Here is a 72,089-nt window from a genome sequence, read left to right as displayed (position 1 = left end):
ATGTTTATCCAGGCCCATAGCAACGTAGCTAACTCTTAACTTTGAAATGGTCTGACAAGACAATTAGGGATGGGCAATAGCTGTTGACATCACCAGTGAAGCCTAAACCCCATAAGTTGATACTAACAAAAAAACCCAAAGAAATTGTTTGCACTTGTATTCTGATTCTCACTTTAAATGCTCCAGAAATGTTATTTTGTCCGTGGAATGTGGGCTAAAATTCACCAACTGACTTGTTGGGATTCGAACCCATGGCCCCAGTGCAATAGCCTGGGCCTCTGGCTCAATTACATTCCATCTCAAGCTTGGGGTCATAGATAGAACATAGAACATAGAACAGTACAGCACAGAACAGGCCCTTCAGCCACAATGTTGTGCCGACCATTGATCCTCATGTATGCATCCTCAAATTTCTGTGACCATATGAATGTCCAGCAGTCTCTTAAATGTCCCCAATGACCTTGCTTCCACAACTGCTGCTCGCAATGCATTCCATGCTCTCACAACTATCTGTGTAAAGAACCCACCTCTGACATCCCCTCTATACTTTCCTCCAACCAGCTTAAAACTATGACCACTCGTGTTAGCCTTTTCTGCCCTGGGAAATAGTCTCTGGCTATCAACTCTATCTATGCCTCTCATTATCTTGTATACCTCAATTAGGTCCCCTTTCCTCCTCCTTTTCTCCAATGAAAAAAGTCTGAGCTCAGTCAACCTCTCTTCATAAGATAAGCCCTCCAGTCCAGGCAGCATCCTGGTAAACCTCCTCTGAACCCTTTCCAAAGCATCCACATCTTTCCTATAATAGGGCGACCAGAACTGGACGCAGTATTCCAAGTGCGGTCTAACCAAAGTTTTATAGAGCTGCAACAAGATCTCACGACTCTTAAACTCAATCCCCCTGCTAATGAAAGCCAAAACACCATATGCTTTCTTAACAACCCTGTCCACTTGGGTGGCCATTTTAAGGGATCTACGTATCTGCACACCAAGATCCCTCTGTTCCTCCACGCCGCCAAGAATCCTATCCTTAATCCTGTACTCAGCTTTCAAATTCGATCCAAAATGCATCACCTCACATTTATCCAGGTTGAACTCCATCTGCCACCTCTCAGCCCATCTCTGCATCCTGTCAATGTCCCGCTGCAGCCTACAACAGCCCTCTATACTGTCAACGACACCTCCAACCTTTGTGTCATCTGCAAACTTGCTGACCCATCCTTCAATCCCCTCATCCAAGTCATTAATAAAAATTACAAACAGTGTAGAGGCCCAAGGACAGAGCCCTGTGGAACCCCACTCACCACTGACTTCCAGGCAGAATATTTTCCTTCTACTACCACTCGCTGTCTTCTGTTGGCCAGCCAATTCTGTATCCAGACAGCTAAGTTGCCCTGTATCCCATTCCTCCTGACCTTCTGAATGAGCCTACCATGGGGAACCTTATCAAATGCCTTGCTGAAGTCCATATACACCACATCCACAGCTCGACCCTCATCAACTTTTCTAGTCACATCCTCAAAGAACTCGATAAGGGTTGTGAGGCATGACCTGCCCCTCACAAAGCCGTGTTGACTGCATTTAATCAAGCCATGCTCTTCCAGATGGTCATAAATCCTATCCCTCAGAATCCTTTCTAACACCTTGCAGATGACAGACGTGAGACTTACTGGTCTTTAATTGCTGGGGATTTCCCTATTTCCTTCCTTGAAGAGAGGAATTACATTTGCCTCTCTCCAGTCCTCAGGTACGACTCCAGATGTGGAATAAATTGTCATTCATTTAAAAGTGAATTGCAAAGGAATTTCTTCTCCCAGCAGGAAGGTGAGTGTCTGGAATTCTCTACCCCAGAGAGTTTTGGAAAGGTTAAAGAAATAGTTGATAGACTTTTTAAAATATCCAGCAGTTGAGGGCTATATGGGCTGCCACGAAGAGGATAACAAAGTGTGAAGCTGGATGAATACAGCAGGCCGAGCAGCATCTTAGGAGCACAAAAACTGACGTTTCAGGCCTAGACCCTTCATCAGAAAAGGGGGATGGGGAGAGGATTCTGAAATAAATAGGGAGAGGGGGGAGGCGGACCGAAGATGGATAGAGGAGAAGATAGGTGGAGAGGAGAGTTCAAGGCCGAAGAGATTACAAGATAGTTGCAGTGAGAGAGAGATTCCCTGAGGTTGGTCGGGAGGGAGGAGAGTAACTTCTTCAGGTTAGGCATCCCTGGAAGAGGCTTCGCAGTTAGGTTAAAATTGTGATCAGAGATAATGGGAACTGCACACACACTTTGTTATCTTAGATTCTCCAGCATCTGCAGTTCCCATTATCTCTGCCTGAGGGAGGTCTGAGGGAGGCCTGAGGGAGATCACTCATGATTTTTTAGAATGGTGGGGCAGCTCTGAGGGGTCAAACTCCTGCTGCTATTTCTTATGCACTTATTGCCACTACTCTATCATCTCTCCTAAGTGTGAAACTGCAGCCATGCAGACAAGATTTAAACAGATACCAAAGACTGTAGCATAGAAACAGTTTGTATTATGCAGTGTAAAGGCTACACATGAGATTCCACAGTGACATAATAAATCAAGGCCCTGTTTGTCCTCTTGTGTATTACTTCACAGAAGAACAGGCTGAGTTTGTCCCCTGTGCACTATTTGTTTATTGCCAATGGTGAAGTGCTCTTGGACCCAACTAGCTGCTGTGGACCATACATTTCAGCAATAATGGACACATTCATAGTATTTGGTTGGCTACAAATTGCTTTGGGGCATTGTCCGAGGCCATGAGAAGGACAAAGTCAGTGCATATTTGTTCCAAATGAAGGTTCTAAATTCCTCACACAGATTTTCAGACCCTCCCCAGGCTTGACTGGACATAGGCTTCAGGCAGATGACCCATCCCCCTGGCTCACCCTCCCATCTCCAGTCTATAGCTTCTGCAATCTCTAGAGTTCCCTCTTGAACCCTTTCCCCCCAAATTAATGGTTGCCTCATTAGAGGAACGTTGTGGAAGTGTTAGAAAAGGTGCAGAGGAGATTTACCAGGATGTTGCCTGGAATGGACGGGAGATCTTACGAGGAAAGGTTGAGAGAGCTCAGGCTTTTCCCTTTAGAATGACGAAGGATGAGAGATGACTTGATAGATGTGCATAAAATGATCAGACATATAGATAGAGTAGACAGTCAGAGAATTTTTCCTAGGGTGGAGGTAGCTTTTACGAGGCGACATAGTTTGAAAGTGAGTGGAGGTAGATATTGGGGAACGTCAGAGGTAGGTTCTTCACTCAGAGAGTGGAGGGGGCGTGGAATGCATTGCTGGAGAGGGTAGTGGAGTCGGCCTCATTAGGGACATTTAAGCGGCTATTAGATAGGCATATGGATGCTAGTATAAGGTAGCGGTGGAGGTTAGATAGACCTTAGGTTTAGGGTAAAAGTTTGGCTCAACATCGTGGGCCAAAGGGCCTGAACTGTTCTATGTTCTATGTTCTATGTTTGTTGTCTCACCGCACCATGAGTTCAGGACAAGATGGACCAGTTCTCACAGTCTGGGACTCTCCTCTCAGTCAGAGCAGAAACCTGTATTGAAATTCAAAATCACCTTGAGCAAGGCACCTCAGTCCTTGGTACTGTCTGAACAGCAGCATGTTTGATGCCAAAGTCCTAAAACCCAACACCAAGCACATGTTCCATAGGACAGCACTGCTCCCAGCAACATACTTTCTAGTTTCTCTTTGACCACCAGTTTCTGGAAATAGAAGCAAATACATCAGTTTGTCGGTCAGTGAACATGGGACCCACTGTGACGTGCAGCTTAGAGGATACTTTGGTTTCCAGCTTTCTTGTATGTCTTTGAGACATCGCCAATGTACAGTAGACTTCTCGAACCCCTTAAGAATTATCATCCAGAGTGATACCACCACAACATCCCGCATATCGACTAGCTTGATAGGCTTCAATGCCAGTGGCCAAGTAGAGTGCTAACTCTCCAGTGGTTGGAGTCATACCTGGCACATAGGAAGATGTTTGTGGTTGTTGGAGGTCAGTCATTCTCAGCTGCACGACATCTCTGCAGGAGTTCCTCAGGGTAGTGTCCTCAGTCCAAACCATCTTCAGCTGCTTCATCCACAACCTTCCCCCCATCTTAAGCACAAAGAACAACCAGAAAGAACAAGACAGCACATGAACAGGCCCTTCAGCCCTCCAACCCTTGCTGACACAATTTGCCCTTCCTTACTAAAACTGTCTTCACTCACAGGATTCGAATCCCTCTGTTTTCTTCCTATTCATGTCTTCATCCAGATGTTTCTTGAATGCTGCTATTATGTCTGCAGGAGTACCTCAGGGAATGAAGTGGGAATGTTCACTGATGATTACACAATGTTCAGCACCATTCATAACTCCTTCAAATGTAACATGATCTGGACAATATTCAGGCTTGGGCTGACAAGGGGCAAGTAATGTTTGCACCACACAAATGCCAAGCAATGACCATCACCAATAACAAACAATTTAATCACAGCCTTTTGACATTCACTGAAATTACCATCACTGAATCCCTCACGATCAATATCCTTGGGGGTATCATTGACCAAAAACTCAACTTCAAGCACAGTAGCTAAAGAGCAGGTCAGAGGCTAGGAATACTGTGGCAAGTAACTCACCTCCCAACTCCCCAAAGCCTGTCCACTATCTACAAGTCACAAGTCAAGAGTATGATGAAATATTCCCCACTTGTCTGGATGAGTGCAGCCCCAACACTTGAGAAGCTTAACACCATCCAGGACAAAGCACCCCACCTGATTGGCACTATATCCACAAGCATCCACTCCCTCCGCCACCAACACTCAGTAGCAACAGTGTGTACTATCTCCAAGATTGACTGAAGAATTTCACCAACATTCCTTAGACAGCATTTTCCAAACCTATGCACTTCCATCTTGAAGGACATGGGCAGCAGATACTTGGGAACACCAACACCTGCAAGTTTCCCGCCAAGCATGTCACCATCCTGACTTGAAAATATATCACTATTCTTTCACTGTTGCTGGGTCAAAGTTCTGGAAACCCCTCCCCAAGTGCAATCTGGGTCAACTTGCAGCAGCTCGAGAAGGCAGGTCGCCACCACTTTCTCAAGGGCAACTAGGGATAGGCAATAAATGCTGGCCCAGCCAACAACGCCCATATCTCATGAATAAATAAAACAAAACTCTGAAGAAGGGTCCCGATCCAAAACGTCGGCTTTCCTGCTCCTCTGATGCTGCCTGGCCTGCTGTGTTCCTCCAGCTCCACACAGTGTTATCTCTGACTCCAGCATCAGCAGTTCTTACCATCTCTTCACCAGTGTCAAGGCTCTGATCACAGTCAGTCAGCTACATTGAGTTGACTGATCGAATTGACTCCACACGACACCGAGAAAGGTTGGAGGCAGTGAATACCACAAATGCTTGACAACATTCTTTCAATAATCCTGAAGAATTGTGCTCCCTAGCCAAATTCTTCCAATACAGTTACAACACAGGTATCGACCCACCAATGTGGAAGACTGCCCAGGACAAATCCAACCTGACCAATTACCGTCCCATTAGCCTCCTCTCAATCATCAGTCAAGTGATGGAAGGTGTCATCAACAGTGCGATCAAGCAACAGTTGCTCAGCAATAACCCGTTCAGTGATGCCCAGTTTGGGTTCTGCCAGGGCCACTCAGCTCCTGACCTCATTACAGCCTTGGCTCAAACATGGACAAAAGAGCTGAATTCCAGAGGTGAGGGGAGAGTGGCAGCCCTTGATATCAAGGTATTATTTGACTGTGTCTGTAGCAAAACTGGTATTTTTGAAAATCTGGTTATAATCTGGCACATAGGAAGATGGTCATGGTTGTTGGAGTCAGTCATCTCAGCTCCAGGACACCTCTGCAGGAGTTCCTCAGGGTAGTGTCCTAGGTCCAACCATCTTCAGTTTCTCCTTCAATGGCCTTTACTCTATCATAAGGTCGGAAGTGGGCATGTTGACCAATGCTCAGCACCATTCACGACTCCTCAGATACTGAAGGAGTCCATGTTCAAATGCAACAAGATCTGGACAATATCCAGACTTGGGCTGACAAGTGGCAAGTTACATTAGTGCCACATAAGTGCCAGGCAATAAACACCTTCAAATAGAGACAATCTAACCTCTGCCCCTTGTCATATCAGTGGCATTGCCATCACTGAATTCCCCACTGTCAACATCCTTGGGGTTAGCTTTGACCAGAAACTCAACTGGACTTGCCACAAAAATACATTGGCCACAAGAGCAGGTCAGAGGTAGAATTACCGTGGCGAGTAACTCACTGCCTGACTCGTCAGTCCAAAAGTCACAAGCCTGATTGGCTGCAAGATGTTTGACACCATTCAGGACAAAGCAGCCTGCTTGATTGGAGCCACATCCACAAGCATTCACTCCCTCCACCACCGACATATTAGTCGCAGCAGTGTGTACTGTCTACAAGATGCACTGCAAAACTTCATCGAAGATCCTCAGGTGGCACCTTCCAAACCCACAACCACTTCTATGTGGAAGGACAAGGGCAGCAGATACATGTAAACACCACCATCCTGACTTTGAAACATAATGCTGCTCCTTCACTGTTGCTGGGTCAAAATCCCGGAATCCCATCCCTCTGGGCATTGTGGGTGTATCTACAGCATATGGCTCACCACCAGCTTCTCAAGGACAATTAGGGACAGCCAATAAATGCTGGCCAGCTAACAATGCCCACATCCCATGAGTGAGTAAAAGGAATAATCTACTTCCATCATTTTATTGTCAGAGTAATATACATAAACTTTAAAAAGCATCAAACAGTTCCATAAATTATTATGAAACACACAAATCCATTGGAGCATGTGATGTACACTGTGTAATTTATATCTTCCTAAAATATCATTTATTATACATTTTAGTTTTTAGTTTTACAGTTAGTAATGTGGATTTTTTGTGTGCCTGGCATTGATAATTAACTTGTATATATTTCTGTAGCCATGGTGATTAATTCTAAAATAGTTCTGGAGTCTTGGTTTTAGCATAATTGGTTTCTTTGTCTACACTGGTGAGGTTTGTGACTGAACAAGATGAACAAGCTCTACTTTAGAAGGTCATGAGAGGATATATTAAGCGTCATGGAAACACCCATAGTTAAGAGAAATTTTTTTAGCTTTGAATTGAGACGTAATTGCTGTACATCTGCAGTGCAAAATAGATTGGTAACAAACTGGCAGAGTGTCAAATGCCAACCATTTATTATGTTCCATCAATCTGGAAAATATTGACAAGATCTTTCATTTACAACCAAGTAAAATCACAGGACTGGCTGTGTCAATCTGCAATGCCAACAAATGCCAACACAAATGCAGTCACTAGAAAAGGTTGAAATTATCATCGAACTGAAGAACATGGGAAATAGGAGCAGGTCATTTGGCCCCTCAGGAACAAAAACAAAGTTGCTGGAAAAGCTCAGCAGGTTTGGCAGCATCTGTGGAGGGGATCTGCCTGACCAGCTGAGCTTTTCTAGCAACTTTGTTTTTGTTCCTGATTTACAGCATCCGCAGTTCTTTTGGTTTTTATTTCGCCCCTCAGGTCTGCTCCATAAATCATAAGATTGTGGGTCATCTGATTTGGGTCTTATTTCTATTTTCCATTTTTCTCCAGGAAAAATTCCCTTAACAACGGAGTTAAAACTTAATTCCCCTGATGGCCAAAAGTCTCTCTAACTCATATTTAGTGTCATAGATTCATGTAGCACAGAAAAGGCCCTTCAACCCATCGAGTGTGCATCGAATTACCTACAACAACCTTGAATATACTCAATGACCCAGCCTCCACTGTTCAGCAGCAAGGAGACATGTGAGCCTATGAGGGAAAAAATTCCTGCTCATTTCCACATTATTGTCATCTCCCTTGTTTTAATTTATTCTGCCTAATTCAGGATTCATCCATGAGGGGAAACATACTCCCAACATTGACCCTGTCAACCCCTTCTGAGTCCTGATGAAGGGTGTAAATCTGAAATATCGACTTTCCTGCTCCTTGGAAGCTGCCTAGCCTGCTGTGTTCCTCCAGCTCCACAATGTATTGACTCTGACTCCAGCACCTGCAGTTCTTGCTATTTCCTTCACAGTCTTATATGTTTCCATGACATTGCCTCTCATTCTTCCAATGTATGTAAACCCAACCTTTTAAATCATTCCTCCTAAAATAAATCGGGAATCCCAGGAATCAGTGTACATAGAACATAGAACAGTACAGCAGTGTAATGATCCTTCTCTAAACTGCTTCCAATGCAAGCTTGCCCCTCCTTCAGTAAGATGGCCAAAACTGTACATCACATTCTGGATGCTGTCTCAATAACAAACTAACACAGTAGCTGATTTATTACAGCCCTGCTGAGCTTTTCCAGCAATTTCCGTTCTTGTTTCCAATTTCCAGCATCCGCAGTTCTTGTTAGAAGGACTGGCTGAAAATGAGCACATCGAGGTGATGATGGGTGAGAAGTCTGGGGAAGGAATACTGCGTTTAGGTCAATGGCAGCTGAATGTGTGACCATTAACGGTGGAACCATTAAGTTCTGGGACCCTCAAGAGACCAGGGATAGAGAGGTTCCGGAGGATTGTGAGTATAATTCGACACAATAGATGCAGCAAGGAAGATTTCCCTGGCAGTAGGTGAAGAACCTGGGAACTCATCTGCAGATTAAGGGACAAGCATTAGATAAATAGGACAAATTTTTTTCAAAGCAGGTAGTAAATCTTTGGAATTCTCCACCCCAAAGGGTTGTGGAAGCTCGATCATTGAGTACATTCAAGGTATAGATTGATGGCTTTCTAAATATTAAATACTTAAAGGGGTATGGAGACAGAAGAGAAAAATGGCATCAGAGTAGATGGTCAGCCATGAGTTGGTTGAATGGTGTAGCACACTTGAGAAACTGAATGGCACAATCCTACTCCTATTTCCTGTGTACCATGCATGCATTGCAGTAGCTCACTGAGGCTCCGTCACAGACATCCTTCAAACTCCCAAACTCTGCCATTAGAAGGACGAGGGCAGTGAATACGTGGAAACACCACTGTGTTATAAGTTCCTCTCCAAGCCACTCACTATCCTGCAATTGGAAATATATCGCCGTTCCTTCATTGCCACTTTGCCAAAATCCTGGAATCCCCTCATTAATGGGAGTATGTGAGCAGCTCAGGGGAAGGTGATGGCCTAGTGGGATTATCATTGGACAGTTAATCTGGAGACCCAGGTAACATTCTGGGGACCTTGGTTTGAGTCCCACCACGTGAGATGGTGGGATTTGAATTCAATAACACACCTAGAATTAAGAATCTAATGATGGCCATGAATTGATGTCACTTGTTGGAAAAACCCGTCTGGTTCACTAATGTCCTTTAGTGAATGAAACTGCCATCCTTGTCTGGTCTGGCCTACATGTGACTCCAGGCCCACAAAAACACAGTCAGCTATTAATTGCCTTCTGGATAATTAGGGATGGGCAATAAATGCTGGACTAGCCAGCAACGCCCTCATGGCATGACTGAATGAATAAAAATATAGGCTACAGTGGTTGGAGAAGGCAGATCATCGCCATCATCTCAAGGGGCAATGAGGGATGGACAATAAGTACTGACCTTGCCACTAACACAGAAAAAAAATTCCCACAATTATTTAGTGCCAAAAGGTCACTTTGGGTTGATTTACCAGGGCACTGATGCCAGCACCAAGTGAAGCATGCCCCGATGGAGCAGCTCTCTCTGTTGCTATGATTAATGGCAGAACCCAGAGAGTTGGGCTCTCCCACACTAACGATGAGCCCTGATCTCCTGCGGCCTCTGAGGGGTTAACAGAACTTCCTTCTGTTGCGGAGGCAGAGTGCGCCCTGTGTTGAGGAGCTGGCGTTAATCCAACCATCTGGCTTGGCTTCTCAGCCAAGGTCCTGTCCTGGGCCTGGTGCTGCTGCCCCTGTTCAGATTGGCCATAATACATAGTGCATTCAAAAACTAATAAAATTTCATTGCTTTTAACATCCTCTGCTTTGAATTAGCTCCTGCCATTACTTCCACCCAAACGTGGTTATAAAATAATAGCCATTTACTCGGCTCCAAGTTGACTGTGCACTAATCCTGTTTCCCTTGCTGAAATCGCAATGCCTTCCGTTTTTCTATCATCCTCTGATCGGCTTATTAAATGATCTTGTTTTCCCAGTGCACAGCAGAACACGAGAAAGCGATCTCACATATATATAAAAGTATATATTATTATATATATATATAAAGAGAAAGAAAGGACCTAATGGATTTTTACAAAGCAGGGAACCTGAGATGAGGCCTAATAAAAACAGACGCCCATGGGATGTGTTGAAAGGATGAGCTAAAAATGTATAATTTAATAGAGAACGTAACTCTGCTGAGTGATAGATGTGGAGATTTATTTTTGTATTCATAAAACTGCATTGAAAAGAATGCACAGTTCACTGCTGGGTCTTCCTGAGTCAGACATTTTGCTTTTCCGTTCATTTCCCAATATTTAAAAAAAAATTATGTAGTAATTACAACAATAAAGAAACAGGCAATAGTTTCGGGCACTTTTACAGCTACCCATGCCCCCTGTTTTTGCGATCACTGTTACGACCTACGGACTCCCTCCAAAGACAGAGTTTGTTTCCTTTGGCCGGGAGACCAAAACTTATTTTCTTTTCTTCTATATGCATTCATGGGATGAGGGAGTCACTGACCAGGCAGCATTTATTGCCCATTCCTAATTGCTCGGAGGCAGCTCAGAGTCAACCACACTGCTGTGGGTCTGGAGTCACATGTGGGCCAGTGCAGGTAAAGGGGGACAGATTCCTTCCCTAAAGGACATTAGCGAACCAGCTGGGGTTTATCCCCAATAATGGATTCATGGACATAATTAGATTCTTAATTCCAGGGTATTTATTGAATTCAAATTCTACCATCTGCCATGGTGGGATTCAAACCTGGGTCCCCAGAACAATATCTGGGTCTCTGGATTAACAGTCAAGCAATAATCCACAAGGCCATCACCTTGCCCTCCTGTTCTCAGTACTCCAGTTGTAGCTTCACTAGTGCCTTGACTTGTAAAGTTTTACCTAAGCCTCCCTGCTTTTTATAAAGAGACTGTTGGATTCCTCATGTGAGAAAAAATGTACTGTCATTGGAGGAAATGCAGATAATGCTCACAGGCTGACCCCAGGTGTGGGGGGACTGTCTTAAGAGGAAAGATTGAGCAGGTTCAGCCTGTACTCATTGGAATGTGGAAGAATAAGTGGTGATCTTGTTGAAACATACACGACTCTTATAGGGATAGTAGGAACTGCCGATGCTGGAGTCTGACAGAACACAGATTGGAGCCTCACCAATGTCCTGTCAAGCTGCACCATGACCTGCCAACTCCTATACTCAATACACTAAAACAAAGTTGCTGGAAAAGCTCAGCAAGTCTGGCAGCACATGTGGAGAAAACAGATCTGGGTCCAGTGAATCTTCGGCAGAACTGGGGAATAAAGAGAAAGAATCAGTGTCTTTCAAAATACCAAGGCAATTGGATCTTCTTGATCAGGTTGGCGAACACACACAACCTTGTGAGCACACTGAAGCCACTCGAGACTCATTCTCAACTTCTCAGAATCAGAACCAGTTCTGACGAAGGGTCACCGGACCCGAAACATTAATTCTGTTTTCTCCTCCACAGATGTTGCCAGACCTGCTGAGCTTTTCCAGCAACTTTGTTTTTGTTCCTGATTTACAGCATCTGCAGTTCTTTTGGTTTTTATTTAGTCCTATACTCAATGCACTGACTAATAAAGGTAAGCTTACCAAACGCCTTCTTCACTATCCTGTCTGTCTGCGACTCTACTTTCAAGGAATTGTGAACCTCCACTCCAAAGTCTCTTTGTTCAGCAACGCTCCCCAGGACCTGAACATTAAGTGCTTACGTCCTACTCCGATTTGCCCTCCCAAAATGCAGCATCTCACATTTGTCTAAATTAGACTCCATCTGCCATTCCTCAGCCCCTTTGCCCATCTGATCGTGGTCCCCTTGTACTCTAAGGCATCCTACTTTGCTATCCACAATACCACCAATTACTGTTGTTGGAGCTGCATTCATCCAGGCAGGTGGGGCATGTCCCATCTCACTCCTGACCTGTGCCTTGTACTTGGTGGGCAGGCTTTGGGGAGTCAGGAGGTGAGTAACTTGCTGCAGAATTCTGACCTTCTCTTGCAGCTCTTGTATTTATATGACTAGTCCAGTTCAGTTTCTGGTCAATGGTAATGCCCAGGGTGTGGATGTTGATGGTGACTATTTGGTGATAGCAATCCCATTGAATTTCAAGGGGCGATGGTTAGATTGTCTCTGATTGGAGATGGTCATTGTCGGGAACTGATGGTGCCAAGTGTTACATGCCCCAAACCTGTCATTGACCAGGACTTGCTCCTTTTAAGCTTGGACTGTTTCAATATCTGAGAAGCTGAGAATAGGTCTCGAGTGGCTTCAATGTGCTCACAAGGATGTGTGTGTTGGCCAACCTGATCCAGGCAAAGTTTAGCCATCAAGATCCAATTGCCTTCGTATTTCGAAAGACACTGATTCTTTCTCTTTGATCCAGTGCATTAATGACAAAAATTACTGTCCACAACACTAACAAAGATAGCGAGTTTTGAGAAGATTTGTAGCTCAGGTTGAGTTTCTGGATGTGAGTTTGCTCGCTGAGCTGGAAGGTTAGTTTTCAGATGTTTCGTCACTATTCTAGGTAACATCATCAGTGAGCCTCCGACAAAGCGCTGGTGTTATGTCCCGCTTTCTATATATCTGTTTATCTAAACAGATAAATAGAAAGCGGGACATAACACCAGCGCTTCATCGGAGGCTCACTGATGATGTTACCTAGAATGGTGACGGAACGTCTGAAAACTAACCTTCCAGCTCAGCGAGCAAACTCACATCCACTAACAAAGATATTGGTAAATGTGATCATGCTGAATTTGTTTCTCCCCTATTTAAGCAGTGTTAACCAGGCTGATTGGACATCAGTCTCTGAAGGTAAGTGTGCACATGAAATAGGCAGTGAAGAAGGCAAATGGTATGTTGAACTTCATAGCCCATGCTATTGGAGTATATTGGCGTGGATCGAGCATTGGCCAGTGGGCAGGAAACAGTGAGTGTGCATTAGAAGATTTTTTCTCTTATTGGTGCCCCATGATTAGAGGAGTTCCCCGGGGATCAGAGCAGGACTGCAACTGCTTGCAGTATACATTAATGATTTGCAGGGAGGAAGTCAATGTACTCTAGCCATCTTTGCAGAGGTTGTGAGTATGATGCAAGCTGTTAATAGAGAGATATTGATAGGTTAAGAAAGTGGCCAAGAATTTGGTAAATATAATATAATGTGGGAAAATTTTTAAAAATTCATTTCAGAATGGAGAGCAAAAGAAAATAACATGACTTAAATGGAGAAAAACTGCTGAAAGCTGAGACACAAAGGGGCTTGGAGAACCTGTTTACGAAATACAGAAAGCAATTGCAAAGGTGCAGATGGAAATCAGGAAGGCTAATGGAATGATGACACTTATTTCAATGCTGTTGGACCATAAAAGTAGGGAAGTCTTACTGCAACCGTACAAGGTGCTGCTGAAGCCACATCTGTGAGCAGCTTGGTCCCCTTATTTAAGGAAAAGCATAATTTCATTGTAGGCAGTTCAGAGTAGGTTCACAAGGATGATCCCCAGTATTGGCATACAAGCAAAAGTTAAAAAGATTGTGACTCTACTTACAGGAGTTTAGAAGAATGAGTTAATCTCATTGAGACACCTAGGATTCCTAAAGAGCTTTACAGGACAAATGCTGACATGGTTCGCCTTATAAGAGTATCCAGAACCAAAGGGCAGTCTCAGAATTAAGGGGCTCCAATTTAAGACTGAGCTGAGGAAAGAATTCTTCTCTCAGAGGGTTGGGAGTCCTTCGAACGCCTTGCCACAGACAGCTGTAAGCGCAGAGTCCCTGAGTATATTTAAGGCTGAGATAGATAGATCTTTACTCAGAAGAGGAATCAAGGGTTACAGGGAAAGGGAAGGCAAATTATCATGAGGAATACTGGATCACCCATGATTCTATTGAATGGCAGAGCAAACTTGAGAGGCTCAATGGTCTGCTCCTGTTTCTATTTCTTATGGTTTTTTGGAGAGAAGTTTCAAGTGCAGTAAGAGGGGTGTCTCACTGAAATTATACAGGTCCTTGGTGAGACCACATCTGGAGTGTTGTATCCAGTTTTGGTCTCCTTATCTGAGGAAGGATGTCCAGGTTATGCAGAGAATGCAATGAAGATTTGCCAGGCTGATTCCTGGGAGGGTAGGACTGATGTAAGAAATGCAATTGGATTGATACGGGCTACATTGACAGGATTTAGAAGAATGAGGGGGCTACTGCATAGAAACTTTCAAAATTCTAACTGGGCTGGAACAGGGTAAGCACAGAAAACTTGCTCCCAATGACTAGCAAGTTCAGAGCCAGGGTTTCGAGTCTAACGGTCTGGGGTAGACAGGAATGAATGTGGAGAAATTTCTTCATCGAACGAGTGGTGAGTCTGTGAAATTCTCTACCACAGCAAGTGGCTGAGGCCAAAAACATTGAACGTTTTCACAAATAAGTTAGAAATAGTTCTTGAGGCTACAGGGATCAAAGGGTATGGAGGGAAAATGGGAACAGGGGGCTGAGTTGGATGATCAGCCATGACCATATTGAATGTTATTGCAGACTTGAAGGGCTGAATGGCCATTCACGCCCCTTTTACTATGTTTCTAACCAGAGTTGAAATAGTTTTCTTGAAACAGCCAGGTCGGGAATTTGACACAAATATTGAAAATAACATTCCTGCCAGTCATTTCATCTCAGGTGGGAAATAATGAGATGCAAACACAACTTTGAGTTTTCCACTGTTTCATCCTGGCTGGCCAGCTGTTTCACATCTCCCAGATCCCAGCCTCTGCAGCTCTGCTGACCAAACCTTTAATGTTCGTTATTCCAGTCAGTTCCCGGGAGAACAGTTTGAACTCACAGTGGAGTGGGGTGGCCTGGGGGAGGGGGCTGTCTGAAGAAAGGTTTTCACTCAAGGCTCCAAACTCTATTTACTGGAGTTAATGCAACTATCAGTTGAGCAAAGGAATCAAATCTAATATTGGACAGCGAGTACAGCAGAGCTAATCATTGCTGCCTGATGTGATTTGACTACTTTGAGGAGGAGTAAGTGGCAGTTAATGGAATGAGGATGATCTCAGTGAACACAGCGGGGAAAGGAAACACAATTCATTTCTGGCAGAGAGCGATGTGTTCGAGCCGTGCTAATGGAGTGCAGTTTCATTAGGGGCCTATGCTTAATGGCTGCTCATCAGACAATGGATAGGAGCAGCCTGCGAGAGGCAATGTGGTCGATACGTAACTGCATAACAGCCAATGGTTCACCACGAACGTTCCCGCTGGAGAAGAATTCACTTTGATACGCACAGAATGAAAGAAACAACTTGAATTTACATAGGACACTTTTGTGTCCTTAGGCCAACTCAAAATATGACCAGACTGACTCTTGAGATGGAGAGACTGATGCATGAAAAGAGATTGGATTGGTCAGGGTGATATAGACAGGAGTGTACAATACTGTGAGGGATGTGGGGGAGGGGTGGGGAGTGGTGCATCTTGTAGAACCTAAAAGAAAACTCATAAAAATCTAACAGGACTTGACAATGTAAACACAAGAAGGATGTTCCTGATATTCAGTGAGCACGGAACCAGAGGAGTTTAAGGATAGTCTCAAAGGAGTCTGAGAAATTGAGTGAGATTCTTAATGAGTATTTTGTGTCAGTATTCACCAAGGAGAGGGATATGAAGGATGCTGAGGTTAGGGATAGATGATTGATCACTCTAGGTCAAGTCAGCATAAGGTGGGGGGTGGGGTAGTGTTGGGTATTCTAAAAGGTATTAGGGTGGACAAGTCCCCAGCTACGGATGGCATCTATCCCAGGGAAGCGACAGAGGAAATAGCTGGGGCTTTAACAGATGTCTTTGCAACATCCTTGAGCATGGGTGAAGTCCCGGAGGACTGGAGAATTGCTAATGTTTTCCCCTTGTTTAAGAAAGGTAGCAAGGATAATCCAGGTGATTATAGACCAGTGAGCCTGATGTCAGTGGTAGGGAAGCTGCTGGAGAAGATACTGAGGGATAGGATTTATTTACATTTGGAAGAAAATGGGCTTATCAGTGATAGGCAGCATGGTTTTGTGCAGGGAAGGTCATGTCTTACCAACTCGATAGAATGCTTTGAGGACATGACAAAGTTGATAGATGAGGGAAGGGCTGTGGATATTATATACATGGGCTTCAGGAAGGTGTTTGATAAGGTTCCCCATGGTAGGCTGATGGAGAAAGTGAAGTCACATAGGGTCCAGGTTGTGTGAGCTAAATGGATAGAGAACTGGCTGGGCAACAGGAGACAGAAAGTAATAGTAGAAGGGTGTCTCTCAAAATGGAGAACTGTGACCAGTGGTGTTCCACAGGGATCCGTGTTGGGACCACTGTTGTTTGTGATAAACATAAATGATCAGGAGGAAGGTATAGATGGCCTGTTTAGCAAGTTTGCAGATGACACTAAGATTGGTGGAGTAGCACATAGTGAAGGGGACTGTCAGAGAATGTAGCAGAATATAGATAGACTGGAGAGTTGGGCGGAGAAATGGCAGATGGAGCTCAATCCCAGGCAAATTTGAGGTGATGCATTTTGGAAGATCCAATTCAAGAGAGAGCTGTATGGTAAATGGAAAAGCCCTGGGGAAAACTGATGCACAGAGAGGTCTGGGTGTTCAGGTCCATTGTACCCTGAAGGTGGCAATGCAGCTCATTAGAGTGGTCAAGAAGGCATACGGCATACTTTCATTTGTCAGACGGGGTATTGAGTACAAGAGTTGGCAGGTCATGTTACAGTTGTCTAGGACTTTGGTTAAACCACATTTGGAGTACTGTGTATTGTTCTGGTCGCCACATTACCAAAAGGATGTGGATGCTTTGGAGAGGGTGCAAAGGAGGTTCACCAGGATGTTGCCTGGTATGGCGGGTGCTAGCTATGAAGAGAATTTGAGTAGATTAGGATTATTTACATTAGAAAGATGGAGGTTGAGGGGGACCTGGTTGAGGTCTACAAAATCATGAGGGGTACAGACAGGGTGGATAGCAAGAAGCTTTTTCCACAGAGTGGGGGACTCAATTACTAGGGGTCATGAGTTCAAAGTGAAAGGGGAAAAGTTTGAGGGAGATATGCGTGGAAAGTTCTTTACACAGAGGGTGGGGGGTGCTTGGAACGCATTGCCAGCGGAGGTGGTAGAGGCGAGCACGATAGCAGCATTTAAGATGTTTCTAGACAGATACAGGAATGGGCAGGGAGCAGAGGGATACAGATCCTTGGAAAATAGGTGACAGATTTAGACAGAGGATCTGGATCGACACAGGTTTGGAGGGCCAAAGGGCCTGTTCCTGTGGTGTAATTTTCTTTGTTCTTTGATACAGGATAAGCCATTTAGGCTGAAAATGAAGAAAAATTTCTTCACCCAGAGAATGATGAGCTGTGGAATTCTCTGTCCACAGAAAGCAGTTCAGGCCAAAGTATTGAATGTTTTCAAGAAGGAGTAGGATATAGTTCCAAGGAGTGAATGGATTTGTGGGTGGGTGGGGGAGGGGGGGTGGTGAATAAGTGGGAACAAGAGGGTATTGAGTTAGATAATCAGCCATGACCACATTGAATGGTGGAATATGTCTGAAGGATTGAATGGCCTGCTCCTATTCCTATATTTCATGTTTCTATGCTCACAGCCAAACAGGCATTTGTCAAAGACGTCACTATATTGAAATGCAATCATGAATGAAATGTCCAGCAGCCAATTTCTGCACAGTAAGATCAACAAACAGCAATGATTTGTGCTTGACAAGAGAAAGCGAACACTTTGGATATATTCAGCAGTGTGGTCATATTGTGAAGACACAAACTGAGTAAATAATTCAACTCATTGACATTTCATGACCACTGACCTGAAATGTTGACTGTTTCTCCCTTCACAGATAGTTCCAGACTGGCTCAGTATTTCCAAACCTTTCTATTAATACATCAAATTCTTTTTCCATGTTTTGTGACTTTGGAGGGTTCACTAATCACCAAGACTCTGGTGAGAAAACACACATTTCTTTTTGAAACAACGTCAGGCCAACATTTACAACCACTTGAGAGAGGGCAAATGACACCCAACATCCTTGCTCACTCCATGCACTTTATCTCTGTTCTCCTGCTGTACTCGTGTTCCAGCTGTCCCGATGCAGCTGCTCTCCCACATGCTGCTTTCTTCTATTCTTGACATTCTGCGAGCCTCATGCTCCCACTCTCCTTGTACTGCTGTTCTCTCTTCTTGGTGTCCTTCTCTCCCTGTGCTCGTGTCCTCTCTTCTTGACTCCACGTACTCCTACACTTCCTGTATGCCTGTTCTCTCTTCTGGACCTACTGCTCTCCCTGTGCTCCTACTCTTCCTTTGTTGGAACATATTACGTGGTCATGAAACAGTCTTATGCATCATTTCAAAAGGAAATTGCATTGTATCCTCAGGGAAGTGTACTTGGAGGGCTACAAGGATACAGCAGAGGAAGGGGATTGATTTAATAATTGTAAAGAGGGCTGGCACACACTGGATGGGGCTAAATAGACACTTTCTGTGACCTTATGACTCTCAGACCCAACTGAGTTATAGCTAGCCAGTGACACCCTCATCCTGTGAATGAATTTTTATAAAAAGGGGCTAGCTGAGGTCACTTAAGTCCAATCGAACGTTTATCAAGAAAAATTACACTCTCAGTCACAACGATAAGAACACTGCATTTCATTTTGAGAAATCCTTTGTTTGTGCTCTGTGCTGTAAGAGCACATCCACAGCTTTCAATTTGTGAGGACTTAATGGAAATATTAATTAGGTTGCCAAATGCCATAGTGATTGGTCTCACCCTCTGTCTATTCTGAGATGGTACTGGCAGCAGAGTTCTTATTTGAGTAGATTAGTAATTCAAAGATTTAGCTGAATTATTCATGCATAAAAGTTTAAACCTCAAAAGTGCTGTGCAATTCAAATTGTTAATAAATCTGGAATTAAAACCTACTTTGGTAAAGTTGAACATGCAAGAATGTTTGAATAAAACTAATCAGGAAGGAAATCCAGCATCCTGTGTTGGTCTGGTTGGCGTGACTCCACACTCACAGCAATGTGGTTGATTCTTAATTGCCTGTTGAAATGATCTCGCAAGTCACTCAGACGTTTTCAAGGTAACAGTTCACCACATTTTCAAAGGCACAAAGAGATGGGCAATTAATGCTGATCATGCATTAATATCCACATCCTATAAATGTATTAAAACTTCCTTGTCTGAGATATTAGGAATTCTCTAATTCTGTGTTTTTGAACAGGTCTATGTTGACCATTGGCAATGGTGCCTTCAATGGCCTAGGGTTTGCCACTCTGGAATTCTCAATTTCAACGTCGCCTGCTGCTTAACAGCGTCCTTAAAAACCACTGTTTTAAAGCTACTGGCTTTGTATGTTTAATTTTTTTTGCTTGTCAACTATTGTCTCATTAAACTCCTACAGAATGCCTGAAACATTGTAACCAGGTACAGGAGAATGACTTCTGGCCCTTTGAGAATGCTCCACTATTCAACACAATCACAGCTGATCCTCGATCTAAAAAGCCCCATTCACACCTCGTATCCATAGCTTTGATGCATTTGGTATCTAAAAGCTTATCAATCTCTTTCTTGAATATATTCGGTGATCAGGTCTCCCTAACATTCTTGTGATACTGAATTCCATGGGTTGACCTCCCTCAATGGAAAAAAAAGTTTCCTAATTTTCAGTCTTGCTAAATTGCCTTCTCCATCTCCTTTGACTCTGATCCTGGTTCTAGGTTCCTCAACCACGAGAAACATCCTTCTCGCATCTAGTCTATCTACCCCTGTTAAAATTCTATATAAGTTAATCAGATCCACGTTCATCCTTCTAAACTCTAATGAATACTGGTTCAATTGGGCCTATCTCTCCTCATTTTACAGTCGTGCCATCCCCAGTTTCAGCCTAGTGAACTTTCGCTATACTCCCACTATAGTGAGTACAGCGTCTCCTAGGTAGGGAGATCAAACTTGCATGCAATACTCCAGCTGTGGTCACACCAAGGCCCTGCATAACTGCAGTAAGACTTCCCTACTTGTTAACTCCAATGCACTTGCCATGAAGGCCAATACACCACCTTCCTATCTGCCTGCTGCACCTGTCTGCTTACCTGGGCGCCTTTGTACATCCACACTTGGCAATATTTTATAACTTAAATGATTCATTTTTGTTTTTCCACACTGTAAGTAGGTAACTTCACACTTATTCAAGTTATACAGCATCTGCCACATTTGCCTATGCAATTAATTCATCCAGATTGTCCTGGTTGAATTCTCATCACAGCCCCACCTAGTGGTGCTTCTTCAGCAAATCTGGAAATAATGCAGTTCCATCATCCAAGTCGTTCTTTTATGTCACGACTAGCTGAGGACCAAAACACTGATTCCCCGTCAGCAAATCATTAGTCATCACCTGGTAGAAGACCGATTTCTTCTCACTTGTTGTTTCAGTGGTCAGTCAACCAATTTTCATTCCAGGATATTAAATGACCGTCAATTCCATGTGCTTTAATTTTGCCCATTCGCCTCTTTTGCGGAACTTTATCAATCCTAGCCCATACATCACTGGCAAGAAGGGTCACTAGACTTGAAATGTTAACTGTCTTCTCTTCACAAATGCTGGCAGACCTACTGAGGTTTACCTGTAATTTTTTTTTGTTTCAGATCTCTGGCATCTGGAGTTCTTTGATTTATTAAATCAGATCCACTTGTTCTTCCTTACCTATTCATCAAAGGAGATGTCATGTCTGACAAATCTGTTGGAATTTTTTGAGGAGGTAATGAACAAGTTCGATAAAGTAGACATGATCTATTTGGCTTTGACAAGGTGCTGCACAGGAGGCTGTTAAATAAGATAACAGTCCATGGTGTTAGAGGTAAGGAGCTGATAACTGATGGAAGATTAGCAGACCAGGAGAAGGAAGATAGTGGGGGTAAAGGGATCTTTTTCAGATGGCAGTGATGAATGGAATTCCACAGGGGCTCATTCATGTCATAATTTAAGAGCCAGATGAAGGAAGTGAGGGCATTATTGCTAAGTTTGGAAAGGGGAGGCTGCAGGACTTGGACAGGTTATGAGAATGGGCAAAGAAGTGCTGGATGGAATACAATGTGATGTGTGAGGTAGAAGGAACAGGAAGAACTTGGGTGAGAACTAAAGCGATGTAGACTATACACGGCCTTGTGAGTTCTAATTCAGGATTCTCTTAGCATTCACATGCAGGTTCAGTTTCCAGTTAGGAAGGCAAATATAATGTTAGCAATTATTTCAAGAAGGATCGAACACAAGAGCAGAGACGTACTGCTGACATAGAATGCTCTGGTCAAGCCGCACTTGGTATATTGAGATTAGTTTTGGGCCCCATATTTAAGGATGAAATTGCTTGCTTTATATGATGCCCAGAGGAGACTTACAAGAATGATCCCAGGAATGAAGGGTTTGCCACATGAGGGGTGTTTGAGGGCGCCGGGTTTGTACTGGAGTTTAGGAGGAGGAGGCAGGACTCACTGAAACTCTCAGAACACTGACAGGTCTAGATGGAGTGCACATGGAGAAGAATGTTTCCACCAGGAGGAAAGGCTAAGGCCTGAGGCCACAGCCTCAGAGTGGAAGGAAGACATTTTCAAACTGAGACAAGGAGGAATTTCTTCAGCCAGAGCGTGGTGAATCTGTGGAACCTAAGGAAACAGAAGGCTGTTGGGGTCAAGTCATTGAGTGCATTTAAGATGGACATAGATAAGGGGGATCAAGGATCATGGGGAGGAGAATGGAGTTGACAAACACCAGCCATGATTGAATAGTGGCAGACATTATGGACCAAACAGCTTAATTCTGCTCCTATATCTAATGGTTTTATGGTACAACAAACAGGGTAAGATGATTGGGAGGCAGCAGACTGTGGAACTCACTTGTGGCCATACTTGGAACATCTAATAAACACACTCAAGACAATAGAATGTGAGGCTGGATGAACACAGCAGGCCCAGCAGCATCTCAGGAGCACAAAAGCTGATGTTTCGGGCCTAGACCCTTCATCAGAGAGGGGGATGGAGAGAGGGTTCTGGAATAAATAGGGAGAGAGGGGGAGGCGGACCGAAGATGGAGAGAAAAGAAGATAGGTGGAGAGGAGAGTATAGGTGGGGAGGTAGAGAGGGGATAGGTCAGTCCAGGGAAGACGGACAGGTCAAGGAGGTGGGATGAGGTTAGTGGGTAGGAGATGGAGGTGCGGCTTGGGGTGGGAGGAAGGCATGGGTGAGAGGAAGAACAGGTTAGGGAGGCAGAGACAGGTTGGACTGGTTTTGGGATGCAGTGGGTGGAGGGGAAGAGCTGGGCTCGTTGTGTGGTGCAGTGGGGGGAGGGGACGAACTGGGCTGGTTTTGGGATGCGGTGGGGGAAGGGGAGATTTTGAAGCTGGTGAAATCCACATTGATACCATTGGGCTGCAGGGTTCCCAAGCAGAATATGAGTTTCTGTTCCTGCAACCTTCGGGTGGCATCATTGTGGCACTGCAGGAGGCCCATGATGGACATGTCATCTAAAGAATGGGAGGGGGAGTGGAAATGGTTTGCGAATGGGAGGTGCAGTTGTTTATTGCGAACCAAGCGGAGGTGTTCCGCAAAGCGGTCCCCAAGCCTCCGCTTGGTTTCCCCAATGTAGAGGAAGCCACACCGGGTACAGTGGATGCAGTATACCACATTGGCAGATGTGCAGGTGAACATCTGCTTAATGTGGAAAGTCATCTTGGGGTCTGGGATAGGAGTGAGGGAGGAGGTGTGGGGGCAAGTGTAGCATTTCCTGCGGTTGCAGGGGAAGGTGCCGGGTGTGGTGGTGTTGGAGGGCAATGTGGAGCGAACAAGGGAGTCACGGAGAGAGTGGTCTCTCCGGAAAGCAGACAGTGGTGGGGATGGAAAAATGTCTTGGGTGGTGGGGTCGGATTGTAGATGGCGGAAGTGTCGGAGGATGATGCCTTGTATCCGGAGGTTGGTGGGGTGGTGTGAGAGAACGAGGGGGATCCTCTTTGGGCGGTTGTGGCGGGGGCGGGGTGTGAGGGATGTGTTGCGGGAAATGCGGGAGACGCGGTCAAGGGCGTTCTCGACCACTGTGGGGGGAAAGTTGCGGTCCTTGAAGAACTTGGACATCTGGGACGTGCGGGAGTGGAATGCCTCATCGTGGGAGCAGATGCGGCTGAGGCGGAGGAATTGGGAATAGGGGATGGAATTTTTGCAGGAGGGTGGGTGGGAGGAGGTGTATTCTAGGTAGCTGTGGGAGCCGGTGTGCTTGAAATGGACATCAGTTACAAGCTGGTTGCCTGAGATGGAGACTGAGAGATCCAGGAAGATGAGGGATGTGCTGGAGATGGCCCAGGTGAACTGAAGGTTGGGGTGGAAGGTGTTGGTGAAGTGGATGAACTGTTTGAGCTCTTCTGGGGAACAAGAGGCGGCGCCGATACAGTCATCAATGTAACGGAGGAAGAGGTGGGGTTTGGGGCCTGTGTAGGTGCGGAAGAGGGGCTGTTCCACGTAACCTACAATTAGGCCCCCACCCTTCACCCCTCACCCTGGGCTGACCTATCCCCTCCCTACCTCCCCGCCTATACTCTCCTCTCCACCTATCTTCTTTTCTCTCCATCTTCGGTCCGCCTCCCCCCCTCTCCCTATTTATTCCAGAACCCTCACCCCATTCCCCTCTCTGATGAAGGGTCTAGGCCCGAAACGTCAGCTTTTGTGCTCCTGAGATGCTGCTGGGCCTGCTGTGTTCATCCAGCCTCACATTTTATTATCTTGGATTCTCCAGCATCTGCAGTTCCCATTATCACTAATAAACACACTCAACTGCCTTTAATGGCCCTGCTTTACATTTACTGTAAGACCTGAAAAAATAGCGAAGTTGCATGCAAAACAAAAGGCTTTCACTGGACACGAGAGTGAAGGCAGGCGAGAAATCAGTTGTAAGATCTTTATAAAGACTCCAAAAAAGGGACACAATCTCTTTTCAGAATATTAGAAATATCCAACAGATGAAGATGCATGATTGCCTTGCAGACCACTCTGCACTCTCCATCCTCCCTCCCCTCAATTATTTTCATTGTAAAGGTTGCCCATAAAACAGTTTAAAAATCAGATCCATATTATTGGAGGAAAATTTTCAAACAAAATAAACCAAAAAAGTAGAAAGAAAAAAATATTGTTCAGGCGCCATTTACAGAGCTACAAACGGAAATGATAGGTGATGTCTTGAGTGTTGGGTTCCCACAGCTGTACTCAAGGCTCTTCAGCCTGGCTCTCTTCGGTCTCTAGCTGTAATCCATGCTTCTCTATGTACCGTCTGTTTCAGGAAAGGAGAAGGTGGTCAGATTATACAAAGACAATGTTTGGAATGGACCACTGTGATTCACAGGGCTGCTCTGAAAAATGAACTACTATTCCTGATCTCCAGCAGCACAGCAATTCAAACTGTATATCTACATGGAAGCCATAAAACACCGCGCCCAAGTGTTGGCACTCTATACCGAGCAATTAACACTATGCCTCCCACCATGTGGGAAGAGTGAGGCTATTTTGAGCAGGTCAGCTGTTCAGCTAGTAAGATCACACATCATTAATGCACCACTACCATTGCAAATTGGCACAGGCCAAACTTTGAAAGATTGGTGTACAGGAGGACAAAATGGTTTAAGCCAGGCATCCACACAACCCAAAATTAGCAACACATTTGTTAAACTCATGGGACCTGGGCATCGTTGCCTGGCCAGCATTTATTGCCATATCTAGCTGCCATTGGGTAGACGGTGAGCTGCCTTCTTGAACCACTGCAGGCTGTAGGTTGACCCACAATGCCCTTAGAGAGAGAATTCCAGGATTTTGACCCAGTGACAGTAAAGGAACAGCAATATATTTCCTATGCATATTTCCAAGTCAGGATGGTCAGTGACTTGGAGGGGAACCTGCAGGTGGTGGTGTTCCCCATGTATCTGTTGCCCTTGTCCTTTGAGATGGAAGCAGTCGTGGGTTTCGAAGGTGCTGTCCAAGGATCATTGCTGAATTTCTGCGGTGCATGTTGTACTCTGCACACACTACTGTGACTGGGCGTCAGTGGTGGAGGGAGTAGATACTTGTGGATGTGGTACCAATCAAGTGGGCTGCTTTGTCTTGGATGGGGTCAAGCTTCTTGAGCGTTGTTGGAGCTGCACTCATCCATGCAAGTGGGGAGAATCACATTCCTGACTTGTGCCTTGTAGACAGTTTGGAGTCAAGAAATGAGTTACTTGCTGCAGTATTCCTTGCCTCCGACTGCTCTTGTAGCCACTGTGTTTACGCGGTGAGACCAGCTGAGCTTCTGGTCGATGGTATCCCCCAAAGATGTTGGCAGTGATGGGGGATTCATGAGAGTCTAACTGGCACTTAAAAACTGTGGCAAGATATCATCCTGAAGTCCACAGGCCTGCTGTGGTGGGAACTGCAAAGTCCATTTTGGGGAGGAGATGGTGATGTGGTGGCAGTGTCACGGGGCTAGCGATCTAGAGACCAAGCTGATGCTCTGAAAATGCATGCTTAAAATCACCACGGCAGCTGGGGCACTCACAGAGGCATTAAGGTCTGTAGGACAGAGAAATACCCTTTGGCCCAAGGAATAAATCTGGAACTGAAAACTAATTTTAATACTGAATATGACAAAGGTTGCAAAATCCCATCAAATTCACTGATGTCCTTCAGGGAAAAAAAAATCTGCCACCCTTAACTAGACTAGCTTATTTGTGACTGTGGGTGCATTGCAATATGAGTATCTCTGAAATGACAGTTCTAGGGCAATTAGAGATGGGCAACAAATGCTGGCCATACCAGTGATACCCACATCCCGTGAAAGGATTAAAAAAAATTCTAATGCATGCATACAGGAACAGAGGAAAGCTGGGAGAGTGCATTGGGATGTTTTAGTTAAGCATGCCTTAAATAAAGCTTATGAAAGCCGATTTATTATTTTGTCTGATGATCTGGGTGGACTCAAAACTCAAGATAACAAAGTATGGAGCTGGATGAACACAGCAGGCCAAGCAGCATCTTAGGAGGACAAAAGTTGACGTTTCGGGCCTAAACCCTTTATCAGAAAAGTGGGATGGGGAGGGGGTTCTGGAATAAATAGGGAGAGAGGGGGAGGCGGATTGAAGATGGATAGAGGAGAAGATAGGTGGAGAGGAGACAGACAAGTTAAAGGGGCGAGGACGGAGCCTGTAGAGGTGAGTATAGGTGGGGAGGTAGGGAGGGGATAGGTCAGTCCGGGGAGGACGGACAGGTCAAGGGGGGGGGTGGGCGGGATGAGGTTAGTAGGTAGGAAATGAAGGTGCAGCTTGAGGTGGGGGGGGGGGGGGAAGATAGGTGAGAGGAAGAATAGGTTAGGGAGGTGGGGATGAACTGGGCTGGTTTTGGAATGCAGTGGGGGGAGGGGAGATTTTGAAGCTTGTGAAATCCACATTGATACCATTGGGCTGCAGTGTTCCCAAGCGGAATATCAGTTGCAGTTTCTGCAACCTTCGGGTGGCATCATTGTGACACCGCAGGAGGCCCATGATGGGCATGTCGTCTGAGGAATGGGAGGGGGAGTTAAAATGGTTCGCAACTGGGAGGTGCAGTTGTTTATTACGAACCGAGCGTAGGTGTTCTGCAAAGCGGTCCCCAAGCCTCTGCTTGGTTTCCCCAATGTAAAAGGAGCCACGACAGGTACAGCGGATACAGTATACCACATTAGCAGATGTTCAGGTGAACATCTGCTTGATGTGGAAAGTCTTCTTGCGGCCTGGGATGTGGGTGATTGAGGAGGTGTGGGGGCAAGTGTAGCACTTCCTGCGGTTGCAGGGGAAGGTGCCGGGCGTGGTGGGGTTGGAGGTGAGTGTGGAGTGGACAAGGGAGTCCCAGAGAGTGGTCTCTCCAGGAAAGCAGCCAAGGGCGGGGATGGAAAAATGTCTTTGGTGGTGGGGTCAGATTGTAGATGGCGGAAGTGTCGGAGGATGATGCATTGTATCCGGAGGCTGGTGGGGTGGTATGTGAGGACGCAGGGGATTCTCGTTTGGCGGTTATTGCGAGGGCGGGGTGTGAGGTATGAGGCATGGAAAATGTGGGAGACACGGTTGAGGGCGTTCTCGACCCCTGCGGAGGTGAAGCTGCGGTCCTTGAAGAACGAGGACATCTGGGATGTACGGGAGTGGAATGCCTCATCCTGGGAGCAGATGAGGTGGAGGCGAAGGAATTGGGAATAAGGGATGGAATTTTTGCAGGAAGGTGGGTGGGAGGATATGTATTCTAGGTAGCTGTGGGAGTCGGTGGGCTTGAAATAGATATCAATTTGTAGGTGGTAGCCTGAGATGGAGTCAGAAAGGTCCAGGAAGGTGAGGGATGTATTGGAGATGGTCCAGGTGAACTTAAGGTTGGGGTGGAAGGTGTTGGTGAAGTGGATGAACTGTTCAAGCTCCTATTGGGAGCAAGAGGCGGCGCCGATACAGTCATCAATGTAATGGAGGAAGAGGTGGGGTTTAGGGCCAGTGTAGGTGCGGAAGAGGGACTGTTCCACGTAACCTACAAAGAGGGATGTTTGAGAAGAACTACTCATTCAACTGCACACCTTATGGAGCTGTAGGTAAAGTTTGAACAAGTGAAGGCAACTGTACTTTATGAAACCAGTACTGACCTCCGTGCGTAGGCATATAGGGCTTCTTTCCTTTCTTGTAGGGACTGGTGTCTGTCAATTGGCGATTTCTCAAACCTCATTTTAGCAACAGGCTTTGGAAAAGACAACAAAATGAATGATAATGAGGCTCAGGGATGGTTACTCAGTCCATCACAGGTAACTGACCCTACACATTCTAGATTGAACTCCAGTTGCGATCACGGATTTCCTTACCTGCAAATTAAGTTGATAATTAAATCAATCAACCAATGTGCTAGTTCCTGCATGAGGTGTGGCTTAAATTACAAATATGTACAGATTCGTAGGAACTGATGGGTCCTTTCACACAGTAACTGAATTGTGGAAAGGATGCTGAGGTGGTTTGATGCAATTCTGGAGACGAAATATTGAAGGCCAAGTTGAACTCTGTCAAAGTGTAACTTGCACCAAAATTTTTTTCGCCCATCATCCTTCCTCCCAACAATTTTGTCCTGCCACTCTGGAAGAGGTCTGGAATCCATTCGCAGTCCCTTCCCCTTTATTTTCCAAGAGCTCCAAACCAAAAATATTCGGTTTTTGATTATTTTCCCAATTCTCTTTAAATGTCACTAACTCAGTTTCCACCCCCCTGAGAGACATCGGGCCCAGATCATAACAGGTAGCATACAAAAACTTTCTGTCCTCTCAAATTCTTGTGCCAGTTATCTTCAAACTATCAATTCTGGTTACCAGCCTCCCTGCCAGCAGAAAAATTTTTTTTACTTATTTATTCAACCAGTCGCTGTGAAATAGCTGCACAGAGGCTGGTTTCCTATCACCGAGTCACCCTTTATTTATTAGTACACAGTACACTGGCTGTGGCCAGTCACCTTGGAGTCAGTTCTCAATTTAGGAGATTCTAATTTCCTGGTTATATTCGTCTGCCAAAGCTTTCCTGATTGGGCCAGATTAACAACCCCAATCAAGCACTTCATTTTCAATTAGGTCCATCTGGTCCCAATCACTACTCCCTCAATTATAAGCTTCATTAACTAAAACTGCTCTTAGTCTTCTCTGATCCAAAGTGAACAATCTCAGCTTCTGCAGACTTTCTGCATAAATGAAAGTCCTTAATTTTTAGTATCATTCTGGTAAATTTCCTCTTCACCCTCTCCTTGGAATTACTGCACTGCCAAATCCAATTGTTTCTTAAACGTTTCCAGGGTTCAACCCCAACCAGAAGTCCATTCCACTGTAAGTGTAAAGAGCAATTGCTGATATTTTATTCTTGGGCCTAAAATAGTCTTTACTCATTTGAAACTATTTCTTGCAATCTGTACAATATAGAAGTCTTTGGCAATTGTCAGGGGCTTTGGTAAGATCCAAGTTTAAGTACTGTGTACAGTTTTGGTCTCCTGAATTAATGAAGGACATATTTGCATTGACGGCAAGTTGGAGGTGAGGGCAATCCTTCGACGTCCTTCAAAGATCCATCCTTAACCACTCTTATTCACTATGTTGCCTCTGACTATCAGCCAAAAATACAGCCAGTTTCCAAATGTATACTCGTGCAACAGAGTTGTACCTCATCACCGTCACTGGCAATCTTTTTACTGCCCCTTGGTGTGAGATCATGTCAAGTACCAACAGCTATTTTGGGAAGACCAAATCTCTGGTCCCTGTCTCAAAATGTTTCCCTGCCTACAGCATTACCTGTCTTGTTGGCAACTGCCTGAGTTGCCATAACACCTGACTGAAATCTTGGTGAATGAGTTTCTGACCACACACCTGCACCAAGTTTGTTTATATACACATCTGGGACATCACCCAAATCCATCCCATTTTGGCAAATCGACTGCTGAAACCCTACCCATGTTCCTATTAGCTCTTTCTGTATTCCCCCAAACTCTTCACATAACAACACCTCTTCTTCCTCAGGTGGCTCAGGAAATTCGACATGTCCATAAAGTCCCTCACCAACTTCTACAGATGCACCGCTGAAAGCAAACTGTCCGGGTGCACAATGGCCTGGTACGGCAACTGCTCTGCCAGGGACCGGAACAGCACAGCCCAAATCATCACAGAGCCCAACATTTCATCCAACGTGGACTCTATTTACACGGCTCACTGTCGCAGAGAACTAGCCAACACCAAAAACTCATCCACCCCGGTAATGACCTCTTAAGACCCCTTCTGTCAGGCAGAAGGTACTGAAGCCTGAACTCATACACCAGCAGGTTCAGGAACAGCTTCTTTCCGGCCGTTATCAGACTGCTGAATGGATTCTAGCCTCAAATAATGTAACCTGCAAGCCAGTAAATCTTTCTGATCTGTACATCCACTGCTTGCTGTGATCTGCCTGTACTGCACATAATACCAAAATACAGTAAACGATTTTGTTTAAGTGACAATAAAATCAATCTTCACAACCAGCTTTAACATAACACCCTTTCATCTACTTAAACGTTTCAATTTGCTTCACAGGAACCAAAATGGACACCAAGCCATAAATGGAGGTATTACAATTGCTTATAATTTACATAGATGATTTGGAATTGGGGACTAGGTGTGGTGTGTCAAAATTTGCAGAGGGCACTAAGGTGAGTGGTAGAGCGAAGTGTGCAGAAGACACTGAACGTCTGCAGAGGGATATAGATAGTCTAAGTGAGTGGGCAAAGGCCTGACAGATGGGGTATAATGTTGATAAGTGTAAGGTCATCCATTTTGGTAGGAATAACAGCAAAATGGACTATGTTTTAAATGGTAAAAAACTGCAGCACGCTGCTGTGCAGACGGACTTGGGTGTCCTTGTGCATGAGTCGCTAAAAGTAGGATTGCAGGTACAGCAGGTAATTAAAAAGGCAAATTGAATTTTGTCTGCCATTGCTAGAGGGATAGAGTTTAATAACAGGGAGGCTATGCTGCAGCTGTATAGGGTCCTGGTTAGGCCACACCTGTAGGACTGTGTGCAGTTTTGGTCTCCTGACTTGAGAAGGGATATACTAGCACTGGACGGGGTGCAGAGGAGATTCACTCAGTTGATTCCAGAGTTGAGAGGGTTGGATTATGAGGACAGACTGAGTAGACTGGGATTATACTCTTTGGAATTCAGCAGAAAGAGGGGAGATCTTATGGAAACATATAAGATTATGAAGGGAATAGATAAGGTGGAGGCAGGGAGGTTGTTTCCACTAGCAGGTGAAACTAGGACTAGAGGGCATCACTTCAAAATAAAGGGAAGCAGATGTAGGACTGAGGTCAGGAGGAACTTCTCCACCCAAAGGATTGTGGATTTGTGGAATTTCCTGCCCAGTGAAGCATGTTTTTAAGGCAAGGTTAGATAAATTTTTGAACAGTAAAGGAATTAAGGGTTATGGTGAGTGGGCAGGTAAATGGAGCTGAGTCTCAAAAAGATCAGCCATGATCTTATTAAATAGCAGGGCAGGCTCGAGGGGCCTGCTCCGGCTCCTAGTTCTTATCATCTTATATATTAGGTCAGATGACAAAACTTGGTAAAAATTAAGGTTGAGAGAGACGCAAAGAAGTGGATTCATTTAAGGAGAGAATTCGAGACCTTAGGATCTCAGTAGCTGAAGATACAACAGTTAAAATTGAGAACGTTTAAGAGGTCAGAATGGCACAGTTTTACACCTTCTGTTCAGATTAGTTCTTTGAGGATGCATTGCCAGTCTGAAAATACACAATTTTTCTGTCTTTCCTCACAAGTCACACGTTGATACTAAAAATGATCTTATAGCCATTTAATGTGGATATGGAAAGTCTCCAGTCAAGCCACATTTTAGAAAAATAACTTTATAACCCTGCTCACCTCCTCAAGGTAAGTGAAATATATTACAGACTTACAGGAAGCACTTCACTGTGGACTGAACATGTACATTTAAAAAAAGATGAATAGATAATCATCAAAGACAGATGGGGAGTTATATAGCTTTTGATTTATGGGGTGTAATCAGGTATATTTTCAGGTGATGCAAAGATTTCAAATTAATGGTAACTCTGGCCAATGGCAGACGAAAACTGGGGTTAGCCTGTGGGTAGCACTTCTATGTTACTAACAGATACAATAGGCTGAATGGCCTCCTTCTACATTTATTAAGATTCTCACAATCATTTTTAAAAATTCATTCATGTGATCTGGGAGGTAGTGGTTAGGCCAGCATTTATTGCCCATCGCTACCTTCTCCAGGACAACTCGGGATGACCTACCTTCTTGTATGACAATAGTTCACATGGTGTTGGTGCACCGACACAGCTGTTAGTGAGGGAGCACCAAGATTACGACCCGGCAACAGTAAACATTCATAGAACATAGAGAAGTACAGCACAGTACAGTACAGGCCCTTCGGCCCACAATGTTGTGCCGTGGAATAATCCTACTTCAGCAACATATTTCCAAGTCAGGATGGCATATTGCTTGGAGGGAAACTTACAGTTGTTCCAGTGTATCTGCTGCCCTTTTCCTGCTAGGTAGTACAGGTTGCAGGTGCTGTCTAAGGAGCCATGGTGAATTACTGCAGTGCATCTTGTAGACAGTAAATACTATTGTCATTAATGAAGGGATTAAATGCTGAAGATGGTGGTTTGGAAAATAATCAAGCTGGATGCCCTGTTCTAAATGGTGTCAAACTTCTTCAGCATTCTTGGAGATGCAATAACCCAAGCAAGTGGAGAATATTCTATCACTCCTGGCTCGTGCCTTGTCGATAGAGGCCAGGCACTAGGGAGATCTTCAGTGAACCTAGTAACGTTAGTTTAAAGGTACTCAAGAGACACGTGTGAGTTATTGACAGGAGCTGCCTAATTTAAAACGCTGGATGCAGCACTGACCTTGCCTGTAGGAGCGTCCTTTGGTGTCTTCTTCAGAGAGGTGACTAATTTACAAGGTGCCAGGTGAGGCTTAGTTGACAATGATATGCTAGAAGGACTGACTGAAACTTCTTCTGGTGTAAACTGTACTCTTCCCTCCAGCAGATTTGTGATGGTCGTGTCAACACACTTTGTATTAACTGAGGAAGTGGAAAGGAAAGCAAAGTCAATGGATAAGCTGAGGACATGGCTGCTCAAAATTCAAATCAATCTTCAAAAGGCTACATAATAACAACAGGGCTTGTAAAGATTATTTCAACAAAAGATACACACAATTTTCAAATTATCAAAGACAGTAAAATAAACTGGCATTTATATTGCACCTAGAGTCATCCCACTGCACTTAACAGTAAGAGAAGTTTTTCGCAAATTTAGTTAGTGTTGTAATGAAGTAAATGGAACAACTGGGTAATCGCCTGCAAACAGTCATGTTACAATGACCAGAGAGTCAGCATTTAAGCGATACCAGTGGGATAAATGTCACCAGGAAAACATCATTCTGCTCACTTTTAAAACAAATGCAATGGGGTCTTTTACAGCTTCCAGAAATTAGATTAGATTAGATTCCCTACAGTGTGGAAACAGGCCCTTTGGCCCAACAAGTCCACACCGCCCCTTGAAGCATCCCACCCTGACCCATCCCCCTATAACCCAGATACCCCTGAACACTACGGGCAATTTAGCATGGCCAACCCACCTAGCCAGCACATCTCTGGACTGTGGGAGGAAACCGGAGCACCCGGAGGAAACCCATGCAGACATGGGGAGAATGTGCAAACTCCACACAGACAGTCGCCCGAGGTGGGAATCGAACCCGGGTCCCTGGCGCTGAGAGGCTGCAGTGCTAACCACTGAGCCACTGTGCCACCCAGATGGCATATGGGGCCTGATTTTAAAGATTAATTCAATGAACTGAACTTCTGCAAGTGCGGCATTCTCTCAATACTTCATGGATAGTCAATGCCAAACACTGAATTCTCTTCAAAGTAAATATTTATCTTCACCCACCTAGGTTATAAAATAAAGGATCAGAACATTCATCCTTCAAATATTCTATAATATTTTCATCACAATTAAGATCAACAGAATAAGAAAGGAACATGTCATTTAAAGAATAGGCAATCTGACTGGCCAAACTATCACAAAGTCTATGAAGGCAAGAATCAACACCTACATGTGATTTAACATTTTCCTGATGTTAAATCCTCTTTCACCTTTGGACTTTATTTTCATAATGGCAACCTGTAACTAGTGGAATGCCAAAACGATCAGAGCTGAACGACAATTACTTCTAACATGCATAATGACTTAAATGAGGGAAGTAAATAGTACTACAGCAAAATTTGTAGATTACACAAGATTAGATGGAAGGCAAAAGTTAAAGATAACAAGGTTGCACAGGAATACAGACAAGTCAGGCGAATTGGCAAAAACATGGCAGATGGAATAAAATGTGCAAGTGTGAGGTCTTGTGCTTTAACAGGATTAATTCTAGAGATGAACGAAAGCGTAAATGGAAACACTGGAGTAAGTTGCAACAAAGAGAGACTTTTGGGTCCTCGGGTGAATCACAAAAGCTAGCATCAAGGTTCTATGAGTAAAAGGGGAAGCAAATGGACAGATGGTCTTTTTTTCCCCAAACGGAATAGAGTACAAAAACAGGGAGGTCTTGCTAAATCAACGTAAGGCATTAGTTGCATCATATCTTGACAATTGCGAATAGTTTTGGTCCCCTAATCCAAGGAAAGATATCCTGGCAGTGGACACAGTCCAGAAAAGGATCACGAACAAAGTTTAACAAAGACAAAGTTGCTGGAAAAGCTCAGCAGGTCTGGCAGCATCTGTGAAAAAAAAACAAGCAGAATTAGCGTTTCGGGTACAACGACCCTTCCTCAGAACAAACATTGGATTTATATCGGTAACTAATCTAATTTCATCCAGTGATTTTCACCCCTCTACTTCAAAGCTGATGGTCCCCCAGCCCTGCACAGCTTGCTTCTACCTCCTCCCAAGTTCTGAGGAAGGGTCACCGGATCTGAAACGTTAACTCTGGTTTTGTCTTCACAGGTGCTGCCAGACCGGCTGAACTTTTCCAGCAACCTCTGTTTTTGTTCCTGATTTACAGCATCCGCAGTTCTTTCAGTTTTTATTCACTCGGTTGAACCCAGGTATTGCTGTGAAGGATACATTAATACATTGAAGACCTATATAAATACTACCGTTGTTGATATTGGAAAATGGTGGCATAGTGGTAATATTACTTTATATATTCTAGGGGAGGCAGATCCAAATCCTACCATGGAATTTGAATTCAATTCATAATCTGGAACTAAATGCTGGTCTCAGCAATAGTGGCTGTGAAACTAACAGCGATTGCTGTAAAAGCCCAGCAGCCTCAGCAGTGATCATTTAGAAAGCAAGTCTGCCACCTTATCTGGTCTGGCCGAGATGTCACTCACAATGAGATTGATTTTCAACTCTGAAAAGGCTGAGCAAGCTGCTCAGTTCAAGAGCATGTCGGGATGGTAACAAAGGCACATCTTCTTTATCTGTTTTGCATTCTTAAAAGATTTCATGCACTTCCTAAAATATGCGGCTCATTTAAAGCATATAATACTCTAACTGGAGTTGACCTAATGTTTCATATATGTACAGCGTTTCTACTGTACGCCTCTGCTTACGAAGTCCACAACTTCACTGGCTTTTGTTAACCCATCTTGGTATCTTCAAAAATCTGTGCACCGAAGAAAAACAAAACAAGTCTGCGCCTGTGGACTGACTTTCAATGTTACAGCCAGACAGGTAACTGAGAAGCAATGTAATGAGCAGAGGACTCGCACCTTTACTGAAGCAACACAGGGAACCCTCTTCTTTCCACTGATTTTCACACCACATAATGTAATGTAAATTCACAGTGCCCTCCAATGGCAGAAAATAGGCAGTGAACTTTACAGACATTACTAACAAATGCTGGTCTTGCCAGTGACATTCAACCCGCAAAAAAATTTTTCTGGAAGTATTTTACAACGAGAAGCACTGTGAATGAAGGAAATGTAGCAATCAATCTGTGCACAACAAAACCTTACAAGGAGCAGTCACAGAGATGGGTCATCTTTGGCTTTTTTGCGATGTTGACAGAGGCACAAACATTGGCTCGGACACTGCGAGAACTCCAGCACTGTATGAAGCAGGCAGTCATGTCTCACTTGAAAGATGGCACTCCTTGAAATAGTACTATGGGTGCAAGAGCCTGGATTATTTGTCCAGTATCTGGACTGTTGATGGTGAACATATTCAAAAGCATTCAGCTCACCAGTGTTCCCTCCAATTTTCCTTCAGGTGCACAGGCCTCCAAAGCTTCTGGAACCAGAACTCAATATTCCAATCAGCATACATCTTTCAAGAAAGTCTTCATTGTTTGGGTCTCAATAGTTTCCTGTGGCAGAGAATTCCATAAGCTCATCACTCACTGGGTGAAGACATTTCTCCTCACCTCTGGCCTAAAAGGCCTACCCCTGATCCTTAGACTGCGACTCCTGATTCGAGAAACCTTGGTCATCAAGACCACCCTTCCTGCATCTTCCCTGTCAAACTGTGTTGGAATGTTATAGGTTTCTATAAGAACCTCACCTCAGTAAACTCCAGTGAATATAGTGCTGACCGATTCAGTTGCCTTGTACGTGAGTCCTGCCGTACCTGGAATCAGTGTGAACATGGACTGTGTCAGTATTTGAGGAGTCACAAATGGTACTGAACATTAAGCAACCATTGGTGAACATCCCTACCTCACTGCTCAATACTGAATCATCAGGAAGACGAAGACCAGACGGAGCAAAAGAATACATGCTCTGTCCCCGAAAATGACCGAGCTTCCAATTGCCTGTCATTTCAACACACCAGGTTCCCTGGCTGACATCTCTGTCCCAGGTTTGCTACAGTGCTCCAGAGAAGATCAGTGCAACCTGGAAGAACGCCATTTCATTTTCCACTTGGGAACGCTGCAGCTTTCCGGACTGGATGTTAAGTTCAATAATTTTAGGGCCTGAGAACCTTCTCCCAAACCCTTAACCAACTCCCACACTCCAGGCCTTGTCATCACATGGACTGGTACCACAAATAAACCCACTGTCAGCTTCATGGTCCCCATTTGCTGCTACTCATTCTCCCAGGCTCATCTTTACCCACTTCTTTATCTGACCAACCCTTTCTCTCTGGCTGCATCTCTGCTTAGTATTTACTCTCTCTCCCTCCCCCACCATCCTCAACATACATAACGCCATTTTGCTAACTACAATAATTTCTGAAGAAGGGTCACTGGAACTGGAAAGTTAACTCTGCTTTCTCTTCATAGATACTGCCAAACCTGCTGTGTTTTGCCAACAATTTCTGATTTGTTTTTGGCAGAACCCAAACTGAGTATCAATGATCAGTTACTACTGAGCAGATGCTGCTTGACAGCATTGATAATGGCAACTTCTGTTACTTTACTGGTGATTAAGAGTGCACTGATGGGCTAGAACGGACCTGATGTGTGTATACAGGGCAAACCTGGACAACTTTCCACATTGTCAGGTAGATGCCAGTGTTGAAGCCATACTAGAGTAACCTGACAAAAGATCAGCAGTGTGATGCTGGGGACGTCCGGATAAGGGCAAAATTGATCCTCCATTTGGTACTTCTGGCTAAAAACGATTGAGAATGCTTCCGTCTATCTTTTACACAGATATGTTAGGGTCTTTCATTACTGAGGATGGGGATATTTGTCGAGCATCTTCCGCCAGTGAGCATTTTCTTTGTGCAACATCATTTGCGGCTGGGTGTGGGAGGACATCAGAGCTTACATCGGATCTGTTGGTTGTGGGATTGCTCAGTTCTATCACTTGCTGCTTATGCTGTTTGGCATACAGGTAGTCCTGCTTGGTAGGTTCACCATGTTGACATCTCACTTTTTAGCTATGCATGGAACTGCTCCTGACATTCTCTCCTGCACTCTCCATTTAACCAAGGCTGATCCTCCGGCATGATGATAATGGTTGAGTGGAGGACATGCTGGGCCATGAGATTTCAGATTGTGCTGCAATTCTTTTGCTGTTGGTAGCCCACGGTGTCTCATGAGATGCCTAGCCTAGAGTTGCTCAACACGTTCAAAGCACAGTGATAGTGCTACGCAACATGATGGACGGTATTCTCAATGGGATGGCAGGACTTCATCTCAAGGAACATGCAGTGGTCATTCTTACCGATACTGTCATGGACAGGTGCATCTACAGCTGGTATATTGGTGAGGATGAAGTCAAATGTTTCTCCCTCCTTTTGGTTCTCTCAAACCTGCCACGGATCCAGTATGGTAGCTATGCCCTTTAGAACTTGACCAGTTCATTCAGTAGTGTTACTGCAAAACTACACTGGGTGGTTTTAATTGCTTAAAACTACTGAAATCCCCTGCTCAGGAGTCATCAGGGTTTTCTTCAACTGTTATTCAACAACTGGAGGATGGTACGAGGCAATCAGGTGATTTCCTTGTCCACATTTAACCTGTTGCTTTGAGACTCTGCACCCAGAGTAAATGTTGAGGACGCCCAGGGCAACTCCCAACCAACTGCATACCACTGCGCTGCCATCTCTGCTGTGTTTGTCCTGCTGGTGTGACTGCATATATGTAAGAATGGTAATGGTAGTGCATGGAACATAGTTCTATTCATGGACTCCTACATTACAGATGTTAGGCTGTTGCTTGATGAGTCTGTCAGACCACTCTCCCAATTTTAGTCCTAGCTCCCGAATCTCCAGCATCTGCAGTTCCCATTATCTCTGATCTCTATTAGTAAAGAACTTGCAGGTTCAATGGGGCTGTTTTTGTTTGTTCTCAGTTCTGGTGCCTAGGCAAATGCCAGGTAGTGCATCTGGTTTCATTTTTTTTTGAGACTTTCTAACATTTGTTACACCTGAGTGACATGCTGGGTCATTTCAGAGGGCAATTAAGAGTCATTCATTGCTGTGAGTATGGAGTCACATGTAAACCAGACCAGGTAATGACAGCAGTTTCCTTCCCTAAAGGACATTAGTCAACCAGATGGCTTTTTCCAACAATCAATAACAGTCATCATTTGACTTTTAGTTCCAGATTTTATTGAATTCAAATTGCACCACCTACAATGGCAGGATTCAAACCCGCGTCCTGTGTCTCAGGTTTAATACTCTCGCAATAATAGCACCAGGTCATTGTCCCCCATTATGCATCTACTATTTCATTAGCTAACTCTTCAAACCCCAAGCCAAAGTCCTTGGATACTGCAGCTCCATCAGTTTGTTCAGTACTCGTTCCCCAGTGACGACGATAACACCAAGTTCCTTGCTACTTTCAATCCTCTGATTTATGTATTTGTATGCTTTATCTTGAAGAGTAAAATATTTCGTCATTACATTTGCCATTTCCTTATTATCTACTATTAACTTCCCATTTGTACTTCCAAGAAGACACTATTCCTTTTCGGTATCTGTAGAAACTCTTGCTACCTGTTTGACATTTCTAGGTAGCTTCCTCTTGTTCTAATTTATTTGGACAGATTATCTATTTTTTTTCTAAATGGTTAAAGAACTGAAAAAGGGTCACTGTACCCGAAATATTAACTCTGCCTTCTCTCCACAGATGCTGTCAGACCTGCTGAGTTTTTCCAGCGATTTCTATTTTTGAACTGTTTAAATATTCTCTGCCAGTCTTCGTATTCCGGCCAGATATCTGACCCACCTCATGTGTTTATTTCATATCTCTCGCATCTGTATCATTCTGGTTTGAGGTTCCCTGCACTAAAGGATTTTCGTGAAGCAGATTTTTTTTCTTTTTAATAACAATCAATGACAGTGCCATGCTAACCATTTATACTCCAGATTTATCAGCCAAACTTAAATTTCACTGGCTGCAATGGTGGAATATGAATCCATGTAGCCAAACTGAGAGTTTTGGTCTGTGGATTATTTGCTCGGTGGCATCAGCAATATCCCCAGCGTCTGTCATTTACTGCACTCTCCCTCCTCACATGGGAGAATGATGCAAAATTATAACATGAAAATAAGAAAAAGTGGAAAAGACATTGGAGCAAGGGGGAGAAAAATAAACTGATGTCCTACCTAAATCCATCTTAATGACACTGAGTGGGATGTGAGGCAGCACCTCTTTGACTTGTTTGGCCATTCCCGTGATCCGAACATCCTCTGCAGACAAACTGCTAATGCTGAGCCCTGGGAGGAAGGTTCGAGCTCGTGTTCCAGGCGGCTGACTATTGGCTGCTGCAATAAAATGATATGAGCCCTGAATTTTAGATGTCTCCTCCAGTTATACCCAAATTCTCAGGCAATCACAATACGAGACAGGTTTGTCACAGACAGCCCGCTGATCACAAATGCAGTGGTTACACTACCCAGTGGTTCCATCCAGAACGCGACAGATGAAGAAAAGCTTCAGCAAGGAGACGCTCTTCTGATCAGAGACTGTTTTCTCCTAATGCTGATACATTCACTATAGAGCTTAGAGGTGCTGGTTGGGTTCTGGGGACAAGAGGCTCTGAACTGGAGAGTGAGTCAAGCAGTAAGCAGATTTTCTTCCTCCCCCTGTACAGCTGCCAGGCCAATGAAGGAGGCAGTCAAAATGGTCCATCATGGCATCAAGGCCCAGTCACTCCAGTGGCCATTTTTATTAATTACTCATTTATTTTTCTGAAGTTGGTGTTTTCTGCCGTTTTAAATGCTACGTTTCTGAAATCTGCTCATCGATCTCCCAGGTGAGAGAAAAACTGAAATGTGTCCCCACTTGGAAAATATGTTCTGAATTAAAATCAGAAAAATAAAGTACTTGCATCAAGTTATTGCTACTTTAAAGTAACCTAAGGAACTCAATGAGGAAAAAGGCCAATGTAGAGACTCAGAACACAGATCAACAATAAATATGGAATAGGGGCAAAATGGCATTTCTCTGTTCCTATGTCCCAACACCCCCTGATTAGATCACTTCTCTATCTTTTACAAAGATTATTGTTATTGCTGCTACTTGACCTCTCAAGCATTGACTAAGTGACTTTGCAAACTTATTATAACTTGACTTCTATTTTCTATGCATAAGGGACTTTCCTGCAGCATTAAAACAGCCACACAGTACATGCAAATTAATTGAAGCAGCCAGAACACAAACCGGACCTGAAATGGTTGCTTGTGGTGCCATGTGCTTCATTCTTTTGAGGTATTCCACTTTATCAGACTTGGTATGCTGAGTCGACACAACACCGAGCTCTGTAGCTAAATGCTAAGAAGAAATTACAATTACACTTGGCAGCATAGATGGCGACGAGCTAAATGCTATTTACAAAACCCATATCAACTGTTACTGAATAAACTCTTCCCAGGAAACAAAACTGCAGAACAAATAGACAATGTAAGCTTGATTTTCTTTTAGAATCATAGAATGACAAACAACACAGAATGAAGCCAGTCAACTTGTAACGCTCATGCTGACCTCTTTAAATAGTCCCTGTCTCATGCTTGCTCCCCACAACTCTAATCTATTTCTTTTCAAGCATTTATCCAATTCTCTATTGAAGTTGAATCTGCTTCGAGCAACCTTTCAGGTAATGCACTCCTGTAACAACTTGTTGCATAAATGTTTTTAGCTTCTTATGCTGCTTCTGGTTCTTTTGCCAATCACCTTAAGTGAAGAGCGAGCGTAGGGTCAGAGTTGGAACAACTAAGAAAGCTAGAGTGAAGGCGATTACAGGGACAAAAGGAACAAAGGCTTGGTAAGATATAAAAAAAAATTTATACATCAGCCCGCTGTGGGTGAACCTGGGCTAATAAAAAGTGGAGGTAGATATCTTAGCTATCAGGATAAAGATGGACAATATACAAGAAACACCCACATCCAATGAATGAATTTAAAACAAAAATCAACATTGTCCTGTTTCTATTTAACAAAAGCCTTCACCAACATGCTTCATTTCACTCCACAAACAAATATCCTTCCACATCTTTCTCCTTTGTGTCAATCTACATGCCCCTTAAATGCATCAATTACTCCAGGAGGAAAGAAATTTCTCCTGAGTTTTCTGTTGGATCAGTTTACCATTATCTTAAATTGAATACATTCCAAACTCTAGTCTCATTTGGGAGTGGAAACATATTATCGTTGTCTATCTTTCAGATACTACATATCTTAAAGGCTTCTAACAGTGTCGTCCCTGCTTCCCCTTTTTCTACCAGCTTGCCTAGGTTTTGCTGAAACAGAATTTAGAAGTTAGACATACCATTCTGGTAATCCCTTTTGCACTTTCTCTAATGCCTCCAGGTCCTTTTTATACAATGGAAACCAAAACTATGCATTCACTAAGGTTCTGCACAAATTTACAATTTACCTCCACAGAAACGAACCTAGCATTTTGTTTGTTTTAGAAACAGAGAAAATGGGAGCAGTAAAGCACTCAGTCCATTGATTCCATTCCACCATTCCACATGATCATGGCTCATACTCTATCTCAATTTAATACTCCAGTTCTCTTTGCATATTCTTGACACCATAGGCCTCTAGAAAACTATTATTTTCTTAAATAATTCAGTGTACCAGCTGCCATAGCCTTCTGTGGGAGAAAATTCAACAAATTTCGTGTGAAAAAACTGCTCCCTACTTTAATTCAAAAAAGCTCACCATGTGCCCGAAGACTACAACCCCTTGTTTGGAAACACTTCCTGGGCAGGAAAACATCACCTCAGCATTCAGAGATAATGGGAACTGCAGATGCTGGAGAATTCCAAGATAATAAAATGTGAGGCTGGATGAACACAGCAGGCCAAGCAGCATCTCAGGAGCACAAAAGCTGACGTTTCGGGCCTAGACCCTTCATCAGAGAAGGGGATGGGGAGAGGGAACTGGAATAAATAGGGAGAGAGGGGGAGGCGGACCGAAGATGGAGAGTAAAGAAGATAGGTGGAGAGAGTATAGGTGGGGAGGTAGGGAGGGGATAGGTCAGTCCAGGGAAGACGGACAGGTCAAGGAGGTGGGGTGAGGTTAGTAGGTAGATGGGGGTGTGGCTTGGGGTGGGAGGAAGGGATGGGTGAGAGGAAGAGCCGGTTAGGGAGGCAGAGACAGGTTGGACTGCTTTTGGGATGCAGTGGGTGGGGGGGGAAGAGCTGGGCTGGTTGTGGTGTGCAGTGGGGGGAGGGGACGAACTGGGCTGGTTTAGAGATGCAGTAGGGGAAGGGGAGATTTTGAAACTGGTGAAGTCCACATTGATACCATATGGCTGCAGGGTTCCCAGGCGGAATATGAGTTGCTGTTCCTGCAACCTTCGGGTGGCATCATTGTGGCAGTGCAGGAGGCCCATGATGGACATGTCATCTAGAGAATGGGAGGGGGAGTGGAAATGGTTTGCGACTGGGAGGTGCAGTTGTTTGTTGCGAACTGAGCGGAGGTGTTCTGCAAAGCGGTCCCCAAGCCTCCGCTTGGTTTCCCCAATGTAGAGGAATTGTAGAGGAATCAGTCTGTACTGCCCTATTGGAATTTTACCTGTTTCAATGAGACACCAGAGAACAAAGGCCTAGACAATCCAATCTCACCTCATATACAAACTTGTCATTCCAGGAATCAGACCTGTGAAATTTTGCTGAATTCCCACTGTGACAAGTATATCTTTTCTTAGGTAAGGTGGCCAAAACTCGGCAGAGTACTACTAGGTATGGTCTCACCAAAGCCCTGCATAGTTACATTAAGACTTCCTTGCTCCCGTATGGACTTATTATTCTAAATCACTACTTTTAGTGAGCAGATAAAAATAGAACAACTAATTATAGTCAAAGTCAGAATTGATTTAACTGGCAATAGAAAACAAAATATATAGAAGGAAAGCAAAACTGAAAAGGAGCTTTAGAAAGCTTCAAGGCACAGCACCATATACAAACCTGGATAAGCATCACTCACAATTCTTACAAAGCTCTAGGTGCAGGGCTGCATGATTGCTTTCTATGTGGCCTTAGCATGAATGTTTTGGATAAATAAGTGACAGCAGTCTTTTGGAATCATAGAAAGGACAAGGATTTATCTGATGCATTCCAACTTGCAAGTTCACATTGTAGGCATGGCTGAAAATTAACACAGTCATAATTCAATTCTTGGGCGGCTGGTGGAAAATACTGATCACCAATCAACTTACCTCCTGGACTCTGACTGCAAAATCTTCCTCTGATTCTTCATCCATTTGCGACATGCTGGGCAGCCACCTACAAAAACCAAGAAACGCAAAACTATAAGGAAGGATAGGAATACTGCAACCAATTGCAATGAAATTCATACCGAAGTTTTGCTTTCCAACCCAAAATACTTTGATAGCTGATATTCCTAAAGCCGACTATTGCCAAAACCAGTTAGGCAGTTCTGTAAAGCAAGATTAAATTGCTAACTGATTTGTATGTTGCCCAAGTGATGTCCATAGACAGGGTAGGTCACGGTTTTGACTGACACTGATTTAGCCAATCTCAGTTCAAGTGTGCTTGTAACTGACCTAGGTCCTGACAACGGGCAAAAAGTAGCAGGGCTCCAACTTCCAACCACTCTATACCCATCTTGGTAGCAAAGTCTACACGGGAGCAGAGAGAACTGGACTATAACACCTACTCATAACTTATCATTCACTGGCAAAAACTAACTTTTGAACATTGAAGTAAAAGGGAGACAGATGAACTTTAAACTGATTAGTGTGAGGAAATACATGCATAGAAAGAAATAAAATCAAAACGCAGTTCATGTAGATGAAGAGACAGAGTTTTTTTTTAACAATAGTGTGGTTATTAATCACTGTCCATCATTGCTTGACCTGAAGTCACCCAGACTTGTCTCACAGTGCAGATCTGGAGTCATACGCAGATTAGGGAGGCTAAGAAGGTAAGTTTCCATCTCAGAAGAACACTGGTGAGCAAATTTCAACAACCTGGCATAGTCGTGGTCACTACTTAGCAGGTTTATTGAATTAACTTCCCCAATTTGCTATTGAGAGATTCACCTCTCACTTCCCAAGTTCAGGACTGCAACCACTCTGCTACTAGACCAAAAAGGAAGATAATGCAAAAGCATGCTCGGTCTTATAAACCTGGACATAAGGGTACAGGAGTAAGAAGTGTTGCTAAGTTTGTATAAAACCTGCATCAGGCTATGACTGAGCACTGGCTTTTCAGGTTCCCAACTGGAGAAAAGACAAAAAGCAGAGCCTGCTGTACAGCTTGACATGAACGACACCAGGTGAAAACTAGATTTGGAATGTATGAGTGAAGATAATTTCAATTAAAAGTAGAAGACTTAAGAGAGATTCTTTTAAAAGTATGACCATTTTAAATTGGGAAATCGACAAAATGTGAAGAGGGAATTCAGAAGAAATGCTCACATACAGCACTGAATGTTTGACTACAGGGAAGAGTTGAGACAGTGACCACTGCATTTTTAAAGGAAAATTAAATGCATTTGCAGCAAAATAAGGTAAATATGGGAAGGTTACTATAAGGGCAGCACGGAGGATTAGCTTTGCATTTTTCTTACAAGCTGGCAGTTAGCTTCAAAGTGGCAAATGATAGAAATTAGAAGGTTTTAAGAAACTCATGATCTAGTGCGCCAACATAATCACCGTCTGCAGGAAAGGAGGGAAACTGTCACTCAAATTTACAGGGATGTTTTTCTCATCCACAGAGAAACAAGGAAATACTTTAATTGTGCTTTATTCCATACTGAATTCCTGTGGTTTCTTAAACTCATATCTGACTGAAGTAGGCAGAATTAGTACAAGTTCTGTTACAGATAAGGAAAAGAAAACTATTTTTTAACAATTATCTTTCTTTCATTGTATTACAGAAGTGCTTAATTGAGTCGAAGTTTCGCAAACAGCAATGTGATGTGAGACATTTTGGACTTGATGTTTAAGTTACAGGATTGACCCGTACTCCAGAAGAGGTCCTTGCTTTTTTTCTTCTAATTGAGAGGTATGATGGACCCTCTAGATATGATAGCTTTGACAGGCTAGTGTTAGGTACAGCTCATTTTCTGGCATGGAGCTCGAGGCCAAGACTCTAACTGAGGAGGCAAGTGTGTTACTACTAACACTTGATTATTTGGGCAATATGTTCTGACAAGACAGTATTATATACTGCTCCACTTGAGATCGTAAAGAGACAGCCATATCGTGTGATACTACAGTCCAGGTACTGGAGTATATTTGGGGGAAAAAGTTAGGGCTTTACAATAACCTGGAAGCTGTTATGGTAACTTCCTTACACAGGGCAACACAATATTGAACAGAATTGGAGCTGATGTCCTGATCAGCCATGATCTCATCAAGTTGGCAAGTTATTGCTGAGGAGATGAACGGCCCAAACCTCTTACAATGTACCAAATGAATGGTGCAGTGAGTCCAAGGGACTGAACCACATGTGATCGTGACTTTTAAACTTGCAACATTTGGCTTGCCAATTTAACATCATAAACAACGAATGGACTTCTTCCTTTGAGACCAAAGTAACATAAATAAGGTGCAAAAGAACATTTGCATGTAAGAACCTAATAAAATTTCAAATAATCCTCTTTCTATGTGATGATTTCAACATCATAAAGCTTTAGCCACCAAGTTAGTTAAGTGCAGGAAGATTCACTGAAGGGGTAATACTTGTCAGCAAGATTAACCCTATGAAAAAATGTAGTGTAGCCACACCTCCAGTTTCACAGACAAGTCACTGAAATGGACTTTCCTGTGACCTCTGCCTGCACCGGCAGTTATTTAGAAGTACGTCAGCATCTTTGAAATGGAGATAGCCCAATATTTGTTGGGATGAAGTATGGAGTTGCAACTATGGAATGAGATATAGCCGTCAGAGCTAAAAGGTTCGAAGGATATGGGGTGGAAAGTGGGAACTAGGTACATAATATGATGATCAGCCATGAATGGTGGAGAGAGCTTGAATGGCCAAATGGCCTACACCTTCTCCTATTTTCTGTGCATTTGTAGCTTGGAAGAATTACAAGGATACAGATGGTGGAAGGTGTTGGATGGCTGGAATGGCCTGTTCACACTTATAATATTCGTGATCACATTACACTGGAACAGATAGCTCTGTTGAAGTTCAAGGACAAATCCTAAAGCAAAGGAAATAGATGAGGATTCCTAAGCCAACAAGCAGTTTCCCCAAGAAACACTAGAGTGTTGCTTTCAACATTATCATTGGACACTGCAATCATACATGCAACATAGAGGTGGGGAACAGCAATGGGCTTATCATAGAGTCAGCCAAACACGAGCAAGTTCACTCAACCTTACCGATTATACCCCAGTGATAGTTAGCGACAGTTACTACCTTACTTGGTATACGGTGAAGGGAATAAAAAACATCCACAGCAGCTCGGTAACCCAAGAGGACTCGACGACATTCTAAGGGAGAAAGGGGGGAAACAACAGCATAACTTTTACAAGTGAGAATTGTTTTTCCTAACTTAACAAGGCTGGTAAGTATCAACCAAGAACTGGGAGGGGTCAAGATACGAAAGACATGATCATGTGCAGTTCCATCTCAAATCCAGCTTCTTCTCATTAAAAAGGAGAATGGGAATCAGTCCTTTATTCATGAGATCATGGAGACAGAATTCACATAAAATGCTTATTTCCAGGCTACCCATCTGCATTTAGTGTTATGTTTGCATGCCCCAACATTTTTCTCTTCTACTCCTTCAGGTATTGCTCACAATAATGGGATATAGAAAATGAATTGGGCACTGGAATTAATCAAAGTCCAATGAGACATCACGAGGGGAAGAAGGTGCTTTGCCTAACTAGTAAATGGCTAGACAGTGGTGGAATAGTGCCAGTTGTACTAACTTTCCTCTCAAGAGCGGGCCATTTAACCCTTCCTGCCCATTTCATCACGCAATGAGATCGTGACTAATCTGTGGCCTAAGTCCATATATTAATTTTATCCCATACCCCTTAATTTCTGGTTAACAAAAATCCATCTGCTTTAGATTAAACAACTGATCTACCATCAGCTGCGAACTGAGGAAAATTGCTACCAGCCTTTGCATGTAGACGTGTTGCTTAATTTTATTCCTGAAAGGAAGGTTTGGCTCTAATTTTCAGACTGTTCCACCTAGTCTTAGACTCCCCAACCAGCAGAAACAATTTTTAACTATTCCATCTTTCTCCTTAACAGCTTGAAAATTTCTATCAAGCCACCTGGCTTTTTAAATTTCAGGGAACACCATCCAAGTCTGTGCAATCCTTTGCTATAACTTAATCCTTGGAGCATAGGCATCATGATAAATTTAAAATGCACGCCCTCCCCATCCAATATATAGATCCTAAGATGAGGTGCCCAGAATGGTTGTCAATCTTTCACTGAGGTCTGACCAGGATTTTGCATTGGTATTGAATGATTCCTACCTCCTTATGTTCTAGATATAAAGGCCGGCATCCCATGCATTCAAGATATTTTCCATGCATGTTCCTGTCAATTTCGAACTTAAATTAATCATTACCAGTTACTGCAATGTTATGTACTTCATGTCAGGCTTTAGGGAATCACCTCTTATTTTATCCAATAGATCATTTTCAGGTAGGCACTTGAACACAAGGCTCCTTATTACATTCCAGGGGACAGACAGACTCACAGTTCGGCACATCCTACAACTATCTGAAGCTCAGTACAGCTTCTTATCTCACATGCATTTATTTGCTACTCTCCAAATGACTGGTCTCTGTGATTTTGTCTTGAGGATGGGTAGCTCTTTATTTGGTAGGCAAAGACAAGATGAACTGAATAGCTTCTTTCTGCACTACAAATTTTCAACATCTGTATGTTAACAGGTCCCTGTCCAATTGCCCCTTCTAAAAGGGGTGTGCGTGTACAACTGAGAATGAACCTGCTTCACAAGGAAGTGACTTACCCTATTTTCACAAAACTATATTTTCTCAACAGGAACTTACAGAAACACAAGAAGAATATTCTTACAGTTGTCTTTTAGTACAAAAGTGGAGTATGACTGTGCACTTTTTTCTTTAAAAATCTTTTCATCTTTCACTTCTCTAACACTCATCAGGACAATTCACAAGAAATACCAAAGTAAACGGAAAACAACATTTACACTGTAGAAAAGGAGAGTGCTGATTTGTTGGCAAGTGGAATTCTGATGGTAGATGCACTGTCACATAGAAACGCACCAGTTAATGACAGTTGATAGTTAACAGTCAAGCTGTGCTTAAATTTTAAACGAAACAGGTTGACTGATTAGTCAAGACATTGCCCTGAGGAATAAACTACAGGACGGTTGCCATTTATTTTGTTGTATTAAAACAGGACCAGTGTGTGCATTTGTTCTTTCTTGCTTTTGTAGCAGTAGCTGGACTGTGGCAAACGCTGCTTGTGTTGTTAGTGTATAGTAGCTGCATGAAGCAACTCGATCTTATGAGGTACTTTATCCTTTCAGGGTGATTGGAGGTAGACTGGGCACTTTTCAGGACTAAAGGTTATGGCCTTAATGCTGGTTCACTATTTTGCACAACATGCAGAGAGAAATGTAATATAAATAGTAATCTGAACATTGTGGCTGTTTTAGAACAAATTAGTTGATGAGCATTCTTTTGCTCATTTCACGGGGCAATATCTTGACCAGAGTCAACCTGTCTTGTTTAAAATTTAAGCACAGCATGGTAGTTAACTATCAGCCATCATTAAGTTGTGTATTCTCCATATAAATGATTCTACCAGAGGCTACTTGTCATACAACCAACTGGTGTTCAGTAAAACATCATTTTCCTCTTACAACAATATTTCTTCAAATTGTCCTGATGGCAGCAAGATAAAAAGCTTGGACAAAATGCATATTTTTCAGCAACACTTGAATATTCTATTGTGTAATTTCATCCATACTTTAAACCGATGGGACTTTTTAGAATGGTGTTCAGCTAGGATCCAGGGATTCCCTATCTCAGAATAAAGAGATAAAGGGAACTGCAGATGCTGGAGAATCTGAGATAACAAAGTGTGGAGCTAGATGAACACAGTTGTGCTCCTAAGAGGCTGCTTGGCCTGCTGTGTTCATCCAGCTCTACACTTTGTTATCTCAGAATACAGCTACCTTTTACCACTTTATCTGTCCTTCATCGGTTGATTAAAGCTAATATATTTTGAATAGTCTGTCACTTCTCTTCACTCTCCCTCAGATGCTTCTCTTTTCTCCCAGTGTAGTTTCAGGGTAGCATGATGCTTGTGGTTAAGCAAGACAAAATCCAAAACTAAATCCAGAGAAAATGAAAAGCAGGCTTCCAATACTCGACTGGCAAAAAAGTAAACAACTGCTGTTCAAAATGATGAGCTGCACCCTTAAAAAGCAATGACATGTTGGATTTGTTTCATTGGCATCAACACTTCAGTGCCTCAAATAAGCCAACACTGCAACTGCCAGTGGCCATTTAGACCATGAAGCCATTCTTACCCGACTGCCACATACAATAGCTTTGCAATTGTCAGCTGACTGAGTACAAGTCCAGAACAGGTTGAAGAATACTGTAACATGTAACAATGGTCTCCAAATGAGTTCAGAAAGCACAGAATGGTCTTTCAGTGAGGGATCTGAGCCTGAGTATCACAGTAGTTGCACTCTGAAATAGCGTGATTCAATACAGCAAGGAAAACTTGAGACAGGCAACAAAAGCCAATGCAAACAAGTCATGCCAGATGCATGTCTCTATTACTCTACACGTTATATTCTGAACAAGCCAAGTGGTGAGGACGGGTGAAGAATGGGCATGGAGAATGACAAGAGATCCTGCAGGGTTTCAGTGAGGCCCAGCATGAAAAGAAGGTATTGCATTAACTTGACAGACAAGTGTAACTTACCACAGATACGAAGGGTCTCTTTACAGTTAACACCAGAGGTTGAACAATGCTATCGATAGTAAAAGGCCAGGAGCTAGAACAGAAATAAAAAGAAACTACAAATCATTTATACAGACACATTTAATTACAATAAAGACTGATAAAAATTAAACATCTGTTTAACGAAATTTCTTTATTTCCATCCAATCTAAGTGGAAGGGAAATGGACCCCAAGGCCATCTGTGACTCAGTGTGGAGCACTCAAGCTCAAGTCTCACTCGAGCAACCAAAGTATACATTCTTGGTTGACACTCCAATGGGAGTTTTGGGGGAAGTTCTGCTTTGTCAGAGGTGAGTTCATACTTTGAGTATTGTATCCAGCTTTGGTCACCCTGTTAGAGGAAAGACATAATTAAACTGGAAAAAGTGCAAAGAAGCTTTACGAGGATGTTGCCAGGATTAATGGGCTTGAGTTATAAGGAGAAGTTGGCAAGAATAGGACTTTATTCCTCAGAATGTAGCAGAATGAGAGGTGACCTCATCGAGATGTATAAAATTATGACGGGCATAGGTAGAATGAATGCATATAGTCTTTTTCTCAGGGAGGGAAACTGAAAACTAGACAGTATAGGTTTAAGGTGGGAGGTGCTAGATTTGAAAAGGACCCGAGGAGCAACTTCTTCACACAGGGTAGTGTGCACATGGAATGGGCTGCTGGAAAAAGTGGCTGAGGCAGATACAGTAGCAACCTTTTAAAAAATTTGGACAGGTACATGGATGAGAAGAGTTGAGGGATAGGGACCAAATGTGGGCAATTGAAATTAGCTGAAATAACACGATGGTCAGTATGGACCAGTTTGGGCTGAAGGGCATATTTCAATGCTGTGTATGACTCTTATCCTTCATACGAGTTAGTTGACTGATATTCCCTTTAAATGCCTGTGCAAATAAAGAATCCATTGCAGTGTTTATCAAGTACGTTCTTGCCAGTGTCCTGTTCAACACAGATCCCTAACATGTAAAACAGATAATTTGATCACTGAGATAGCAAGAACTGCAGAGTCAGAGATAACAAAGTGTGGAGCTGAAGGAACACAACAGGCCAGGCAGCATCAAAAGAATAGGAATGCTGATGTTTCGGGTCAGGACCCTTCTTTGGAAAAAATGCACCCTTGGTTCACTCACGTCCTTTAGCGAATGAAACTGCTATCCTTTCTTGGTCTAACCTACGTATGACTCCAGACCTACAGCAATGTGGTTGACTCTTAACTGCCCTCTGGGCAATTAGGGATGGGTAGTAAATGCTGCCCAGCCAGCAACTCCCCTCATCCCATGAATGAATTTTAAAAAAACCACAAGCTTTGGAGAGTTAGGTGGTGAACTGCACGTTGCAGGATTCCTGGCCTCTGCCATACTCTACTGTATTTATATGACTAGTCTAGTTTAGTTTCTGGTTAATGGCAACCCCAGAATGTTGATAGTGGCAGAGTGGTTTCAGTGATGGTAACAACTGAATGTCAAGGGCAATGGTTAGACTGCCACTTCCTGCAGCTGGTTTTTGCCTGGGATTTACATGGCGCGAGTATTACTTGCCACTTTTCAGCCCAAGCCGAATATCTGATCTTAGATTGAAACAAAGTAATTGATAAAGCAGTTGAAGGTAGCTGGATCTAGGACACCATCCTGAGGAACTCCTACACAGGTATCCTTGACCTCCAACAACCACAACAACCTTCCTTTCTGCCACGAGGGATTCCAATACGAGGCCAATCTTTGAGCTATAAGTCCTATCCTGAAAAAAAACACCATTTCCTTTTGCTATGATACTATGGCTTTAAGAACGTATTTTGTCCTTTTTTTTAAAATGAAGAAAGTCTGAGATATAGGTGATGAGCAGTCTACTCTAAAGCCAATGAAATAAACAGCTTTTGACACCTTGTTTTTTTTAAATTAAAGTTGGAAACGTCTGAATCGGTGGGGTCAAGCTCCCACAGAGCCAGGATTTTTAGTTTCAGCCTTGATAGTAATTGCTGCTAGTATCTTGAAGCTGGATGTGGAAGTTGTTTTTCTTCTTTCTGTTACAGCTAAAAGCTGTGGTCTCTCTTTCTGCTGCTAGGAGTACATATAAGACAATCTATTTTACTGAATTTGCCTTTGCCAAGGGTGTGTTTATGGAATGTTACTATTTTGGAACAGTTGGTGTTTAGTCTTTATATAATCTATTATTCTGTTAAGTTATCTAGTACAGTTATGTTATTCCAATTTTTCTTTATTTTGTTATGTTTTAACTGTAGTGTATGAATATATATTTTGCTTCAACACTGGTAGTTTGGCCAATCAAAATGCATCTGGCCTTTAAAATATGAAAAATTTAGATCTAGGCCATCTCATTGACATTGATCATAGAACACAGAACAGTACAGGAGAACAGTACAGGACCCTTCAGCCCATGATGTTGTGCCGAACTTTTACCCTAATCCTAGGGTCTATCTAATCACCACCCCTATCTTACACTACCATCCATATGCCTATCTAATACCCGCTCAAATGCCCCGAATGAGGCTGACTCCACTACCCTCTCCGGCAATGCATTCCACGCCCTTACCACTCTCTGAGTAAAGGACCTACCTCTGACGTCTCCCCGGTATCTACCTCCTTTCATTTTAAAACTATGTCGCCTTGTAAAAGCTACCTCCACCCCAGGAAAAGGTCTCTGGTTGTCTATGCTATCTATACCTCTGATCATTTTGTACATGTCTATCAAGTCACCTCTCATCCTTCGTCATTCTAAACAGAAAAGCCCTAGCTCTCTCAACCTTTCCTTGTAAGACCTTCCCTCCATTTCAGGCAACATGCTAGTAAATCTCTTCTGCACCTTTTCTAATGCTTCCACATCTTTCCTGTAATGACGTGACCAGAGCTGGACACAATACTCCAGACGTAGCCGAACCAGGCTTTTGTATAGCTGGAGCATAACCTCACGGCTCTTGAGCTCAATCCCTCTATTAATGAAAGCTAACACACCATACGCCTTCTTAACAACTCTTTCCACCTGGGTGGCAGCTGTCAGTGAACTGTGAACATGAACCTCAAGATCCCTCTGCTCCTCCACACTGCCAAAAATGTTTTCGTTAACCCTGTATTGTGCTTTCAAGTCTGTCCTTCCAAAATGAATCACCTCACACTTTTCAGGGTTAAACTCCATCTGCCACTTTTCAGCCCAGCTTTGCATTCCATCACTGCCCCTTTGTAACCTAGAACAGCCCTCCCCACTGTGCACAATGTGACCCACCTTTGTATCATCCGCAAACTTGCTAATCCACCTTTCCACTCTTTCATCCAAATCATTTACAAAAATCAAAAATAGAAGACATGTTTTGAGGTGGGGTTTGGTCTGGTCTTTAAAACATTCCCCAAAATAGGTCTGTCATCCAGCCATTCTCTCAGCCCTAGCATTATGTTGATGTTTGAAAATCACTGCAGAGTTAAAAAGGAAAAACGTCAGGAAGAAAATCCATAATAAAAGCAAAGTACTTTGGCTGATGGAGATATATAATAAAAACAAAGTGCTAGAGAAACTCAGAAGTCTGGCAGTATCTGTGGACAGACAAACAGTTAACGATTCAAGTCCATGACTTCTTTGGCACGTTGATCCCCAGGCTTACCGTCAGGATGACTTCAGAGCATTTTACATGACCATCTTAATGTCTATCTGAAATTAAAAGACAGTCCCAAAACAATTTCACAATTGTAAACACGGTGCTCATTAGGAAACTTTCTGTATGAAAATTGGCTGTCATGTTCTCTTTGAGTAGTCTTTCGAGTCAAAAACAAAATAATCCCTTGCTGGCTACAAAGTGCGCTAGGATGCCCAGGTATTACGATAGGAGATATATAAATGAAAATTCTCTCTATTTCCCGAAACGAACCACACCCGATGTCCCTACATTCTAAATATGACGAATTATGAACTGTACCTGAATTTTAGAAGCCCAACTTTTCCATTGGTAGTTTCGTCTTCTGGAAAAAGCATCAAACCACGTGCTCCATCCAGACAGCTGTAATGTCTAAGTGCCTCAGCCAAGCGTGTCCGGTTGTCCAACCACCCCAGCTCCAGGTATCCACGAGCCCAGCTCACAAAGCCAGAATGTCCCTCTAGCAAGGGCTAAACACAAACAGCTAAATTAACTCATACAGAATATGAAACAAAGGCTTCCTTATACCAACTACAAAATGCATCTAATGGGTTCATCCTGAGGTGCCAAATGAAGACTCTCAGACTCAACCACACAGCTTCCTTTTTTTCCCCAAATGCTGACTCACCTAACCTACACTGCAAGATGCTGCTCTGCTCATTATTCATTGCTCTTGAAGCCCACTGGGATATAGTACTATTAGCAACTAGCCACTGTGTTTTTGGGTATGTTAAGGTATATTTTCAGAACTACAGAAAGACTGTTGTTTTTCTTAAACAATAAAGGAATGTTTTAGGGACTGACATGATTGTACATCTACTGTGTACTTAGAAATCTTTGAACATGTGTTAAAGGTAGATAGTTTTGTTTATTTTATTTCAACATTTCTTTTGTTAGTAAACTTTTGTTTCAGCAAAGACTATTACGTTAAAAACAACTTGATCTATAAAGTCAGGTTTCAGTCTAGGATCTGACTTGCCTGTTAATAACAACAGCTGAGACCATAACAATATGGAACACCTAATCAATGGGGTTAGAGTTTTGTGATGTGAATGTTGGAATAATACTAGAAAAGACTAGAAAATAGTGCCTGGATTCTATCTAACCAACCTGTAACCACTGGTGTTTATCACACATGTCTCTGGATAACCTCTCAAACCACTGAGAAAGGAGACACAGCCTCAACCATATTATGATATAAAGCAAGCGATGGCAAGAGAGGAGTATGGATTTCTGCACCCTGTTTGGTTGTAAGATGGGAAAAGCATTAAACCTGCAGATACCATTGAACCACATTTTTATTTAAGTGCAAGGAAGACTTAGGAGATACAACGATAGATCACACAAAACCATAACTGACTAGCCTCTTAATGTGATACCTTATGAGTCAAAATTGGGGAAGGTGATAACATATACGTTATATCGCTCATGAACTCCAATATTCTGCTGAAACCAGTTCAAATCATATTTGATGGTGAAATTTGAATTATAAAATCTAGAAGAGAGAGCTGGCATAATGGCAAGCTTGTAACCAGTGTTGATTGTCTAGAAGATCCATGTAATTCACTAAATTCCTTTAGGGAAAGGAATCAGCCATTCTTCCCTGGTCTAGCCTACATAAGATTCCAGAAAAACATTAATGTGTGGACAGTCATAAAGTCATACAACACAGAAGAGGCCTTTTGGCCCATTGAGCCCACTGGCCTATTCACAATAGTCCCACTTTGAACGTGCTGCACTGCTCAGTAGAATTATTTATAAACGACCTGGATGAGGGCATAGAAGGATGGGCTGGTAACTTTGCAGACGACAGTAAGGTCGGTGGAGTTGTGAATAGTGACGAAGGATGTTGTAGGTTACAGAGAGACATAGATAAGCTGGAGAGCTGGGCTGAGAGGTGGCAAATGGAGTTTAATGCAGACAAGTGTGAGGTGATGCACTTTGGTAGGAGTAACCGGAAGGCAAAGTACTGGGCTAATGGTAAGATTCTTGGTAGTGTAGATGAGCAGCGAGATCTCGATGTCCATGTACACAAATCCTTAACAGCCCTGTCAACCTGGGTGGCAAGAAGGCATACAGTGTTTTAGCTTTTATTAGTAGAGGGATCGAGTTCCGGAACCAAGAGGTTATGCTGCAGCTGTACAAAACTCTGGTGCGGCCGCACTTGGAGTATTGCGTACAGTCTGGACACCGCATTATAAGAAGGATGCGGAAGCTTTGAAAAGGGTGCAGAGGAGATTTACTACGATGTTGCCTGGTATGGAGGGACGGTCTTACGAGGAGAGGCTGAGGGACTTGAGGCTGTTTTCGTTAGAGAGAAGGTTGAGAGGTGACTTAATTGAGACATATAAAATAATCAGAGGGTTAGATAGGGTGGATAGGGAGAGCCTTTTTCCTAGGATGGTGACGGCGAGCACGAGGGGGCATAGCTTTAAATTGAGGGGTGAAAGATATAGGACAGATGTCAGAGGTAGTTTCTTTACTAAAAGAGTAGTAAGGGAATGGAACGCAAAGTCATCATTGGACAAGCATATGGACGTACATGGAATAGTGTAGGTTAGATGGGCTCCAGATTGGTATGGCAGGTTGGTACAACATAGAGGACCGAAGGGCCTGTACTGTGCTGTAATGTTCTATGTAATGTTCTATGTTCTATTGGTAATTTTCTTCCTCGTGTGAGAGGGGGAGCAGGGAGGAGGGAGGAGGGGTGGGGCGGCGATGGGGGTGGGGGGGTGGCAAGAGGGGGTCGGGGCACGAGGGATAGAGAGAGACAGCAGCCGAGGGAGAGACAGAGACAGCAGCCGAGAAGAGGGGGAGGGGGAGGGCGCCCAAGAAAGAGAATGCCCACAAGAGAGCATCAGAGTCATAGGGCATGGAAACAGACCTTATGGTCAAACTCAGTCGCAACCAGACATGTCAATCTGACCTAGCCCCATTTACCAGCATTTTGCCCATATCCCTCTAAACCTTTGTACTCGTGTACCCATCTAGGTGCCTTTTGCAATCTTGAAATTGTAACCACCTCAACCACTTCCCTCTGGCATAGGGTCTAGGCCTGAAACATCAGCTTTCCTGCTCGGCCTGCTGTTTTCATCCAGCTCTACACTTTGTTATCTCGGATTCTCCAGTATCCGTAGTTCCTATTATCTCTGATACACTTCCTCTGGCAGCTTGTTTGATAACGCATCACCTCCGTATGGAAGCTACCCCTCTGGTCCCTTTTAAATTTTTCCCCTCTCACCTTAAACCTATGCCTTCTACTTTTGGACTCCCCCACCCTGGGAAAAAGCCCTTAGAGATTCACCCTATCTATGCCCTCATGATTTAAAAACTTCCATAAGGTCATCCCACAGCTTCCAATGATCCACAGAAAAACACCCCTGCCTATTCAGCCTCTTCCTATAGCTCAAATCCACAAATCCTGACAAAGGCACAGTGCTCCAAAAGCTTGTGATTTCAAATAAACCTACTGGACTATAACCTCTGGCTTCTGGCCTCGTCTACCCCAGTCCAACATCGGCACCTCCTCATAATGGCTACCAGGGTCCTCAGGAGCATCGATATACAGAAGCATCTTGGGGAGGGCAGGTCCACAGCTCCTTTAATATGGCAACACAAGTAGACAAGGTGGTAAAGAAGGCTTGCCTGCCTTCACTGATTGGGGCACCGAATATTAAAATCGGCAAATGATGTTTCAGCTTATACTGTATTTGGAGTAATGAATGTAATTCTGGTCACCGCACTGTAGGAAGGATGTGGAAACTTGGAGGGTGCAAAAGAGCTTTATCAGGTTGTTGCCCGGATTGAAGTGCATCCATTACAAGAAGAGGTTACACACACCTGCACTGTTTTCACAACAGCTGAAAGGTGACCTTGATGTAAAGGCATAAAATAAGGGGCATGGATAGGATGGGTAGACAATGTCTTTTTCCAAGGGTGAAAAAGTCAATACTAGGAGAGGAACGTACAAAATTCTAAGCAGTCTTGACACGTTGAGAGGACGTTTCCTCTTTGTTAAGTTTTAGAATTAGGGCTCCATCCTGTCAGGATGGGTTATTGCCTAGTCTAGGATGAGGAGATAGTTCTTCACTTAAGAGTGCTGTAAACATCTGGAACTGCCTACTGTTCCAGTTAGTCTGTGGCTACGTTTACAGAGTTCAAAGACTAACAGATTTTTGGATAACGAAAGAATCAAGGAACATGGGCATCATATGGAAAGATGTACATGAAGTAGAAAATTAGCAATAATTCTAGTGAACAGTGCAGCACGTTCAAAGGGGCTGAAAGGCTTACTCTTGCTCTTCATTCTTACCTTCAGGAAAACATTGTTCCAGCCTCAGACTCAAAGCAACATTCTGACCAATCATTTCACAAACTGGGTAAAATTTGTCTTCAGCCAACTTGTCCAAAGCTTACAAAGGAAATTAATCAATGAAGCCGAGGAACTCAACTGAGCGACTTCAAATTCCAGGACAGACGAAATATACGCTAAGAAAGTTACACATTAAAAATGAAGGCTGAGGTGAGGGTAAAGGTGGGTGTGGGTCATTTTCACCAAAAGGGCATCAGAAATTGTTGAATAGGTGAATTGGATAAGACCAGTGAAACAAACAGAGTAAGTCACTTTCAAAAACGATCCACTTCTGCAGGGAGGGGCTACGGGGATGAGATGAACAAGTGTTTTCAAGTTTTCTTTCACTTTCCTGCTCCTGAAGATTTTTTTTTAAGGATTTGGAGGCAAGGAAAATAAGTCAACAAACTGTTAGAACTAGCTTTGTGTTTGGTGCAAACATCCAGCATTTAGCAAAGTGTTATGCAAGTACAAGTAAATACACATACCAGCTTGCTTAAAATACTTCAGCTTACCGTGTGACAGGGTGTAAGGAAATTCAATATGTTGTGGTCAAACTGGGTGATGTGGTTGGAGATGTAGATTTTGATATTTTTATCTCGATGCCTTGAGCCACGTTGTAGAACAATTACACCCAGAATTGTGCACATTGCCCGCACGATAACCCTGCATGATCCAGAAAAAGGCAGAAGTTATAAACATCACTTAGAACTTAAATAACAAACAATTTTTATACAGTTTCTTTCTATCAGGGATACCCTGTCATAAAACTGGACATTAGCGAGGCAAATCCTTTATTCATTAACGGGACAAGGGCGTTGCTGGCTAGGCAGTATTTATTGCCCATTCCTAACTGCCCAGAGGGCAGTTCAGAGTCAACCACATTGCTGTGGGCCTGGAGTCACATGTAGGCCAGACCAGGTAAGGATGGTAGTCTCTTTCCCGAAAGGGCATTAGTGAACAGATGGGTTTTTCTGACAATCAACAATGGATTCACAGTCATCATTAGATTCTTAATTCCAGATATTTTATTGAAATCAAAATACGACCTTCTGCTGTGATGTGATTTGAACCCAGGTCCCAGAACATCATCTGGGTCTCTGAATTAACAATCCAGCAATAATACCACTAGGCCATTGCCGCCCCCTCTGTTAGCTCCGCTGTTAGCCATTTACAAGTTAATCATTGTTTCCTGGCCTTGTCCTTCTCTCACTGAATACAAGACTGAAACTGAAAATGCAAATTTGAAAAATGACATTGAGATACAGCATCTTTCATAACCTCAGTGTTTCAGTACTGCTTTACAATCATGAAGTACTTTATAAAGAAGTTAATGCAGCAACGCAAGAAACATTGGCAGGGAATTTGTACACAGCAAGCTTCCACAAAATAATTTTTTTTTGCTGTTTGTTGAGACCAGGACACCAAGAAGCATTACTGTGTTCCTTGAAATAGAGTAGGGCTCCCTTAGCTAAGAATGTACACAATTTCAACAGCTCATTTGAAAGACTACCCTTCTGACAGTGCTACATTCTGCTGATTTCACACGAGGATTCATGAACTGATGCACCGTCTCAGATTATTTTAATAGACATTCTGCCCTTTTTAGTCACCTTCCAGCACTTTGGTAAATTGAAAATAAACTCGTCATTTATTAGAGCACAGAGTTTTGCTTTGATGAAGAGAAGAGGCTCACAATTGCAAAGTAGGAGATTGTAATGGAGATGATCAAGCAGCAGTGGTTAGACGATACATTGTTTCATAACTGGCATCTGGCAGGAGATAGGAGGAGGGAAGAAAGAAGCTTGAGAGGTTTGCTAAAGAGTAAAGCAAAAACAGAAGTTGCTGGAAAAGCTCAGCAGGTCTGACAGCATCTGTGAAGAGAAATTAGAATTAACGTGTCGGGTCCGATGACCGTTCCTCTTCAAATGTTGAAAATCTTAGTAACACAATGTCAGATTAGATTTTAACAAAAGAGCATCAGGAATCAACATCAGGGTTCGGTTGTGGCTCTGATGCTTTGTTCAGAGTTTCTAAAATTAATCAAAAACAACTAATATACATATAGAAATAGGGCACAATCACTTACCAAGTTCAGTGAACCTTGCCAAAGGTGAGCATGAGCCAAGCACTACCGGTTGATATTCAATCAACCTACTCAGACATTTTATTACATACCTCAGGAACAGGTGGGACTTGAACCCGGACCTTCTAGTTCAAAGTTAGTGACATGATCACTGCACCATTGGACCCTATGCACTATGTGTGTGATTGTAGTCAGTACCAGAGTTGGTTTGTAAAATTGCAAAGACAAGGTACCCACGGTCATAAATATTGTCAGTTTCAGCATGGCTTATAGTCACCTAGAAACAATAAGAAAAATTTCAGCTCCTAGCCGTACACCCAGCTCCCTTGTCAAATGTAAAGAAGGTGGGAATACCAACATGCTGTTCACTCATGGACACTATCTTTAGCAGAAAACCCCGTGCACATGATATACTTCATGCGGAGACTTAGCTACAGACAGCTATCACTATTTTGCAAAAATTCACAGTCATTCCTGTTCTGTAAAATTTGGAGCACTGATCTGAATTAATCAGCTGCACCTTAACATTTTTTTTCACCCAAAGGCTGCTTGTAGTACACTGACTTTATTCAAAGCGACTGCAAAGAACAATGACGCAGGATAAAACACATCAGCCTCACCTGTTCACCACCCAGAACATGACCGGATATCATGTTCCATTTGATATGACACCCCCTGTTGAGCTTGCTTTGTTTTCACCAACCTGGGTTGGCTGTTACAATCACCCAAACTGACCACGCTAACAGCTCAGAATTACAAAAGTTCCACACTCGGCACAATGTTTCTGGAATTTCCACGATACCACCTTTTTTCACCTGGTGTATATCCCATTTTTACAGATAAGTAGTAAGTGATCCATCAGCCACAACGCAGAGGACAGAGTCAAAAGGTAACAATGTTGCAGTATCGAGGGAGGATTGCCTTTTGAATGATATACTATATCAAGGTCGACATACAAGATTTCACGGCACTATTTTGTAAAGGAAAGACCTTGACAGGTGCTCTGCCTAATACCTACCCTTCAAACAAGGATTTAAAACACATTTACATAGACAAAAACAGAAGTTGCTGGGAGATCCCGGTAGGTCTGACAGCATCTGTGAAGAAAAGATCAGAGTTACTGTTTCGGGTCCCGGTGACCGTTCCTCAGAACTGGTTCTGAGGACCACAGGGCCCGAAACGTTAACTCTGATCTTTTCTTCACAGATGCTGCCAGACCTGCCGAGCTCTCCCAGCAACTTCTGTTTTTGTTCCTGATTTACAGCATCCGCAGTTCTTTCAATTTTTAAAAAAAATACTTTTACTTAGTCACTGCTTGGTGTGTCAGTTGATTGTCATATTCCCTACGTGGATTGGGAAACATTTTGGATGGCTCGTAGTCTAGAGAGATACCACTAATAATAGAAGTTACTTCTTTTCAATCATCTCAGTGTGTCGGCGGGTTTTTGTTAAGTGTACGTTGACTATTGCATATGCTAAAGTGACTCTTCAATAGCTAATTTGTTGTTGGAAAGAACATTGGGACACCCAAAGAGAGTGAAAGTTGTTATGTATAAATAGGATTAGACTACCGCTTCTCTAACATGCTTTAAAAATACATACCAGCACACATCTGGTAGATTCAAAGCTGTCATCAATCTCCACATGAACTATGCCTGGAAGCGTTCATGCCTTTATGGTATAAACTTATAAACAATGGACAGAAAAAGCTGAACAAGGCAGACCCATCCACACATGAAGATAAAAGACAGGTCAACGTTTCAAGAGGTCACCCGTTGTCTGAACCCAAACATTAAGCCGCCATTTCCTTCACTAGACAAGGACAGCCCTGAGTACAAGTCTAAGGGAGATAAAAGGTGGTAATGGCACAATGCACCATTTCCTCCCTCACCCACCCTGAGAACTTAAGACAGTTGTCTCTAGCATTTCTACTATGAGGTGTAGAGAAAAAAACGGAAAAAAATGCACGGAGTGTTATAGAATCCCGAGTGTGGAAGCAGGCCATTTGGCCGACTGAGTCCAAAAAGTCCCTCAGAACTGCATCCCACCCAGATTCACCCCCTACCCTACCCCTGTATCTCCCATGGCTAATCCACATAGCCTACATGGGCAATTTAGCATGGCCAATCCAGCTAACCTGCATACCTTTGGACGTGGGAGGAAACCCACATAGACAGTTGCCCAAGGCTGGAATTGAACTCGGGTCCTGGGGCCGTCACATCAAGACAGAGATCACTGGTTGTGAGAAACTGTTCTAACAGTCAAAATACTGACGTTTTTCTGACCACTTTAGCTGTCACATATTTCCAGTGATTCCGGCTATCACCATCTTGTGTCTAACTTGCGTGATTTGACTTTGTGAGAACAGCACGGTTGCAACTTAAGGCAGATGTCCATGTTTTAGAGGATGACGACATATTCCTGCAGCACCTTTCGTGACTTTCTGAATTTAAAATGAGGTCACTTTTATAATTTATAAAATGAGTTGCACTTTGCTCATAATAAGTTTCACAAACAGTAAATAATAATACTGCAAGCAAGTGGCTTTTAATGACAGTCAGAAGAAGTCACATTGGACTTGAAATATTAAATCTGCCTATCCACCGATGACCTGTTGAGTTTCTCAAGCACGTTCTGTGCTTATTTCAGATCTCCAAGTTTCACAGCATTTTGCTGTCTTTTTAGTGATGTTCTGTGAGGAATAAATATTGTCCAGAACACCAGAGAAAAATCCATTGTCCATCTTTTAAATAGTGCCTTGGGATCATTTACATTTAGCCAAACGCAGAGAGGGTTTAGCATCTCTTACAGAAAGATGGCACCTCAGAGAGTGCAGCCCTACTTTATTACAGCACTGCAAGGCGCAGCTAGAGGTAGCTATATTAAAACAAAGAAGCAACATAACATTTTGTATTATATATATAAACATTCAGCCTTTTTACAACTTCACATACCAAAGCCTGTCCTTCGCCTACAAGGCGCAAGTCAGGGCTGTGATGGAATACTTCCCAATTGCCTGAGTGCAGTTCTTACAACAGTCCAGAAGCTTGACACCACCCATGACAAAGCAACTGATTTGATTGGTACTGCATCTTCCATCAATCACTTCCTCCATCATCAATATTAAGTAGTAGCAGTCTGTACCATCGACAAGACACATAGCAGAAAGTCCCTAGGGCTCCTTAGAGAGCAGCTTTCAAGTTTTTAGATTAGATTCCCTACAGTGCGGAAACAGGCCCTTCGGCCCAACAAGTCCACACCGCCCCTTGGAGCATCCCACCCAGACCCATCCCCCTATAACCCACACAACCCTGAACACTACGGGCAATTTAGTATGGCCAGTCCACCTAGCCCACACATCTTTAGGACTTAACTCGCAACCATCTGCTCCAGGACACTTAGAGGGATGGACAATAAACGCGCCCTAGCCAAGAAAATTTACATCCCATAAGTTAATTTAAAAAGTCCTCTTTTTCATCCTATTTGCAAATTGAAACTTAACTAGATTTTTAATGAAATGGAGATTTTATTCCAAATTGAATTACAAAGACACTGAGTGCAGGATATTGAAAAGTTAAACAAGCTGAACTCCCTCCCCCACAGAATTGTAGGTGTATCTACACGAAACAGACCTTGGTGGGTTAAGAAGGCAGTTCATCACTGCCATCTGAAGGATAACTAAGGATGAGCAATAAATGCCAGAGATGTCCACGTTTAACGAATGATCTAGAATTAAAAAGTTCTCAGTTCCTGTCAAAAGGATCCTTTGCAACCACCTAAAATGGCAGAAAGGGCTTCAATTTAATGTCTCATCAGCAAGAAATGCGAGAAGCACAATTAAACACAAGACTGCAAAATGGTGAATGAACCCTCAAGGCATCAGCTAAAACTGCTTGGAGTTTATAGATTTAGAGAGCAGCTCGGTAAGTTGAAGTTGGAATCCAACGCACTACTTGGGAGTTGCTGACACAAACACAAACTCGGGTTCTTTATTCTCGAATTACAGATGCTCATCCTGAGTGGTGCGTAAGGTGGTGATGAGCTGCTCTTTTGCTCCAATGTAATTTGCAACACTGATATTCCGCCAATACCCATACACATACTATTACAACATAAAGAATAATAGCTGCAGTGTGTGATCATCGAGCCTGCTCTGCTCTTTAATACGGCCACGCTGAGTTCCTACATCAACTCCAGATTCCTTCAGAGTTTCTTTATCCCAAGACTCCTATTATTTTAGTCTTGATTATACTCAATCATATGACAACTACATCTCTATGAGGTAGAGAAGTGCAAGAATTCACAATCCGGTGAATGAGAAAACGCACTCACTTTCATCTTAAATGGGTAGTCCCCTTAGTCTAGATGGACCAGGCAGGGGAAACAGCGTCTTAAACAAATACTGTCAGATCTAAGAATTCTGTACTTCTCAACTCAGCACTTGAGTCTTTTTGAGCCCAAGTAACCTGCTTTAATACATATTGGCACAGATCACAGTAAAACAGGTAGACAACATGTGTGCAACATAGCAACTCTACCTGTTGCCTTCTATCTCAAGGGGAACTGTAGCCTCTCTCTGGAAACACTAGAAACTCAGGTATATTTCAGGGAAAGTCAGTTAAACACAATTTTGAGAAATGTACAGAAGGGATTTAAGCGACTGCTGGACATGCACATGGACAGCAGTGAATTGAAGGGAATGTAGGTTAGGTTATTTCATTTTTGGATTAGGATTATTCCACAACACAACATTGTGGGCCGAAGGGCCTGTACTGTGCTGCACTTTTCTATGTTCTATGGTACACCAGTAGGATTAGATATTGTAAGGTAGGAGAGCTCATATGGAGTGCAGGCTCATCAGGCTGTTAAATGGTTCTACCATATATATTCTAGGTAATGTCTCCACTTTACCATCATCAGCTATTTCTAACTTGAAAATTAACCCTGTTTCCTTTTCACTCCAACGTTCTCACCCAATCCTGGTGGATCATCACTTAATACCCATCTGTTAAAAAGTAAAGAAAAATTAAAACAAAACCCTCAGGACGCCATCTGTTTTTTAAAAATTTTAATTGAGAATGACTGGAGGACATGGAGAAGAGAAAAAGAACCTACCTTCGCAAAAAGCCATCTGGAAGAGCACTGCTGACTAAAAAAACATGAAGCCCAATAAATATCCTGAGAAGCATTAAACAAATCCCGAAAGGAGTATAGAGCACAAGAAGGGCAAGAATGAAGCCATCTGTAGGTAACCTGCAAATGCAAAATAAAGACACTCAGGAACTTTGCATAAAGTCTTAAGGGATGGAAAGAGGGTGGCAGATGGGTAAGTCACAGGTAAGTTGCTCTTAGAAGTTAAACACTTAGAGAGGTTCCATCTCTAGTACCAACTGCAAGATCCCTACTTTGGATTTTCCTGCAAATTAATGGTGCCAACTTACATTCTGTGCCTGGCCATGCATTTATTTCCATTCTTACCTTTACCCTATAGTCATTTCAGTGTGACTATATTCAGGGTAAAAAGAGATTAAGGTGCAAAAATGGGAAATTGCAATTTAAACTTTAACTGACCAAATATTTCATTGCCCAGAGGTACAGTGATGTCAAGTGGTCAGGAAGTAAAGTCAAAGAGTTCAGCAGAAATTCTGTTGCGTGTGAAAATACACGGCTGGCAAATGGCAGCAGGGAAACAAAACATGTCAAAGTCAGACAACATAAATTGGTACCAAGACAAGCACAGACACTATCCCAGAGAATTTAAGAAGTAGCAGATGCATGCGCGTAGAAAATGAACAGCGGGTTAAATCTATTCAGTTTAGGAGTCAGTGTGGACCCTGTAGTCAATTTGAAGGTCACAGTGAACAGCTGAAGAGTTCGCATGGACATTTCAAATCTCAGTGTGTTCAGAGTAGTTGTTTTGAGGGTCAGTGTGATCATTTTATGGATCAGTATGATTAGTGAGAGATTCAATGCATTCGGATTGAGGGTCAGAGAGATCAGTTTAAAGGTCACTGCGGCCCGTTTTAAGGTCGGTGTGATCCTGAGTCTCTCTCACCTTCTGAACTCCAGCAGCTGCTGCACCCTCGGCCTCTCCATTGCTCCGGGTCTTGAGCTGAGGCCCCGATCCCAGCTTCTCCTGCTCCCTGTCCTCCAGGCGAGTTGGAAACTCTTCCGGTGCTCGTCTCTCCTCTCAGAGGCCGCAGCGTCCACCCTCCACCACCATCCCTCCTCTTTCTCCCTCCTTCCCTCTCTCTCGCTCGCTCTAACTCCGTACCTCTAACCCTCAGCACGTCGCCGCCATGTTAGCAAAACTGGCCGTGGCGTATCGGCATTGGGTCAGCAACGCGCAGGCGCGGTCTCGCGCGCCGCCTGCCGGGAAATGCAGTCCACTGTCCGCAAGATCTCACGGTTACGTCTGGACAAACTGAACTACAACCCCCAGCATGCAGCGCGGCACGACAGCCTGCAGAATGCCCCTTTCCGTGAGGGGGACTGTATTCAATGGGCATGCGCTCTACAACTATTCTTTCTCATGCCAAAACTTTTGTTACGAAGGATTGAAGAGTCAGGACTAATTGACTGATTGATTGATTTATTGCCACATGTACCGAAATACTGTGAAAAGCTTAGTTTATGAGTGGTACGGGCAGATCATAGTAAGCAAAGCATGTACAGATCAGAAAGACTTAGAGGCACACAGCTTACATTTCTCAGGGCACGCTCTCGGCATGATCAAAGTTAGCAAAAATCAGTCTTATTTGATGTTACAGAACCGATTCATCAGTCTGATAATGGCCAGGAAGCAGCGGTTCCTGAACCTGCTGGTGCGTGTGTTCAGTCTTCTGTATCTTCCAAAAACCAAACAAAACTGCGGATGCTGCGGAGGCTTGGGGACCGCTTTGCAGAACACCTCCGCTCAGTTCGCAACAAACAACTGCACCTCCCAGTCGCAAACCATTTCCACTCCCCCTCCCATTCTCTTGATGACATGTCCATCATGGGCCTCCTGCACTGCCACAATGATGCCACCCGAAGGTTGCAGGAACAGCAACTCATATTCCGCCTGGGAACCCTGCAGCCATATGGTATCAATGTGGACTTCACCAGTTTCAAAATCTCCCCTTCCCCTACTGCATCCCTAAACCAGCCCAGTTCATCCCCTCCCCCCACTGCACCACACAACCAGCCCAGCTCTTCCCCCCCACCCACTGCATCCCAAAACCAGTCCAACCTGTCTCTGCCTCCCTAACCGGTTCTTCCTCTCACCCATCCCTTCCTCCCACCCCAAGCCGCACCCCCAGCTACCTACTAACCTCATCCCACCTCCTTGACCTGTCCGTCTTCCCTGGACTGACCTATCCCCTCCCTACCTCCCCACCTACACTCTCTCCACCTATCTTCTTTACTTTCCATCTTCGGTCCGCCTCCCCCTCTCTCCCTATTTGTTCCAGTTCCCTCTCCCCATCCCCCTCTCTGATGAAGGGTCTAGGCCCGAAACGTCAGCTTTTGTGCTCCTGAGATGCTGCTTGGCCTGCTGTGTTCATCCAGCCTCACATTTTATTATTTTTGCAGATGATGTAAGTCAGGTGCAAAAACAAAGTTGCTGGAAAAGCTCAGCTGGTCTGGTAGCATCTGTGAAGGAGAAAACAGAGTTAACATAGAGTGAACCATCCGCACCCTCCTCTGCTAGGCCAAACTTGGCCTCACCAGCTCTCTGATGAAGGGTCTAGGCCCGAAACGTCAGCTTTTGTGCTCCTGAGATGCTGCTTGGCCTGCTGTGTTCATCCAGCCTCACATTTTATTATCACCCTCAACCACTTATCTTTCAACTGCTCTCAATTTCTTCAGGTAAGAGGGGTTGCCATGGGAACCGGCATGGGCCCTAGTCACGTCTGTCTCTTCATGAGGTACGTGGAACATTCCTTGTTCCAGTCCTATTCCAGCCCCCACCCGCAACTCTTTCTCCAATATATGGAGGATATCATCGGTACTGCTTCCCTCTCTCATGTGGAATTGGAAAACTTCATCAATTTCGCTTCCAATTTCCACCCTACTCTCACTTTCACCTGATCTACCTCTGACTCCTCCCTTCCCTTCCTTGACATTTCTGTTTCCATTTCTGGGGATAGACTGGCCACTAATATCCATTACAAACCCACTGACTCCCACAGATACCTGGACCATACATCCTCACACCCCACTTCCTGTAAAGGCTCCATCCCATTCTCTCAGTTCCTCCGTCTCTGTCGCATATGTTCCAATAAGGCCAACTTTGACAAGGGAGCCTCTGAAAGGTCCACCTTCTTCCTCAACTGAGGATTCCTTAGCTCCATTGTCAACAGGGCCCTCAACCAGGTCCAACTCCTGCACTTCCGCCCTCACCCCTTTTCTTGCCTCCCACAACTGCGATAGGGTTCCCCTTATCCTCACCTACCATCCGTATCCAGAAGATCATCAGATGCCATTTCCTCCACCTCTGGTGAGATGCCACCACCAAACACATATTCCCTTCCCCTCCCTTGTCCGCCTTCTGCTGGGACCATTCCTTATTGGACACCCTGGTCCACACTTCCTTCACCCCAACACCTCCCCACAGCCCTATGACACCTTCCCCTGTAACCGGTAAAGGTGCAACACCTGCCCATTTACCTCCTGCCTCCCCAGTATCCAAGAGCCCAAACGTACCTTCCAGGTGAAGCAACACTTCACCTGCTCTTCCCAGAATCTAGTCTACTGCATTTGCTGCTCAGAATGTGGTCTCCACTACATTGGAGAAACGAAGCATAGACTTGGCAACCGCTTTGCAGAACATCTACGTTCTGCTTGCAAAAACTACCTGACTGCCTGTCTGACTCTGAACTAGCTCTTGCCTGCCACTTCAATGCACCACCCTGCTCCCTGGTCAACATCTCTGGCTTGCTGCAGTGTTCCAATGAAGCCCAATGCAAGCTGGAGGAACAACACCTCATTTTCCTCTTGGAGACCCTGCAGCCTTCCAGACTCAATATTGAGTTCAATAATTTTAGGGCCTAAACTCTTCCATGTCCTAGTATCCAAACCCACACACCAGGCCTTATTATCACATAGCCTGCCACTACACACCCACTGTTGTTAGTTACTAACAGTCCCCATTAACAACTGTGCACCTTCCCAGATAACAAGATGTAGAGCTAGAATGAACACAGCAGGCTGAGCAGGAAACCTGAGGTTTCGGGTCAACACCCTTCTTCAGAAATGGGGGAGGGGAAGGGGATTCTGAAATAAGTTAGAGAGGGGGGAGGCGGACAGAAGATGGATAAAGTAGAAGGTAGGTGGTGAGGAGACAAACAGGTCAAAGAGGCAGGGTTGGAGCCAGTAAAGGTGAATGTAGTTGGGGACTTAGGGAGGGCATGGGTCGGTCCAGGGAGGATGGACAGGTCAAGGTAGGAGAAGGAGGTGGTGCTTGAGGTGGGAGGAATGGTTAGGGAGGCAGGGAGGAGCTAGGCTGGCTTTGGGATGCTCACGGGGGAGGGGAGATTTTGAAGCTTGTGAAGTCCACATTGATACACTTGGGCTGCAGGGTTCCAAGCAAAATATAAGATGCTGTTCCTGCAGTTGTGTTCATCCAGCTCTACACCTTGTTATCTCAGATTCTCCAGCATCGGCAGTTCCTACTTTCTCTATTCAACCTCCCAGCCTGATTGTTAGCAACTCCTTTGTCTGTCCAACTGTTTTTCAGTTTGGGCTCTATCCCATCATTCCTACCCACCTTCCTATTTTTGCATAGAAACTGACATTTTTGCAGCCACCCATTAATTCTGAGGAAGTGTCACCAGACCCGAAACGTTAACTCTGTTTTCTCCTTCACAGATGCTGCCAGACCTGTTGAGCTTTTCCAGCAACTTTGCTTTTGCTTCTGTATCTTCTGCCTGACAGAAGAGGTTGTCAGATGTCATTACTGGGGTGTGATGGATCTTTGATGATGTTGACCGCCTTTCCACGGTAGCGAGCCATGTAAATGGAGTCTGTGGATGGAAGGTTGGTTTCTGTAATGGTCTGGGCAGTGCACACCACCTTCTGTAGTTTCTTACAGTCCTGGGCAGAGCAGTTGCTATATCAGACCATTATGCACCTGGATAGTTTGCTTTCAATGGTGCATCTGTAAAAGTTGGCGAGTTTCCATATGGACATGCCAAATTTCTTATGCTGCCTGAGGAAAGAGGCATTGTTGTTGCCTTCTTTGATGCTTTTCACCTTCTCAACCTCAGTTCTTTTGATATAGATGGGGGTGTATTCTCCTTTCTTTCTGAAGTCAATGATCGATTCTTTAGTTTTGCCAACGTTGAAAGAGAGTTCTCTTACACCATGTCACTAAGACCTCTATCTGTCTTCTGTATTTTGAGTCATCGTTGTTAGATATCCGTCCTGCTACGGTGGTGTCATTACCGAACTTGTAGATGGCATTCGTTCACAATTTGGCAAAACAGTTGGGGGTGTACAGAGTACAGTAGGGGGCTGAGGATGCATCCTTGGGGGGCTCCAGTGTTGACAGTGTTACTGTGAAGGAGGTGCACTTATCAGTCTTCACCCTTCGGTCCAACTTCTCCGCTCCAACCAAATATACCAATCTGACCTAGTCCCATTTGCCAGCATTTGGATCATATCCCTCTAAACCATTCCTATTTATATACCCAACCAGATGCCTTTTAAATGTTATAATTGTATCTTTCTTCACCACTTTCTGTGGTAGATCATTCTATAAACGCAACACCCTCTGTGTGAAAAAATTACCTCTAGGTCCTTTTTAAATATTTTCCTTGTCACCTCAAACCTATGCCCTCTAGCTTTGGTCTCCCCTACCCAAGGAAAAAGGCCCTGACTATTCACCCTATCCATGCTCCTCGTGATTTTATTAACATCTACAAGGTCATGCCTCAGCCTCCAATCCCCCAAGGGAAAAAAAGTCCCAGTGTATTCAGAGATAGTAGAACTGCTGATGCTGGAGTCAGAGATAACACGGTGTAGAGCTGGAGGAACACAACAGGCCAGGCAGCATCACAGGAGAAGGAAAGTTGATGTTTCGGGTCGTGTCGGGTCCGTTCTGAAGAAGGGTCAGTTCTGTAGAAGAGTGCCTACCCGAAATATCAACTTTCCTACTCCTCTGATGCTGCCTGATCTGCTGTATTCCTCCAGATCCACACTGTGTTACTCCAATCTATTCAGCCTCTCCTTATAGCTCAAATCTTACAGTCCTACAACAGTCGGCTCTGACGTCCATAATTATGAAG

General features: G+C 43.7%; 1 protein-coding gene across 4 annotated transcripts; it reads right to left on the bottom strand.

Moving 5' to 3' along the window:
- Positions 1–24,228: 24,228 nt before the first annotated feature.
- Positions 24,229–67,158, bottom strand: aup1 (AUP1 lipid droplet regulating VLDL assembly factor). Of its 4 annotated transcripts, none has more exons than XM_048542352.2 (12): positions 66,878–67,158; positions 65,938–66,075; positions 59,252–59,402; positions 54,668–54,855; positions 50,712–50,784; positions 47,178–47,251; positions 44,000–44,066; positions 41,001–41,106; positions 39,939–40,094; positions 32,772–32,950; positions 27,966–28,057; positions 24,229–24,611 (listed from the first exon to the last, which is right to left on the bottom strand). In XM_048542352.2, the coding sequence occupies exons 1-12, from the start codon at positions 66,916–66,918 to the stop codon at positions 24,548–24,550; spliced, it is 1,329 nt and encodes a 442-aa protein (XP_048398309.1). In that variant the 5' UTR covers positions 66,919–67,158; the 3' UTR covers positions 24,229–24,547. The 4 variants fall into 4 exon arrangements, with proteins under 4 accessions (XP_048398309.1, XP_048398302.1, XP_048398317.1 ...); XM_048542345.2 differs by having other exon boundaries at positions 39,939–40,097; positions 66,878–67,157; XM_048542360.2 differs by having other exon boundaries at positions 39,939–40,097; positions 67,097–67,153.
- Between the last annotated feature and the right edge of the window lie 4,931 nt (positions 67,159–72,089).

Source organism: Stegostoma tigrinum, chromosome 1 (assembly GCF_030684315.1).
Source record: "Stegostoma tigrinum isolate sSteTig4 chromosome 1, sSteTig4.hap1, whole genome shotgun sequence".
Lineage (NCBI taxonomy): Eukaryota > Metazoa > Chordata > Chondrichthyes > Orectolobiformes > Stegostomatidae > Stegostoma > Stegostoma tigrinum.
This window is presented reverse-complemented; position numbering and strand designations above follow the sequence as displayed.

What these genes read in the sequence shown, in the direction of transcription:
- aup1 (XM_048542345.2), bottom strand. Translation starts at nt 66,918, where the DNA reads ATGGAGAGGCCGAGGGTGCAGCAGCTGCTGGAGTTCAGAAG. An exon ending in CAGCTGCTGGAGTTCAGAAG is followed by an intron (nt 66,076 to 66,877) that starts GTGAGAGAGACT and finishes TTGCATTTGCAG; the next exon opens with GTTACCTACAGATGGCTTCA. An exon ending in GTTGGGCTTCTAAAATTCAG is followed by an intron (nt 50,785 to 54,667) that starts GTACAGTTCATA and finishes TTTCTGTTCTAG; the next exon opens with CTCCTGGCCTTTTACTATCG.